The sequence below is a fragment of the Camellia sinensis genome, chromosome 9, assembly GCF_055761805.1.
Source record: "Camellia sinensis isolate YWXY chromosome 9, ASM5576180v1, whole genome shotgun sequence".
Classification (NCBI taxonomy): domain Eukaryota; kingdom Viridiplantae; phylum Streptophyta; class Magnoliopsida; order Ericales; family Theaceae; genus Camellia; species Camellia sinensis.
In genome coordinates this window covers 142,460,018-142,532,106 of record NC_138969.1, presented here as the reverse complement: position 1 = coordinate 142,532,106, position 72,089 = coordinate 142,460,018, and the positions used below count along the sequence as shown (strand labels likewise).

The 72,089-nt window shown below is 38.1% G+C and overlaps 2 protein-coding genes across 2 annotated transcripts; both read right to left on the bottom strand.

Annotated features, from left to right (window-relative positions):
* Positions 1 to 17,333: 17,333 nt before the first annotated feature.
* On the bottom strand, positions 17,334 to 19,421 carry LOC145799791 (uncharacterized). Its single transcript, XM_082889424.1, has 2 exons — positions 18,708 to 19,421; positions 17,334 to 17,657 (listed from the first exon to the last, which is right to left on the bottom strand). Exons 1-2 carry the CDS (start codon positions 19,419 to 19,421, stop codon positions 17,334 to 17,336), a joined length of 1,038 nt encoding a protein of 345 aa, XP_082745550.1.
* A 9,456-nt stretch (positions 19,422 to 28,877) lies between these two features.
* LOC145799790 (uncharacterized) lies at positions 28,878 to 29,991 on the bottom strand. Its single transcript, XM_082889423.1, has 3 exons — positions 29,473 to 29,991; positions 29,270 to 29,376; positions 28,878 to 29,151 (listed from the first exon to the last, which is right to left on the bottom strand). The coding sequence occupies exons 1-3, from the start codon at positions 29,989 to 29,991 to the stop codon at positions 28,878 to 28,880; spliced, it is 900 nt and encodes a 299-aa protein (XP_082745549.1).
* Positions 29,992 to 72,089: the final 42,098 nt, after the last annotated feature.

Genomic DNA, 72,089 nt, shown 5'->3' with positions numbered 1-72,089 from the left:
CAATTCCCTAGACTGAAAACGACCATGGTGAAGTCATGTTGTACAGCATCGACGGCGGGATATTCATGCGATTTGCATGAATTTGACATTTGTGGCATCGCCGAACAAAACCGATACAATCCTCCTCCATGGTAGACCAGTAATAACCCTGCCTGAGAATCTTCCAGGCTAGCATTACTCCGCTCATGTGTGCTCCACACTTCCCCCACGGATGGCCTCCACTAGGCACTTTGACTCTTCTACATCAACACATAGATTGAGCATTCCCAGATCGCCTCTTTTGTATAACTTACCCCCGCAGATGATAAACTGAGCAGTCATTCGCCATATTGCCCTTTTATCTTTGGCATTTGCCCCTATTCCTTTTCCAAAAAGTTCCAGATATCATGATACCAAGGGATACGACGATCAACTCATAGGCCGTGACATATTTGGGCTAGCATTACTCCACTCATACGGCAATCCACTCATAGGCTAGCACATATCTCCGTTCAATAATGATCGAACGCATCCGGACTCCAAAAGGGATGTCTATCATGGAAGATAGAGTTAATAAAGCGTTAGTGAACCAGTTGTTCTCTCTTAACAGATGCGTGAAGGTTAACTTCTCAAACCTAGGAATCAGAACATCCAGGGTCTGGTGATAGATTTTCATCTTTTTTTCTTTAACCTTCCAATCTCCTTTTACTTGAGACACAACCAAGTTCGAGTCCCCAATGACGTCTAACCGTTTTGCCCCTAGTTCTAGGACGGCTTCCAGTCCAGCGATACATGCCTCGTATTCTGCTTCGTTGTTAGATACCTTCAATCGGAGTTTAAAAGCTAAAGGTATATGGGAATTGTCAGGTGTTATCAACAACACCCCTATCCCATAACCATATTGATTAGACGCTCTGTCAAAGTACGTTGTCCAAATCTCTTCCTCGACCTGCAAAATGGCCTCATCCGGGAATAAGTATTCTAGAGCTTTGTCCCCTTCCACTGGGTGATCGACTAGGAACTTCGCTATCGCTCTCCCTTTCACAGACTTGCGCATCACATATTTCAGATCGAATTCGGAGATAAAAAGAAACCAGTGGGCTAGCCTACTCGTAAGTGCTAGTTTCTCGAAGAGATACTTGATGGGATCTAATCTCGAAACTAAAATTACAAAATGAGCTAACAGGTAGTGCCTCAACTTCCTGGTAGCCCATAGCAGGGCCAAGCAAGCCTTCTCCAATGGCTTGTAGCGGGTCTCATATTCCAGCATTTTCTTGCTCAGGTAATAGATGGCTTTCTCCACTCTATCTTCAGATTCCGGTGCAAGCATGCAGCCCATTGTCGTGTCGGTTACTAACAGATACAAAATCAATGACTTCCTTGGCTCTAGTGGTGACAACACGGGCGGATTCTGAAGGTACCGTTTGATCTACTTGAAAGCAAACTGACATCGGTCATCCCATTGGAATTTCTTTCCTTTCTTCAGGAGACCAAATAATGGTTCACAAGTCAAGGTTAATTTGGTAATAAACCGTTTTATGAATTGCACTTTACCTAGACAGCCTCGCACCTCCTTTTTAGTCCTTGGTGGTGGCATTTTTAGTGTGGCCTTGATTTTGGAAGGATCGACCTCGATGCCCCTCTGTGTGATCAACAAACCTAGCATTTTCCCTACTGTGACACCAAAAGTGCATTTTTGTGGATTCAGGCTTAACCGATATTCCCTGATCCGTTGGAAGAATTTCTTCAAGGCAGTGTAGTGGCCCTCTCTTTACTTGGACCTGACAATCATGTCGTCCACATACACCTCAACCTCTTTGTGGATCATATCATGCAAAATCATGGTTGCAGTCCGTTGATAAGTAGCCCCAGCATTTTTCAAACCGAACGGCATCACCCTGTAGCAGTAGGTTCCCCATGGAGTGGTGAAGTCAATCTTATCTCTATCGTCGGGTGCCATCAAGATCTGGTTATACCTAGAAAACCTATTCATGAAGGAGAGCAACGCATGGCCTGTGGTGAATTCCACTAATTCGTCGATGTGCGGTAGAGGAAAGTCGTCCTTCGGACAGGCTTTGTTCAGATCTCTAAAATCCGCACACGCCCGAATTTTACCATCTTTCTTCAACACTGGAACAACGTTGGCCAACCAAATAGGATACTCAGATACTAACAAAAACCCTGCGTCTATCTACTTGGTGACCTCTTCCTTAATCTTTAAAGCCGAATCTGGGCGTATTCTCTGAAGCTTCTGCTTGATGGGTCAAGCCTCGGGATCAAGAGGGATCCGATGCTGTACACTCTCAGGATCGATTCCAAGCATGTCTTTGTAGGACCTTGCGAAAACATCTTTGAAATATTTTAATAAAGCGACTAAGCGCTCGCGTTCCTCCGAAGACAACATGGACCCGATCTGGACCAAACGCGGATCCTTATCAGTACCCACATTAATTGAAAATATTTCATCAACAAGGGGTTTTACAATCCTCTCCTCCTCTCGATCAATCAATTGTTTCAAAACCAGAGGAATTCCTTCCTCGTTGTTTTTATCAAAATTTTGAAAGTCATGATCAATGCAATACACAAGTGGCACGGAGAAGTAATCAGAAACAACAGTCGTATCATTCTCATTCAAAGCTTCCAGCTCGTCCAATTCCTCAGTTACAATTGACTCAAAAGAAAAGCAAAAAGGTAACCTAGACAAAACAATGGCATTCAGGTTATCAACCCAGGAATACCAGACTCTGACTCAAAAGAACTGGAATCTGATTCCAACTCTAGAGACTCTGTGGAATCAGATTCTCGCTCACTACCTAATTCAGAACTACTGGATAAAAAGCCCTCCTCTAGCTGCCAAATGAGGGAGAGTGCAATAGATGCATCTAGAATACCACAGGAAGGGTCCACACCTAATTGGTTTTCGATCAAGGAAACGGTGAAGTCATCCCCTAAGCTCTCCAGTTTGATCTGAGGATCCAAAAGGAGACAAGCCAGCACTGCTCCTATCTTAAGTTCTCCACCGTTGGACTCATCCTCTATACTCTGTTCTACCTCAGCAGGTAAATCAGTCTATTCCTCTATGGCTTCATCTTCTTGCGGTTGTAGGTTGAAGAAAATCTCAAAGTCGGGCAAACGCCGGTTCTCAGAGTTTAACCATGGCTCAGGAAAGTCGCAAAATGGGAAGTCCTCCCCCTCTCAAACAAAGCGGTCGCTCAGAGTTCCTTGAATTGGCCTATGCACAAGCTCATAGTGCTTCCCGCTTTGCTTGGCTTTGGCTCTTCGTTTCATTTCCTTTCGTTTCCGAACCCAGTCCTCTCTGGTGGGTGTGTAGCCCAGGCCAAAGGCATGAGGGTTATGTGGCACTTCGGCCAGTGTGGTAACGCCCTTCCGACCGCTCTTTCCTAATCCCATCCCGGGTATATGCAAGAGCTTATTCATATGGTACACTGATTGAGCACTAACGTGCAACTCCTCATCAACAGCTAAGATATCTTGCACCATCCGAGCCTTAACCAAGGTAAAACCAGACAAGAAAACATCCTCATCGCCATATACAATCTCCAATACTGGTGTAGTGACCTCCAGTAGAGGATGTATAGAAGAGTTTTCGAAAACAATGGCTACCCCTTTTACAAGAGGGTACTTTAGTATCTGATGCATGGTGGAAGAGACAACTTTTACATGGTGCAGCCAGGGTCGCCCAAGTAATAAATTGAAGGTAGCTGGACCATCCTAGACATGAAACTCAATGTCCTATTGTGCCAGGCCGACCTGTGTTCTGATCTGAACTGTCCCCATCACCTCTCGACTTGTGTTGTCGTAAGCCCGGATCACCTGGGCTATTGGTACAAAGTCTGCTGTCTTCAAGCCAATAGCATAGGCTGTGTGAGACAGACAAACATTAATTGTAGACTCCGTATCAACCAAGACAACCAGCACCCACTTCTCTCTGCATTTAATTGAAATGTATAACGGTTTGTTATGCGCAGAGCCCTCGGGCGGCAATTCCTTATCTGTGAAGGTCGAAGTCAGCGAAGCACCTCCCGGGAAGACCAGTCCCACTAATTGCTCTGGAGTCGTGTCGATAGACAACTTGGCCTTGTCTATTGCTGACAAGATAGCTTGCCGATGTACGCCCGAAGCCATGAGCAGCCCCCTTGATGGATATGTTTGCTTGGATTTTCTTTAGCTGCTTCAGTACAACTTCTTTCTCTAACTGTTTATCTTTCTATTTTTCAGCCTCTCTATCCTTTCCGAATGCTTCTGGTTGGTCTAAGTGTGGGGGCTTGAAGTATCGCCTGCTCTTAGTCATGTGATCCACCTCCTTGGAGTACCAAGTATCGTCTGGCAGATTCTGACCCTAATCTTCATCAGTGTGGGCAAGATGCAGATCATCATCTTCCCACCATACTCCCCTGGTAACCGACATGAAATTGTCCTGTTTCGTGGTAATCACTCTCACATCACAGTCATCCCCCACAGGGCATTTGGACTTTCCAGCTTCCTGACTATTCTCAACTCTTTCCTGTTCAAACCGCTTTCGTGCGGCTTTTTGCTTGGTATCAGCAGTGTCCATGATGCCCACTTCTTCAGCGAAATTCTTAGTACCGGTGCTCTCCGGCAGCTTTCCCTTGTCCTCGGTCGTTCCGGCCCTTGTTGCAGTTCCTGCTTCTATCTGTTCCAGCTTTGGCTGAAGTCCCTCATCCACATCCGGTTTATCACTGAGCCACCCCGAATTATCTGCTGACCCATTCAGATCAAACCAGTTAATTTGCATATCTCCCGAATCTTGCTCGTCGAAGAATTGCAGATTGTTGATGTCCTCCTCGAAGTTAGCTAAGTCATGTAATCCCAGGCTTGGTCCATCCTCCTAGACTACATCGACCTCCATCCCTGTTGGTAACTCCACCTCTGGCTTGGCCTAATTAGTTGGCACAATGTAGTGGCACGGGTTGTAGTCCTCCTCAAATAGGTCCACGGAGCCTAATTAGTTGGCACAATGTAGCGGCACGGGTTGTAGCGGCACGGGCATTCTCATTTTCTACCGAGGCTAGCCTGCCTTCATCTACCACGGTCACCACCACAGGCTTGGGTTGGGATATGGACGCGTTTATCATGCATAGGTCTGTGCTTTCCGAGATGAACAACGCCGGCTTAGGTAGGTGGACAGGGCTAATGTATATATTGGGGTTGTACGGGACGACCAGTGTTTGTTTGAGGTTTACTTGTCGAGATGGAGGGGCTTGGTTATGTGGTGGGAGAGGATTTGTAGTGACATTGGGTTTCTCAGGGGGCGCTATCACTTTGTTGTCAATGAGATCCTGAATCTCATGACGAAGTCTAAAGCACTGGTTGGTATCATGACCGTGCTGTTGGTGGAAGGCGCAATACTTCGCCAGGTCGTGTGTAGGAGGGAGAGGATTAGGCAATGGGCGTTGTTCTAACGGCTTCAAATGCCCTTTTCGGATCAGGACCCTCTAGGTCGCAGATAGAGACATGTATAGTGGGGTGAAAACCCTCTGGCCTCAGGCCTGATGGATGGAAGTTTAGGGGGGTGTATTAGCTGTACTGGCAAAGGGTTAGCGATTTTCGGCGTGGTGGTGACCATACCCACATCTGAAGGCTTTGCAGCTGCACTACTGCTGGTAGTCACATTTGAACTGTGTGTGAAAGTCCTCTTGTGCTGCTCTTTCTCGTGGTCTATTAGACCCTGCTTCATTGTATCCTCTATTTGCACCTCTATTTCGTGAAGGTCAGGAAAGTAGATAGAGAGGTATGACTATCATTTTCTATAGCAGTCTCGGTTGCAGGTTACAGACTACCATTTGAATCTGGTCCTTCTCAGCCGGTCGGATGGTCATCATGGAGGCCTTGGCCCTCGATTGGGTTACAAAATCCGAGAAGCCCTCTTTCGGCTCTTGGCGAGTTGCTTCGAGATCACGTGTTGTGACCTCAATCTGTGTGTTATAGGAGTATTGAGCAACAAAGGCCTTCGACATCTCTTCCCAATTCCTTTTTATAGGGTATTCAAGTTTAGTGTACCAAATGGCCGTGATACCCGACAGGGTCCGGCTGAAGAAAGATAACTTCTACAGTCTAGATAGGCCTATTGGCCACAGAATGTCTGAAAATAGCCACAAGTGGACCATGGGATCAACAGAGCCATCAAAGCGATCTATATGTGGCATTTTAAACCTATCTGGCAATGTCACCGCCGCATCAGTATAGTCGTCCTCCATATCCGGGATCGAATTCACATCCTGAGCTCGTTTAAAGAGCTTCTCAAGCTTGCTCAGTTTCAACGCAGTAGGGTCAACCTCAAATTCTAATGGCGCCTCTGTTGGATAGGATGGTGCTTTGGAGGTCTGGGGTGGGATCAGCTCTGTCGGAATGCCTGCATTTTTCTGGACATTTATGGTGACCCCGGGTGTCGGGATTCCTGCTGGGGGTTCATGTGATGCTTAGGCTATTGCAAGTTACGGCTGCTGTTGTTGAAGCCTAGCGATCAACTCAGCCTGCTGGGCAACAATTTTTGCTTGGTGGGCAGCATCCAGTTGCGTATTCTCAATAGTCTATTGGAGTTGGTGGAGCATGTCTTCCATGTCGGCTGAAGGATTTTGAACTACCAAAACTGGTAAGCGCTCTTTGTCTGAAGTAGAAGCAAATGAGTGGGCCTGACCGAGCATATGTGAGGTAAATGGTGACTGCTGTATTGGCAAATTCTAGCAAACCCTCCTCTGTCTAGTAATCGGCAGGAGTGACACAAACATTGGTTGTCCCCTCACTAGATCCCCAGATCTGCAAATCCTTCTAACTCGGGTCCATAGTGTTTAGGGGGTAATAGACTTGTCTGAAGTAATGGTGTGAGACTACCTTGTAAAAAAAAATTAAAGCAAAAAGAAAAAAAAATCAGAAACCGCACAACACATCGGCTTAGATAGAAACAACACGCAGTCTCAATCATAAGATGGCTAACTGTCCTCAAACACTGATTTTTTCCCCACAAATTCTACTTCAAAACTGATACTCGGACTTGCAACTGATACATACATTCCAGTAGAGTTTCACTCTAAAGCATGTATCAAGCAAGTGAGAGCCAAAACACCCCTACGATGGGGTAGGGTTACCCTGTCCTAATTTTGTCAGGAACTAGGGATTCACTACCCAAACAAGCGGTTTCATACAATCCTGCATTCAGGTGAGCAACCTGTCCCAGTTTGGAACAGTCTCTATGGCTTCCGATATGCGACAGGGTCAATTGGTCAAAAAAGGTACCTCAGCAAGACTACCCAATATACCTCTCATACATAACACCGGGAAGTGAAAGGAGGATCAAACGATGCAGCGGTAGTCCAAATCCAAGGGTTGTGTTCCCATCATGGCAGAGCCCGCAAGCGGTCAGCCTTTTGGCAAGCTTTTCCAAGCAATCCTCAGACAAACCATTCAGGAATAGCAGATGGAAAACACTTGACTTAGGCGTACCGATGCAAATGCAAATGCAAAGAAACACATAAGTGTAGATAAAACAACATATCATGAGTTCAAGTCAAGTTCTCTAAATTCCCAACCGAGTTACCAGAAACTGTGGACTTGCCTTTCTCCGCACCCGTGCCTTTCGGAAAGGGTTTGAAAAGAAGACCTCACAGTTCGGCTCTACCTGTGGTTCTGAATCTAGTCTCACAAGTGCAATGTGAAACTGATAATCACCAAAGAGTCCAAATCCAGCAAACCTTTTTGGAATATCGATTTTAAATCAAATAATGCCAAAATTGGACGGCTTTGCCAGATTACAGAGTCGCAACCTAAATATTTTGTTTTTGGGGAAATTTAGGAAACCCTGACTTATGCCAAAGGCCACGTGTCCGTCATCACCAAAGTTGCCTCGGCTCAGGAACTTGGGTACGAGAGGGGAAGGTCATGAAATGAGCGCCCCCGCCCACCCGATCAAAAGATCAGCCTCTACTAACCATGATACGATGTTTTATAAACCTCATGTGTTCTTATTCCGGTTATTAACTAACATTACTTTGTAACGCACACAAGCAAGTATAGACTACAATTGTAAGACTTGGAACAATTCAACTCATGTTTGTTTTGCAAAAATGGTTTGAAGTTGCCACCCTAAAGTGGGCTTAAAGATGCGGATTTGCCACCAAACATAGTCGGCTTAAAACATGATTTTGCCACCACAAAGTGGGCATAAAACACACATTTGTTGAATTGTTCCAATTCAAGCAACAAAGCCTTCATCCACAGGCATTCATGCAGTTTAGCAAGTAAGCACATAGCCTCATGGCAAGTATGCGAATCATGGCAACATGGCAATCACACTCATGCAAGTATGCTAAAGCATAAACCTCATTGAGTACTCCAAGTCAAAACAAAAACTAGTTAGAAAGATGCATGATCCTAAATATGTTAAGTGTCTAATGCAAGACATGCAATATGCATTTAATAGGCTCGGCTACTAATATGGCCTATGGATCGATTTGAACAACATGCTGTTGAACACGTATTCAAATAAGTGTTGAAATTGCAATGCAGTTTGAATGATGCGCCAAGCCTCGGTGCATGCAAGACAAATGAATGGATGCAAACATGTAAGCATAATGTATGCTAATTGAAACATGATCCCTAATCTAACCATCGAAATCAATTAAATAAAAGGGAGAAAGATGTGGGGTTGGAAGACATACAGACACGCATGCACACTTATTACAACATTACGCCTTTGCGAAGGAGGGTCTGAATGAATAAGCTAACTAGCTACGCCAATTAAGCTAAGCTATTACAGAACGAATTAATTAAATAATGTAGCTAACTAGTTATTACAACATGATATTCAACTAACTATTGTAGGCTAATTAAATATTGCAAAACGGAATTAATTAGCTAAACACTTTAACTAAATAATTACAAAGTAAGTAAATTAGCTACCACTAATTAACTAAAGCAGTTAAAGGGCCTCGAGGGGCAAGGGATGCATGCATGCTTAGTTGGTTTCCTCCCCGAGAATCCACCGCATTGCCATTGGAGCCTCTATTTGCACATGCTTGACCACTAACAATGCTGCCAACTTCTAGAATGCCTCTGCTCTAACTCAGGAGCACACTTGTGCAATTTTTCATTGATGGCCGGTCGGCTACCATTGGTGACTGTCAGCCAGTACTGGTGGCCGGTCGGCCACGCTTTCCCTGAACTTCCTTTTTTGCTGCAACAGAGAGCAAACAGAGGCAAAGCAGTATATTCTCAAAGTCTGTGTGTACTATTGTGCTCCTTATCATCACACAAGTTCAAATGAGTGCAATTCTTATCCCTCAAACCATCGGCCAAGCATTTTCATGCATGATGACTAAGGAGCCAAGCTTATACAAGCTTAATGAGTGCAAAACATGACTCAAGAAAACCACAACCCTATCATGTATGATCAAGGGTGGTGGTGACCAAGAAAAGTGGCATGTTTCATCACTTTGAGTATGAAACGTCCCATTTTCCCCGTGTTTGAATTAACGTCCTATCGAAACACATCCAATGCAACACGAAGATGCTTTATCTTGCCTCTTTTACTTGTTCATTTTGATTTACTCATTTTAGCTTACCAATCCATTTTTTAATTGATTAATCCAAAAGTGAGTGTCCTCTAAGGGAAAGAGGGCTTAAACTACAAGTGCCTTGGGCATGAAAGAGACCTCATGCCGTTGGTAATGAACTGTCGAAGGAATTAAATCATTAAGCATGAATACCTCAATTCCACACTTAAGCAAGCAAGAGGTTTAAAACCACTTTCAAAGTAAACAAAAAAAGTGAAGAATAGAGGGTGATTGTAGAGATTTCAGTGCTAAAATGGAGTGCAAAATAACACTAAAACATGCTTTGAACTCAAAAGAATGATGATCAAAGCATTGAAACAACAAACTAGTGAAGGAAATTGCACTACAACCATACAATTCAAGGCTCAAATGACTAAACCAGCTCAAAACAGAGCAAAAACAAGTCAAAATAGTAGCCAAAACATGCTGGGACCAAGGTACAAAATGCTAGAAAGACATGCTCACATGTTATGCTATCTAGGCATGCAAACAAGACACAAGGAGGGGAGGCTAACCTATTCCAATTTTGGACTTCAAACGAAGGGTTTTACCACTGAAATAGCTCTGAATTTCAGTGGTTAAAAGGCCCAAAAGGTTTGATTTGAATATGCTAAAAGATGGTGCAAAAGTCTACACAATTAAGTAACAATAAGGGTGGATCACCCCTTACCAGAAAATAGCCTCAAACCATCATGTTAAGCCTCAAAAACCAGAGTTTTTGTAGTTGAAAACCAGCTCAAAAACAATACAAAAGGATGGCACAATAAATAGTCAAAGCAAGTGCACTAAGCAAGTGAACTACCTCTTGAAGCTCAAGCACAAAACAACCCCTAATTCCAACTCAAACCTCCTTCAAGTGCTCAAACTAAACTCCAAAGAACCTCAGCTCAAAGGTGAGATAGTTTAATTAACGATTGATGTGCAAAAGTGTAAAGAAACTAGACTTTAAGGCACAAAATAAGATGGGAGAGGGAGAGAGAGAATTTTGTTATAAAATGTCTATGCCCTCCAAATGGGGGAGAGCACCCCCTATATATAGAAAACAAAGGTTTAAGCTTGAATTGATCCTACCATACACGTGTATGAAGATGCACTTCAGTGAGCAACATCTGGCAAACAAATTTCTAAAAAAAAGGACAAATGGCCGTCGGCCGCTATGGGTGGCCGACAGACACAACTTGTGGCTGACAAGGCCTAGGGCTGGCCGACAGGTCCCCCCCTCCCCCTTTCCAGGAAAGAGGCAACAAGCACTTGGTCCAAAAACAAACACAAAACAAGAAAGGTTTAGAGGCTCAAAGACAAGGCGTTCCGCCAAGGACTTTGGTCGCTCAAAAATGAACACAAACAAGCACAATCATCGAGTGTACCAACGATGACGTCCAAGTCTTGAGAACGGTAAAAAACGGTGTGTCTACACCCTCTTACAAACAATATTAGAAGAATTTTTTCTTCTTTCTGGAAATCAACATCAAATAACATCAAACTTCTTTCTTCTGGCTGGACAACACCCTGACAAAAATTCTTTTTTCTAGCCTAACATAACCTCCCCAAACCAACATCAGAACAAAAATTCTTTCTCCTGCCTGGAAAAATCCTCAACTGCCCCAAAAAAGTCTCTTCCAATTTTTTAGGAATAGAAACATAATAAGAATTCCATACTACATAATGAGACAATAATTGGAAAATAGTTAAGGATGAAAGGAAATTTTTTTTTACCCCTGTCATGTTAAAAATGAAATTGGGAATAGTGGGTAGTGCTTTGCTTCCGACATGGACAAATGCATCGACACACAGGTCCTGAAATCGAAACACAACTTTTGGGAATTCCAAATAAACTCTACAATTTCAAAATAAAAAAAATACAAAGACACACAGTCATAGCAACAACTTCAGCTCAAAAGAAGGGAATCAATTAAATTTTAAGAAAAACAAGAGAGAGAGAGAGAGAGAGGGAGAGAGAGAGAGAGAGAGGGAGAGAGAGAGAGAGAGAGAGACTATAAATTCGATATTCAATGTGGATTTAACATAGACCAAAGAACAAACACCTTACAGGCATGACAAACAAGAAGGAGAGACCATATGACCACTATAATTGATACATACAAACACTCTATTGTGTGCATATATATATATATATAGATGTAGAGTTCATCAATACATGGTAAGGAGAGACCAAACGCACAAGCACAAATTGTATATGTAGAGAGAAAGAGAGAATAGGAATATCATGCCACCTGTACAGGGAGAAAATATTCGTCGCTTTTCGTACTCCTCATGTCTAAGCTTCACTTCTTTCCGAGTGACCTGAGAACACAAAGACGGTGAGCTACCCGGCGGTGCGCAGTAGGAAAACCCCTCAGACAGTCAAGTTAGCACACTTAGAGAGAAGAAGAAAGGGAGAGAGAGAGAGGCAGGTAGCTCTAATAACCAAATGTTCTAGACTTGGCCATAGAGGTGCAGCACCATTTATATAGTTTCTGCGAGCTCCTTTGCTTGTCCTCCTCTTGACGCGTGGATATGTTCCCCTCTTACCTTCTTTCACGTGTAGGAATACCATGCCATGTCTACAGGGAGAAAATATTCATCGCTTTCGTACTTTAAGTGTCTAAGCTTTGCTTCTTTCCGAGTGACCTGAGAACACAAAGACGGTGAGCTACCTAGCGGTGTGCAGCAGGAAAACCCCTCAGCCAGTTAAGTTAGCACACTTAGAAAGAAGAAGAGAGAGAGAAAGAGAATGATAAAGAAATAGAGAGAAAGAGAGAGAGAGAGAGAGAGAGAGAGAGAGAGAGAGAGAGGGGTGTAGGTAGCTCTAATAACCAAACGTTCTAGACTTGGGCATGAAGGCAGATTACCGTTTATATAGTTTCTGCGAGCTCCTCTACTTGTCCTCCTCTTGACGCGTGGATATGTTTCCCTCTTACCTTCTTCCACGTGTAAGCACAATTACTGCCAAACACCAGATGGCCAAACCACCTAACAATATTGATGCATATAGCTGACAAAAATCTCCTTCATGCAATCCGAACATGCCACGTAACATATCTTACTAAGCTGTGCCCGGCGTGACGCTGTGGCCCTCCCCTAGGACCGCACTACTTACTAGGTCCTGTCGGTTAAACCTGAGTGTGAGCTCAATCGAGCTCCGCAGTCCATGATAAGTTCTTGCTCGGTTGAACCTAACCTTCTGAGGACAAAATTCGTCCGACATAGAGTTTGATCAGCTTGTCTCTTCAAGACTGACACCGGTCTCCTTACAGACACGTGTTGTTTGCCCGTTAGCTTTGTACAGCTAACCCAGCTATCTCATATCGTCCTTTCGGATTCAAATTTTGGCACCCCTTCGTGTATGGCATATATATACATAGACATAGAAACCTTTGATTTCACACCCTTTCACTATTCATCATCTCTTTCGCTGGCAACACAGAAAACCAGAGATCTCTTCTTTGTCTACTCACACTTCTTGCCCTCGTCGTGGTGTCTTCGCTGCGGATCATGCATTGCCATTGTCGTTGGAGCACTTACCCGTCGATTAGAGCTTCAATCAGAGCCCTGCCTTGTAAGTTCTCATATTTCTTCATGTTCCTCATCTGTTCTTCGTGTTTTTTGTGTTCTTGAGTCTCAAGCCCCCGACCTTTGCTTAGGGTCTGATAAAAGTAGCCAAGCATTACCAGCACTTGGTTAGGCTAGGGTTTCACCCTATTTTTCATGCCAAAATGCTCCTGCGTCCCTAGTTTCGCACTGTTCATCATCTCCTATGATGAACAGGTGAGGATCTAGGCTTGACCAGGCTACAAACCTCAATTTGATCCAAATTATGGCAAAATCGGGTGACTTTTGTGTTTAGAAGGATAAGCGACCGAGCTAAACAATGTATAACAGTTGCATGACCGAGCTAATATCTAGCTCGCTTGCGCGACCGAGCTTATTAATCACTTTGTCCCTGAGACCGAGCTGCAATCATGTGCAACTAATTGAGCCAAAATCGAGCCCATTCGTACGGCCGCACTACCATTTACATTTGGTTTTTAACTACAGAATCCTAGGGGTGAGGCACACCAACACAAGGGCTCCCAAAGATCGAGTAGCCACCATGTATAACCTTTCCAACCCTATCTTGCCGAGCTAACTAAGCCGGTTTTCCTTGGGGCGTTATCGCGTCCTTGTAAACACGTCGGGAGCACTGGCCGCGTTTCGGGATGAGTATGGCGTCCCATCTGACGTACACCTAGAGCTCGGTGTGGAGGACACCACTCCCTGGGATAGGTTGGATTCTTGCCCCTTCACCGTCCTGTCGATAGTCGAAGGAGGTCTCTGATTCCCAATGCAGCCATTAATCTGCGAGTTCCTGAGAAGTACCAGGCTGGCACCAACCCAAGTCTCGACAAGCACATATTGAATAATAAATGGGGTCAACAAGCTGAACCATCCTCTAAGTTTGAACGTAGGATTGGCCGAGATCTTACGCTAATACACCCACGGTCGTACACCCGACGAGTTTAATTATTATTTGAAAATAAGACCTGGACAGGAACGTCTAATATCCTGCACACCGGACAAAGATATGCACAACGACGACTACTTCTGGGTGTCAGATAATTACGAGATTACTGACGTACCCGGTTAGCACATCAGCAAGAACTTTCGTTCATCCTGTAAGCCGTGCTCTTTGATCAGTTAAGTTATTTACTTTTGCTATTCTGTATTAATTGCTTTCTTTTTACAGCTATTGAAGCTTTGTAAGCAAATTATTCTAACCCAAATAAGGTAGTAATCAGAGACGTGTTGAGATACCGGCACCGAGATTGTCACGATCTTCTGGGTTATGTGCCGAGCTACCGGTACTCGGCTCCCCGCAAAAACAAAGTCACAGATTTCCTTTGAGAACCTTCTCTACCACCAGATCCAACGCTTCCAGACATCCCTCTAATCTGGTTGACCGAGGAACAAGAGATGGCTAAGAGAAGCCGGATTAAGAACATAATCACATCCACGTCCACCAAGCTCCCGTGTAATCCTCCTCCTGCCCCCATTGCTGGTCAAACATCTAGGACCTTGATCACTTTGGCCTTGTCCACCGTTGCCCAAGTTAGCACAGAGTCGCGCCGAGCTAGCAAAAGGACTCGCTCCACCAATCCGTCTGCCAAGCTTGTGACTGAGTTAAGTACCGAGCAACCTGTGTAGGACATTGAGCTAACCCTTCGGTGGAGGCTGGAATTAAAGCACCAGAGTAAAGAAATCCTGGTTAACGCGTCGGTTAAAGGGGACAAGGAGCATCTCTTGGCTTATGATTTGTCCAAAGCATTGCTTCTCCCGAGCGATGTGATCATGTTCTCGACACTCGGCATGTGAAGTTCGTGGTCAAGTCTATGATGAGGGTAAGGAGCTTAAAAAAAGTTTCAACTATCAGCTCGGTTGAATTACTAGCCCGATCTAACTCTTGTTCATTTGTAGGCGATTCAGAAGACACATCTTGTCATGGACCGCGTTCATAGGCTCCAGCAAAAGGTGATCGACCTTTCCAATGTGGCCAAGCACTTGGAGATCAAGCTAACATGTCCAAGTCCTCTCTGGAGATTGCTAATGTAGATAACGTCAAACTACTCGGCCAGCACAGTAGCACTGAGCAAGAAAGGGATGCTCTCCGTGTCGAGCTAGAGGGATTAAAGAAGGCACAGGACAAAGCTGTGGATGTTGCAGAAGACAGCGGTTTCAAAAAGGCAGAAGACAATTACACAAAACAAGTTAAGGCCACCAAGGACATCTTTTTCAAGTCCAATTGGAAGGCAGCTTATGATAAACTTGGCTATGAGAAACTTGGCCAAGGATTTGAGACCGAGGTGTTCAACTCTCCTTCCTTTGCCTTCCTACCGGTCTACATGGTGCCTTATGCTAACGACGACTTCAACTCTTTGCAAGAGGAGACAGAGGTCGAGACTAGAGGCAAAAGAAGAGGCCGAGGAAGAAGCCAATCAAAATGAGACCAGCCAAGAGGAGCGCGGTGATGCAGCCATCGTGGTTGATCTGGAGGAGACCGCTGTCGGACTTGGGGATGCCTTTGCTAATCTCTCCCCCTTCCCCTAGTTTAGCTAGGGTTTTTTTTTGTCTTTTTGTTTTGAAGTCTTGTAACTGGGCTACTTTCCCCAACGTTGTACTTGAAATTTTAATCAATGAAAATCTTAACTTTTTGTCACTTGTAACTTTGCAATGTTTCTCCTTCTTCTAACTGCGTAGTATTATCAAACAAAGCACCAACTACTTCAGTCGGACAAAATCATCTTGGATGAATAGTTGGAGTTGAACAATTCCACTCTTTTAGCTAGGCAGAATCACTTCGGCTAGAAGTTGGGAGATGAAGAATTCATCAACTCTTCATGCTTGGCTAAATCACTTCAGCCAAGAAGTAGAGTTGAACAATTTATCAACTCTTTTAGCTAAGAAAACTCCTCTTGGCAAAGAATCTTGAACAATTCATCAGCTCTTTTATCCAGGCAAACTGTACTCGGTTAAAAATCTCGAGTTGAACAATTCATCGACTCTTTCAGTCGGGAAAATTCACCTCGGCTAAAAGTCTTGAGTTGAACAATTCATCAGCTCTTCTAGCCGAGCAAAATCATCTTAGCCAAAAGTGGAGTTGAACAATTCATCAACTCTTTTAGCCGGGCAAACTCTTCTCGGCTAAGAATCTTAGGTTGAACAATTCATCAACTCTTTTAGCCAGGAAAAATTACCTTGGCTAAAAGTCTTGAGTTGAACAATTCATCAGCTCTTCTAGCCGAGAAAAATCATCTCGGCCAAAAGTGGAGTTGAACAATTCATCAACTCTTTTAGCCAGGCAAACTCTTCTCGACTAAGAATCTTGAGTTGAACAATTCATCAACTCTTTTAGCCAGGTAAACCCTACTCAGCTAAGAATCTTGAGTTGAACAATTCATCAACTCTCTGAGCTGAGCAAAATCATCTTGGATAAAAGTTTGGAGTGGAACAATTCATCAACACTTGTAGCTGGGTAAAATCACCTCGGCTGAGAGCTAATTGCCTCTGGTGCACGGCAATCCATCAATGCGACAAATCTTTTAAGGAAAGTAATTCATTATGTACAGATTTCATAAATTCTCATGGTGACTGGAAGAATTACATTGGAAAATAGGAGGGTATGTTTGCCTTCTATGAAAATTACGTTACAAGTTCAAATTAAAAATAATACAATTTCAAATTAGCCGCGTTCCAAGGACGAGGTATGGCTTTGTAGTCCAAGTCCTCTAGGTGGTATGCGCCTTTGCTTGCCTAATCGGTTATCTTGTAAGGCCCTTTCCAGATCGCCCCTAGCTTTTTGTCGCCCGTCACTAAAGTGTTGCCCATCACATTCCTTAGGACCCAATCCCCAACCATGAATTGTTTGGGGTGAACCATTTTATTATACTTCTTGGACAATTCTTGTTGGTATGTTGTGACATGGATCAATGCCTTTTCTCGGCATTCTTGTACAAGATCCAACTCCAGAGCGATTGTTTCTATATTTAAGTTCGGCTCGAAATTTTCACTATAGATGGTGGGCATGTCGATCTCCAATGGGATGATCGCCTCTATGCCAAATGCCAAAGTGAAAGGTGTCTCCTTGGTTGAGCATCTCGAAGTTGTTCGGTAGTCCGAGAGGACATTTGGAAGCTCCTTGGTCCATTTTCCTTTGGCTTTCTCCAATATTTTCTTTAGCCCATCCAGAATGGTCTTATTTGACACTTCGGCTTAGCCATTCGATTGAGGTTATGCTGGTGTTAAGTTGTAGAATTCTATCTTTAGCTCCTCACAGAATCCTCTGAATAGTTTTCCATCAAATTGGGTACCGTTGTAAGATATTAAAGCTTTGGGGACTCCAAACCACGTTATAACATTCTGCCAGACAAATTTCTTCACATCTTTCCCCTTGATGGTTGCCAGGGGCTCCACTTCTACCCATTTGGTAAAGTAATCTATCGCAACGATGAAGAACTTGTGGTTGCCTGGGGCAGTTGGGAGTGGTCCCGTAATGTCAAGTCCCCATATTGCAAATGGCCAAGGACTTATGAGTGGAAGTAGTTCTCTGGCTGGCTAATGAATTTTATGAGCAAAATTTTGGCACTTCTTGCATTTTCTCACGTACTTTTGTGCGTCAGCTTGCATGCACGACCACCAATACCCCTGTGAAATAGCACGATAGGCCAGGGATTTTCCCCCAATGTGGCTTTCGCACATTCCTTCATGGATTTCGAACAAAAAGGTGTCAACTTTGCTCGAATGGACACACTTCAGTTACGGGCCAGTTAAGGACTTCTTATACAGGGTGCCGGATGGAGAGAGCCAAAACTGCTTAGACTTCACGCAGATTTTGTTCGCCTCTTTCTTGTCGGTCGACAAGATTCTGTCTTTCAAGAAAAGAATGATGGGGTCCATCCAGAATGGACCTAGCTCCACGCAGAAAACTTCCTATTTTTCTGGTTCTTCGATCCTGGGTCTTGGGAGGAATTCAATCAAGAAAGGCCTAGGAGCTAGTTTATCGGCCATGGAAGCGAAACCAACTAATTCATCTGCCCAGCTATTGTCTTCTCGACCTATTTGTTGTACTCGTATGGCTTAAAACTTCTTGATTTGCTCTGTCACCAAGGTATGGTATTTGGCCATTATGTCAACCTTGGCTTCATACTCTCCAGACACTTGGTTAATCACGTGTTGGGAGTCGCTGTACACCATTAGCTCCTACACTTGAAGTTAGAGTTCACTTTTTAGCCCGGCCAACAGCGCTTCGTACTCACCCTCATTATTGGATGCAGGGAACCCAAGTGTGATGGAGTGTTTGATGGTCAGTCTGTTTGGAGAGATTAAAACTACGCCCAGCTCGACACCATGCCTGTTCAATGTGCCATCGACAAAAAGTTTCCACATCTCACAAGTAAAAAGCTTCCAACATTCTGTGGGGTCTTGGGACTTTTGAAGGACCAACTGTTCTAAGTTCCTTGGTTGCTCGGCTATTTTCACATTGAGCGCACTGTTGTTGTTCGCAACTTGCATGACTTCATATCCCCCTAGCGATGCGGTGTTGGATCCAACAGGTTGCCCTGTTCTTTCCAAATCTATTGAAATATTGCCAAGTTAGGGTTGTACTTCGGATGATGAAGTTGTGCTCTGGTGCACAATTTTCGCAGCGCCTTCCAAGTTTGGCTCGTTAGGCAGGTTGAAATGCACTAGAGTGAGAGTTGGCCATGCAATTTCCGTGGTGCCCACCTCCCTCAGCTTGGTTACATCGATAAGGGCCACTGGGCAGACGGTGTGAGTCCCAGGTGAAAATTCTGCAATGAAATTGGCTAATTCTTGGGCCTTGATGGTGGTCTTAGGTTGAAACTTGACATCGAATTGCCCCAACTCAACTGCAGACTTCAGAATTCGACTGGAGAAGTTAGCCCATTCAAACAAGGCCTTCAATGGAAATTCTGTCAGCACAATGATCGTGTGCGCATGAAAATAATGTGCCAACTTTCTGGAGGCCATCATTAGTGCCAATGAAAGTTTTTCGAGTGGTAGGTATCTCGATTCTGCTGGGAGCAAGGTCTTTCTCACGTAGAAGATCAACAGATATTGTATGCTTTTTGCACTAACAAGCGTCGCGTTGACAGTGTGGTGAGAAACAGCCAAATAGAGATAGAGTTCCTCACATTGCTTCGGCGTGACAATGAGTGGAGCGGAGGATAGATATGTTTTTAGTTCGCCCAACACCCTGTCACATTCTTTGTCCCATAAAAACTTTGATTTTAAGGCTTGGAAGAAAGGGCGGCAACGATCTGATGACCAACTTATAAATAGATTAAGCGTGGCTGCCATCTTAGAAAGATGTTACACATCCTTTGCTAAGTTGGGTTGCTTCAATTGTTGTATGGCTTTAATTTGAGAGGGATTCACCTCAATTCCATGGTTGGTGACCCAAAACCCAAGAATTTCCCTAACCCCACACCGAAGGTACACTTCGATGTATTCAACCGCAACTTGTGTCATTTGAGAATAGTGAACATCTCTGCTAGATCGGCTAAGTGGACGACCTCACATGTGCTCTTGACGACCATGTCGTCGATATATGCTTCCATCGTTCGACCGAGCAGGGGAGTAAATATCTTGGTGACCGTCCTTTGAAAGGTTGCTCCAGCGTTCTTTAACCCGAATGGCATAAATCTGTAATAGAACAATCCTCTCGGGGTAGTGAAAGAAGTGACTTCTTAGTCGGGTTCATGCATAGCAATCTGGTGGTAGCTGTGGTAAGCGTGCCCAGCTGTGAGATCTACCAGTTGATTGATTTGTGGCAAGAGGAAGCTGTCTTTGAGGCAAGCTTGGTTGACCGTCTTGTATTCGACACAAACACGCCATTTCTTATTCTTTTTTAGCACGACAACAGTGTTAGAGACCCACCACGGGTAGTGCACCTCCTAGATCGTTCCAGCTTCTAACAAAATTTTCACCTCCTCAGCCACCACCTCGGTGTGATGAAGTGTCGACCTCCGTGTCCTTTGGATGGCCAGCCAGGCATTAGGGAAAACATTGAGTTAGTGGCAAATGAAGTTTGGATCGACACCAAGCATCCATGCAAACACTTCGATGTTTGCCACCAAAAAATTCACCATCTCTAGTCATTCTTGGGCAATCAAGGTGGATTCTAGAAGAAAGAACTTCTTAGGATCATTCTCGTTGATCCTTACATTTACCATGTCTTCAACAGCCTTCTCCTCGACTCTTGTACCCACATCATCGAGGACACTTTGATCCCCCGGTCCTTCGATCATTTGTTCGAAGCCTTTGGCAGCTTGGCTTCCGTTTACGGCCACGAAACACTGCTTGGCCCTAGCTTGATCACCCCAAACTTCTTCTAGCATCTCGATAGCAGAGGAGAACCTTATGACTTGGTGGTAAGTCGATGCCACAGCTTGTATGGCATGAACCCATCCTCTACCTAGGATCAATTTATCTGCGGATGGCACCTTCAACACCCAAAATTCTACTTGCTTCACAATGGACCCTGCTTTGACCGGTAAGATGATCTTTCCCACCAACCACTCTGGCTGTGAGTTGAAGCCAACTAGTGGTGAGGTCGCCAGGGCCAAGTCCCTGTCATTTAGCTTGAGTTGTTTGAAGGTGTCATAATAAATTATTTCGATCGAGCTACCCTGGTCGATCAAAATGCGCCTAATGTCGAAGTCCTTCATGCGAAGCGTGACCACTAACGCATCATTGTGCGGCATTTGAATGCACCCAAGATCTCAGCTCGAAAAGTTGAGTATGTCTTTCACCTCGATTTTTTCCTTCTTGACAATGGGTTGGACTGACAAAACTTCCCTCATATGCTCCACTTTCTTGATCATACCCCGGATCTCGCATACCTACACTGGCTTGACGATTCCGTAGATCACATTGATTACGCATTAGTGGGCGCTTCTAAAGTGGCCAAGCCATTTGGCTCAGCTTGAGCATGGGGTGTGGCCTTGACGCCCCCATCAATTTAACGACCCAGGTGGTCGACCACAACTAACTCCTCTAGATGTTGCTTTAAAGGGACACAATCTTTTGCGTAGTGTCCTCACTTATCATGGTAGGTGTAGCGGTACCTTAGGTTGAAGCCTCTTTGAGCATCACGCAACTTAGCCGGTCACCGGACATATACCTCATTACGGATCTCGATAAGGATGCAATAGATTAGGATCTTGAAAACTGTGGTGATGCCTATTCGGGCATTCAATTTTCTCTTTGCATCTTCTGCGACATCACGTGGTAATAAGCTTGGTCATTACGACAATCCTTACCCCGACGATTGTGATTATCGCCGCGACCTTGTTCTCCTTCACAGTTGTGCAAACGATTTGCCTCATGTCCGACCACATGAACCTTTCTGGCTACCCTTTTTTCTGCTGATATCGGATTCGCTTTTGCGATAGTCGCGGTTGCATCATCCTCAACTCGAATGTGCTCGTTGATATGTTACATTAGCAGCTCCATGTTGGTTGGTAGACTCATGGTGAGTGAGTCTCACCATCTATGTCTGACTGGGAGACCGCGCTTGTATTAGGTGATTGCTAGGTTGATCGGGGAATTAAGAATTTCATTGAAGGTTTCCTACTACTTGGCATTGTACGCCTTAAGCTAGTCACCCGATTCCATCTTGACGCTAAGAAGGTGGTCGACTTCTTTAGGTGTTCGGGCGTTGGTTTTGAATCAGGTCACAAACGCTTATGCCAGGTGCTTCCATCTCTTGATACTTTCCTCTAGTAGCCTCTCGAACCATTTTAGGCCTAACTCACCCAAACTTGATGAGAAAATAAGACACATAAGTGCGTCGTTTCGCCTGTAGCTAGCCATGACCTGCTAGAAGTGGTTCACGTGCATGTATGGGTCAGTTTATCCATCATAGAGCATAAACTTAGGCTGGTAGAAGCTAGCGGAAAGTGATGTGGTCTTTATCTCGAAGGAGAAAGGGGTAGAGCTCAACCTTGCCATGTCCTTGTACAATGGCACGTGCATAGCCAGGCAAGACTGCAGCATTACGACCTTTTTGATGGTGCGACCTCCGTGGGACAACCGCTACAAAGCTGGCACCCTTCGTCCCTCCCACCAGAGTACGCATTCCTTCAAGATGTCCCTTAAGTCCTTCAAACAGGCTGAGTAAGAGTATCTCGACGTCGTCGATGGACGTGAGGGACGGTAGCTATTATCTCGTGCTCAAGGCTTCTCTGCCAGTGGGTCAGAATAACCAACCCCATAACTTTAGGTGATGGAGAGGGATGGTATCTACTGTTGGTTCTAGCTTCCTAAACGATGGGGTTGGGTGCGCTCACTGTGGTTTTCCACTCCAGCAACACTCTTCCCATATACTTGCTACTTTAACGCCTCCATCTCAGTTACCGTCCTACGAATGATGGCGTCTTGGTCCTTCAATTTGTGCTCCAAGAGCTGAGTGTGTGACTTTCTTTGCTGTCAGCGCCCTTCAGGACTTTTTGAATGGTCTATGCTCCTCGCGCGTTTGTTACGCGTGTCTTTGGGGAGCCCTCAAGAGGAAGTGTTTAGGCCCGCCATGGTCGAAATGGCTGGAGGGCCATCCCTTCTTCGGACAGACTCTGGCGTGATGTCGTCGATAGCGGACAGCAGAATGTCGTCATTGTTTTCCATGAAAGATAACTGGAATAGCTTGGAGGACAAGGATTTTCTGTCAAAGATTTCCCATAGACGACACCAATTGTACGAGGAGTGAATATTTGCCACTTTCCATAGTCTTCATGTCCAAGCTTCGCTTCTTTTTGAGTGACCTAAGAAGACAATGACAGTGAGCTACCTGGGGGTGTGTAGCCGAAAAACCCCTCCGATTGTCAAGTTAGCACACTTAGAGAGAGAGAGAGAGACAAAGGGGTAGATAGCTCTGATAGCCAGATGTTCTAGACCCAGGCATGGAGGCGTAGCACCGTTTACATAGTTTCTGCGTGCTTCTCTACTTGTGATCCTTCTGAGGCGTGGATATGTTCCCCTCTTACCTTCTTCCACGTGTAAGCGCAAATACTACCAAACACCAAATGGCCAAACCGCCCAACGATATTGACATGTACGAACGACAGAATCTCCTTCTTGTAGTTCGAACATGCCACATAACGTATCTAACTGAGTTGTGCCCGACGTGACGCCACAGCCCTCTTCTGGGACCGCACTACCTGCTCAGTCCCATCGGTCAAACCTGAGTGCAAGCTCAACCGAGCTCCGCAGTGCACAATAAGTTCTTGCTCGGTCGAACCTGACCTTCTATGGACAAATTCTGTCCAACTTAGCATGATGCACATCCCCAGACAATGCTAGAACCCCGAACTTGTACTATAAGACTGGGCTAAGACCTCGGTATCTAATTGAGCTAAAAACCTTGACCGATGCCCAAGCCAGTTCAGTCCACATCAGGTTATAAATCTCCATCTCACCGCTAATACCACTTAAAAATTGTAATGTTTTTTGAAAAATGAAATGGTGAGGCTGAACATTGATGGGGAAGAGATCTGAGAAGTTGAAAATTATAGTTAGGGTTTGAAATTAGGGGAATAAGAGAGAAAGATAGAGAGAGAGACAGAGAGAGAGAAAGTGTGTTTATCTGATGCAATAGGTCTGAAATTGAGAGGATTAGTAATGGTAGAGTGTACGTGGCTCCACACACTACCACTGAACATCCTTCCTCTCTCCGCCAAACCAACTACTGCTCCTATTTTGTTTCGTGTTAGCGCCTTCTTCTTGTTTGCTATCTGCTTTGACCGGTTTGCCACCGACCTTACAGTGGAGAAACAAAACATCACCACCATGGCATGAGAAATTTGTTGTGGTCGTGGTTTTGAATGGTGGCCTAGGGTTTGTGTTATGTAAATGTCAAAGAGAAAGAGAAACAGATAAAAAGCAGAAAGAGAAGTAGAGAATACAGTGTGAGCAATGGTGTGTGTGTGTGTGCGCGTGTGTGTGTGTGTGAGAGAGAGAGAGAGAGAGAGAGTAAGCGACTCTCTTTTTTTCTTTGTTCAGTGCTTGGTGTATGTATCTAGGCTAAGATACAGACAAATAAAAAATATGTATAGTGAAATTAAACATAAAACTTAAATTGGGCAGTAATATTTCATTTTCCCACTAAAAGAGTTGAGTTTTATTGTCGACTAAATATTTTTTAGTCACTGAAAGTGCATATTTCCCGATCAAGAAGGTGCCGCTTTTTTTTTTTTTTTTGGTATCTATTAGTGACGGCACAACAAAGGCCATGGCCAAAAAGAAACTATTTGTGACGGGAAGTAAAGTTGTTGCAAAAAATAGGCCTTCGGTGATGACTATTGGCTTGTCGTCGCAAAAGCTATCCAATATACCCTTTCCTCTTTTTGAGACAGTAATTGCTGTCACAAAAAGCAACCATTAGTAACAAGGTATTAACTGTTGCAAAAAGTTTCTTTTTTCCATGAAAAATTATACCGTCGCAAAAGGTTCTATGTCTTATACCCCTTTTCTAGTAGTGACAGATTCACTAAAGAAGAAAAGTAGAACACTCAAAGACAAGCCACATCCAGGATGCTTTCTTTAAGCAATTTCCCCTCTATTATACAACAAGGTCTCCTGGAAATTATATCTCCAGGATACAATGCCTTATCATAGAAAACAATACTAAGATTGTATTCCTTAGTTGTTTTCTAAACTAGAACCTTAACCCATAATACTCATAATGAAAACAGTGAAGAAAACTTGCGTTGCTGATGAGAGTTCCTTGTATGGAATTCAAACATACACCAACTTAGGGAATTCAAACGTTGAAACTGTTTCCCAACGTCCATAAACCAACTAGTGGTTAGGATCTCCGTATTTGAAATCTTAAACTGATTTATTCAAACGGTGTCAAACTATCTGTTTCAACATTTTGTTTCTTTCTTTCTTTCTATATATATATAAGAACTAGAAGTACCATCTCATGGATATCTTCATTGGAAGACCTCCAATGAAAACTTGAAGGAATATGGAAAGTCCTTCCTCTATTTATAGTAGATGAGTGCACACTCATTTGCTTAGGATTTCTATGTGGGAACAAAGCTAAAAGATTTAAATTCCAAGTAAATGGAGGGAAAACAAAATATTGAATTCCCTCCAAGTGAAAGTGTGGAGATTCCTTTAGATTCCAATGTGGGAGTCAAGAAAGGAAACAAAACAAAAACGAAAACAAACATGGAGATTATTATTATTATTATTATTATTAGTAGTAAATAATATATAACAATTCCCCCACTAATTTACTAATAAAACAGAAGAAAAGTAAAATAAAAATAAAAAAACCAACAAATAAACTCAATAAAATAAAATTTGGGTTTTTGTATAGCACATACTCATAAGTGGACAAGCCTTGAGCTTAGAGTTGAATACGACCTTCGAGATTCAAGCAACTAAGAGAACTAAGTCTTGATCTTAGTGAATTCAAAACTCAAAACAACCATATTCGCACCATACATAGGATCATAGTTCACCGTGGGAGCTCGTTAACTTGGCCTTGCACAAATCCCAATTAGCAAGTACTCTAGGATTAAACCGGTAATCCATAAGAAGTGGCCCCTTACTTATATACATGCAAGGGCAAACTCATCTAGAACGTTCCACAACCTCTCTATCGTCCCACCAAAGCTATGAGCTATGTTAAGGATTTAAAAATCCAACCTTTTAACTGTGGAATATTGAGTGCATTAATTAGATATGAAACTTTGTTTGAAATAGCATTAACCCCCACTATTCACAAGTTTATAAATGCACTTGAAATATGCCCTCTCATTAAATGTCATACTATAGATTTTAATTTAAAACCTTTGAACTCTAAAATAGTGATTATCTAAGTTATACAGACATCAACTAATTAGAGTAGGCTACAATAAAAAAAATAAAATAAAAAAAAAAACTATTTTTTTAAGTAACCGGTGATAGTCCCATATCTCTCATAATTTTATTGATCCTTTCACCAGTAATTGGCTTTGTAAGAGGATTCTCAGGCATTTCATCAGTAGGCAAATATTTGAGTAATATTTTACCTTTCTTCACAAGTTTTCTTATGTGATTATATCTCATAGAAATGTGTTTGCCATTATTTGAGATTCTCATAGTTTTAGTATTGTAAATTGTGGTTTGATTGTCGCAAAACAAAGTAATAGGCCCTTTAGGCACTTCACTAAATGGAATACATCTTGTAAAATTTTTCATCCAAATTAAATCTTTACTTGCTAATGACATAACAACATATTCAGATTCCATAGAAGATAAAGAAATACAAGATTGTTTTTTAGAAGACCATGAAACTATAGCACCACCAATAGTAAATAACCATCCACTAGTAGATTAGAATTAGTTCTATCAGAAGCCCAATTAGCATCACTATACATTCAAGAACAAGATTTGTGCAAAAATAATGTAAACCATAATTCATGGTATATTTTAATTATCCCAAAACTCTACTAAGTTCCTTCCAATGTTCAATACTAGGATCAATAGTAAACCTACTTAACATACCTACATCACATGCAATATCAGGTCTAGTATATAGTTCATAGCATACATTAAACTGCCTATAATACGAGTATATGAAGCGCCTAAATGCGGCACCAATTTATTGCTAGGGTTAATAGGAGTTTTACTAGGTTTTCAATCGAAGTGATTAAATTTCCTTAATACTTTTTCTATAAAATGAGATTGAGTCAAAACAAATCCATTATTCTTTTTAATAACTTTAACACCCAAAATAACATCCACAAGACCCAAGTCTTTAATGTCAAAAGTTTGTGCCAAAAATATTTTAGTCTCATTTATACAAGCCATATTAGGACCAAAAATTAATAAGTCACCAACATAAAGAGTTATAAGAAGTTTATAATTTTCTGTTACTTTAAAGAAAACACAACTTTCTACTTTAAAGCTTGTAAAACCAAGATTCTTAATTTCTTTCTTAAAATTTTCATACCATTGTCTAGGTGCTTGTTTAAGACCATACAAAGACTTATTTAATTTACAAACTAAATTTCCTTTACCTTGAATAACATAACCTTCAGGTTGATTAACACAAATTTCTTTTTCGAAAGTACCATTAAGAAAAGCGGTTTTTACGTCCATTTGATGTACTTCAATATTATAAATAGTAGCAATAGCAAACATAATTCTTACAGAAGTTATTTTAGTAATAAGAGAAAAGGTTTCAAAAAAGTCTATTCCTTCTTTTTTATTATGCCCTTTAGCAACTAATCTTGCCTTATATTTATCTGTACTCCCATCAGTTTTAAGTTTCTTTCTTAACACCCATTTACATCCTATTGGTTTTGTATTATGAGAAAGATTAGTTGAAGTCCAAATTTTGTTATCATGAATAGATTTAATTTCATTATCTATAGCAATTTTCCATAAATTAGCATCATGCAAAGACATAGCCTCATTAAATGTTTTACAATCTTGATCATGATCTAATAAATAAGTAAACATTGTAGGACCAAAATATTTTTCAATTCTTTGTCTTACTTCTTAACTCAATAGATTTATCTACTATTTCAGTTTCCTTATTATTATCACTAACATTAGGCAACCCATTATCAACTAGTGAATCGTTCAAAGAAGAATTAGTATTGTCTAACTCAATAATAATTCTTTTCCCATTTCATGATTATTAGCATCTTTAATAGCAAATGTTCATAATAAATTGCATGAGTCACTTCAAATACACTATTTGAATTTAAATTCAAAAATCTAGAAGCTTTATTGTTTATAGAATATCCAATAAAAAATAGATTTTATAGCTTTACTTCCTGCCTTAGGCCTTTTATGTGAAACATCTAAAACACAAGCAATGCCACCCCAAACCTTAAATAATTAATAGTTGGTTTATGAATTTTCCACAATTCATAAGGAGATTTAATTTTATTTTTATGTATGATTCTGCTAGAAATATGACAAGCTGTATATAAAGTCTCACCCCAAAAAACTATTAGGAATTTTGAATGAATTAACATAGCAATAACCATTTCTAACAAGGTTCTATTTTTTTGCTCCGCAACACCATTTTCTGGAGGAGAATGTGGGGTTGTTTCTTCTCTAACTATTCCGCGTGTTTCACAAAATTGAATATAATCATTAAGTCAATATGCACCACCCCTATCAGATCTAATTCATTGAATTTTCTTTCCAAGTTTATTTCCAACTTCTACCTTAAATATTTTAAATTTTTCAAAAGCTTCATCTTTTGATCTTAACAAATAAACATAAGTAAATTTAAAAAATCATCTATAAAAGTTATAAATATCTTTTTCCACTGGTAATTATATCCTTATTATCACATATGTCACGATGAATTAATTCTAACAAAGCAGTAGATCTATTAATAGATTTAAAAGGTTTCTTCACAATTTATGGTTGACCACAACATTCACAATTTTGTGTAGTTAAAACATGACTATTTTTAGGAACATAACCATGTGAAATCATGCAAGTCATAGAATTGCTACCAATATGTCCTAATCTATAATACCAAACATAATTAACATGTGAATCAAGCATATAAGAAGAAATAGAAACGTCTTTATAAAGACTAATAGAATATATATTGTCTTTAGCATAACTCTTCCCAACAAAGGATCCCTTCTTAGAGATGATCACTTTTTGGGAATCAAATGCAACTCTAACACCATGATCATCGAGCCTCTTAACAGACACAAGACTGTTCCTAAATCCCAGAATGTGATACACATCTTGCAAAGTAAGGACTTTGCCAGAAGAGAGAGGAACTGCTCATTTCCCCAAGATAGCACTTGTAGAGGAATTTCCCATGAAGATGGATTTTTCACCACAAACTTCATTATAGGAATGAAAAGCATCCTTATTGGGAGTAGCACGACAAGTTGCACTAGAATCAATCCACCAACCATCTTCCATGTTGACCATGTTGATTTCAGTACGCATGGCTATCATGTCTTCATTAGTGTCCATCATATTGCTCTCATTTTTTGTGTCCCTTACGGTGGCGACAATCTTTAGCATAATGTCCCTTTTTACCACACACAAACTAAAAACCAAAACTTTTCTTTTTGATAAACTACTTTTTAGTGAAGTTGCCTTTCTTCCTGTTAAAAGATTTTATTTTATTTTATTTTATTTATTTATTTATTTTTTTGTTAGGAAACTTGAAAATATGTTTACTAGAAGTAGATGTCGGTTCTTCAACATTATGAACTTTTTCAATCTTCCCCGAATTTTCAAGATTGTCACATAATCTTGTTTCACATTCTATCTGAATGTGTTGAAGCAACTCATTCAAATTCAAAGATTTTTTTTTTTGTGTGTTTTAAAATTCATTGGTAATCTTTCTACATAAATGGAAGTTTACAATAATAGTTGAAACTTGAATATTCTCTAAAATTGGTTCTCCAGCATTAGCACGCTCAGTATCAATGTCATTTAGATCATTAACTTGATTTATAATTGACCGAGTATCGTCTATTTTGAAATCAATATATTTTGAAATTAGGAAAGATTGGTAATTAGCATCTTCATTAACATACCTATGTTGTATTGCATGCCAGAGTTCCAATGATGTTGTATACTTGTGGAAGACGTTGAATAGTGCATTTGTCATTGCATTGAAAATGGTAAAACAACACACATAATCATCCTCCATCCATTTCTTCTGAGTTTCTGCCAAGGCTCCTTCGGATGTACTAGTACCATCAATAGCATTGGTTCCATCAGTTGTAAGAGACACTTCTGTTTGATGGTAGGAAACTGAAAGCACATAACCAACCTTTGCATCAGTAAGTTGGAAAAAGATCTTCATACTCCAAAGTTTGTAGTTAAGTCCATTGAAACGTTCAAGCCTTTCAACTTCATGAATCTGTGTCTTGATCATTGTTGTGGGATTCGTAATTACTATCTTAAAATTGTTTTATAAAAAAAAATAAATAAACTATGTATAAAAGGAAAAACAGATTCACGAAAGAAGAAAAGTAGAACACTCAAAGGCAAGACACATCCAAGATGCTTTCTTTAAGCAATTTCCCCTCTGTTATACAGAAAGGTCTCTTGGAAATTATTTCTCCAGGATACAATGCCTTATTTTAGAAAACAATACTAAGGTTGTATTCCTTAGTTGTTTTCTAAACCAGAACCTTAACCCAAAAAACTCAAAATGAAAACACTAAAGAAAACTTGCAGGAAAAACTAAGTAAATATGGGCTGCTAAAGAGAGTTCCTTGTATGGAACTCGAACAGACACCAACTTAGGGAATTCAAACGTTGAAACTGTTTCCCAACATCTATGAACCAACTAGTTGAATATTTTATTGATTTCTTTCTTTCTTTCGTTCTTTCTTTCTTTCTTTTCTACATATATATAAGAACTAAAAGTTCCATCTCATGAATATCTTCAATGGAAGATCTCCAATGGAAACTTGAAGGAATATGGAAAGTCATTCCTCTATTTATAGTAGATGATAGCAGACTCATTTGCTCAAGATTTCTATGTGGGAACCAAGCTAAAAGATTTAAATTCCAAATGAATGGACAGAAAATGAAATATTGAATTCCCTCCAAGTGAAAGTGTAAAGATTCCTTTAGTTTCCAATGTGGGAGTCAGGAAAGGAAACAAAACAAAAATGAACATGGAGATTATTATTGTTATTAGTAAATAATATATAACATATGCTTTCTTAGTTTCGTCCATGAGAGAAACAGTGTTACAACCCAAAAAAAAATAATAATAAATAAATACAAAGACGGGCAACAAAATCTTCTTTGTTTTTTTGTTGAAGCAAGCAATTAAGATCAGTGTCTATAGGGATCACAACATAATGTGTTGAAGTAATTAACTTATTCTATTAGCATTTTTTTTTGTATTGGGATAAGTTGTTTGAGGTACAAGAATCTTTATATGATTAGTCCTAACTATATTATCAAATCAATAAACTTTTATACATTAAGGATTAAATTGACACAATTTAAATACTCGGAAGCAAAATGACGCAAGGCTCATACTTTGGGAACTAAAAATGTAATTAACCCTTTTCTCAAATATTGGTATTGTAGTTTTTATCCATTTGTGTGTACAATTGTTAGCACTTATTGTTTGTCAACAAAATTTGTCTCATTTAAATATGTTATGTGCTTCTTTTGTTGTCTTTCCTATAATCATATGTTCCAGCCCTACTTGATTGTAGTCAACCTAACGAAACCTCAAATGTTTCAGTCACAATGGAAGAGAAGATGCAAGCATAGTTGTCACAGCTATGGAAAAAATAAAAATAAATAATGACCGACTTTCGTATTCCAAGAAATAATATGCACCAATCTATGTTTTTGCTTATAAGTATGAAAATTCCAGACGTGTATATATATTAACTAACTTGTGTAAGTGTCATCTTTTTAAAACTCTTTTATAATGCTAAGGCCCTTAGTACTCTTCAGGAACATATGAATATGTTTCATATTATAATTTTTATAATGAATATGGACTTAATAGCTAACAAGAAATAAGATTATTTTTTACAATGCTCAGGTTGATTGAATGGACATCATTGAATTGATAAAAAGTGAGAATAGTCGATTGGATATGTTAGAAATTGGGAGCCCATGTGGCATGACCCTTTGAACTTTTTGAATCTTATCCATGTAAGTTTGAATTTGAATTCAAAACTAATTTGGATAACCACTCATGATATCTATATCTATCATATCAACTGATATGGATAGATGAGATATTTATCCTATATATCTGATATGATATATGGGGTATGGGATATGAAACAACGTATGTTTTTCCCATATGACTGTCTCCCATTAAAACAACGATCAACCATTTTGCACTGTGACTTGTGTGGGTGATACTCATATTGTGGTATCACTCCACTGCTGGGTTCGTTGTTCGCATTCGTGAAGCACGTGATTTACCCATGAGATTCTATGCTTCAGGTTCTGTCATTAAGCTATGGGTTGAATATTTTTATTCGCTGCGTTTTCCCTTACTTTACATTGGTATTAGAGCATATATGGGTATTTTCGTGCTTATTTTTTAAATCATGTGTATAATTTTATATAAATATATACACATTATATGCATGAAAAATTGGACTAGAAATACACCTCGGAAGGCGGCGCGTGGGCTGCACGCGCCACATGACACCGTCAATGGTGGCTACGCGCTGCCACGCGCCAGGCACGTGTCCCATGTGCCTACACGTGCCATCACGCGTTCGTCGTCCGTGCTACGCACGCGTACCATGCACTGAGCCGCTCGCTGAGCCGTGCCGTGCCGTTTTCCTCTGCCGGCTTGGCTGCTGATGTTAAGGCACTATTTGTTTTGTTTTTAATTCTGAATCGCGTTAAATGGTCATAAATAATTCGTTATAGATTTGTTTTATGCATGGTTGGTACTGTTAGACTCAGAATTAAATTTTCTATCTTATGTAAAATTTTAAAAATTTTATGAAAATAAAAAATATTTTTTTTGTGATAATAATTCATTATTTCTGCTTTAAAATGCTTCTGGTGTTGCATGAATAATTTTTCAGGGTTAAAATTTTTATTGTGGACTACTGTAAAGGTTTACTATTTACTGGTATAATTGTTTCAGTTTACCAGATTCTGGATTTTTATGTGTGTTTATTAGTTATTTAAAATTCCAGAAAATTTCAGAATGATGTACATTCCATTATGGCATAATCTGAATATTAAACACAACATATTATTTTTTTAGGGTTTGTAATATGTTGTGATTGGAGAAGCATGCTTAGTTTTTATTTATTTATTTATTTAAATTCCATTATTAAATGAATATGGCATGTGTAAAATTTACATTAAGATGCTATTGTATGGAATTTATCATGCTTTGTATATGCCATAAGTAGTGGGAAATTGATTTTTTTTTTTTTTTTTTTTTTTTTTTTTTTTTTTTTTGCGCGTGGAATTAAATTAAATTTGATAATTATCACTAGAGGCACAAAAGATGTTTACGAGCATAGCAAATTTTCGATCTTGAGACGTGTAATATTATCATTTTTTAACTTAGATTCTTTTGCTGCAAAATAATTTTTGTGTTGCTATCGTTAATATCCCCTGCGCATTTGTTTACTTTGTATGTAGAAATGGATGCTAAGACAGTAGTGGTAGACTTAACTAAGGAAGAGAAATTGTATGGTGACAATTATGATATATGGCGTCGTAAGATCCAATACCTCATCAATGAGCAAGAAGTGTTGACCACACTTGAACAAGTGATGGTTGAGCCAGAGCAGGGCAATGCAGCTCAACATCGTCGTGATCTTGAAGTCTTTTAGAGTTGGCGTAACAAAGATCGGTGTGCGCGCTTTACCATGTTGAGTAACATGCACAACAACTTGATTAATGAGTTTGAGCATTGCCCGACTGCATTTGAGATGTGGGAAGCTCTCAAGCAAAAGTTTGGTATTACTTCTTTGGCATTACTTCTTTGGCAAAGCTATGTGGGCCAACTATGAAGTTTGACTCCTATCAGAAAAGGGCGCATCACTCGATGAAGCAACATTTGAGGGTCATGTCAGTCATGATACGTGAGCTTGCGGCTATTGGGCACAATTTGACTCAAGAGCAGCAAGTACAAGATGTGATTCGCTCTCTACCAAATTCTTGGGAGCAGATGAAGTAGAACATGATGCATAATGAAAGTGTGAAAACATTTGAAGACATATCGCGTCATTTGGAGCTAGAGGCTGAGTGCCTTGAGGCGGCTAAGTTTGATGGTTCTGCTACAGTGGTTGAGTCGAGCTCACGTAGGACTTCTCAGTTCAAATGTGGAAAAGCAAACGGTGCCCATAAGAAGCAAGCAGCAGCTGCACTAAAGCCCAATGGCGCTAGAAATTTCAAGCGTAGGGTCAAGAGAGGTGGCAAGAAGGTAAAGGCTAAATTGACATGCTCTAACTGTAACAAAGAAGGACACTTCGCTCGGGATTGTCCTGAGACACTATTTCTGTTCATTTTGGGTTGATGTCTCTATGTTGACTCATGTTGAGTTTCTAGTATAGAGCTCCCACATGCAAGTGTTCTCAACGGTCACACGGTGCATTGGCTAGTATGAAATTGTTCATTTTTTGGGGAGATTGAGATAGAGATGTGGCAGTGTCATGCCAACTCATGTGCGAGTGGGAGATGTTAGAAATTGGGCGCCCATGTGGCATGACCCTTTGAACTTTTTGAACCTTATCCATGTAAGTTTGAATTTGAATTCAAAACTTATTTAGATAACCACTCATGATATCTATATCTATCATATCAACCGATATGGATAGATGAGATATTTATCCTATATATCTGATATGATATATGCGATATGGGATATGAAACAACGTATGTTTTTCCCATACTGACTCTCTCACGTTAAAACAACGATCAACCATTTTGCACTGTGACTTGTGTGGGTGATACTCATATTGTGGTATCACTCCGCTGCTGGGTTCGTTGTTCACATTCATGAAGCACGTGATTTACCCACGAGATTCTACGCTTCAAGTTCTGTCATTAAGGTATGGGTTGAATATTTTTATCCGCTACGTTTTACCTTACTTTACTGGATAAAAGCAAGAAATGAGGGTTCATCTGTGAATGCTTATGATTTCTTTTTAATATTCTAGGTGTGATGGCACAATTTTGTTTTTGAACAAAGATCTTTGTTTTGAATGAGTTTTCTGTGGAGTGTTCTAGGTGTAGTTTCCATTTTTTGTTAGTTTTTTTATATTCTGTATAGTTGACATTAGCTAACTGTGTTGTATTTGTTAAAAGCTAGAGAGGGTGTATTGTTGATGTTTTTTAGGCATTGTGGTGCTCATATACAACTTAGATTTACGTGTTTAATAAAAGTTTTATCTTTGTTGATAAAATAAAAATATTCTAATGAATATTAATTACTTCAACACATTACATCAATTCATGGGCAGGTGTTATCGTGCTACGCACATGGCCCTCACACCTAATAATAAAAATAAGCACAACTTTTGTATTTCATGAATAAGTAATATAATTAATAAATAAAAGGTCATTTTTTTAAAACATATAACGTAAAAGCATAACATCATTTTCTTAAGAGTGTTGATAGATCAGGTTAGGTAAGTGGCCTTCCTTCCCTCGTTGGTCTAAACTTAGGCAGATTGGAAAAAATATATCTATATTCGTCAGCTCACATGATTGAAACCATCCATTTCGAGCCATTTAGTTTTGGTGAATCTAGTTGATGCTTGTCCAACCCTAGCATTTGTAACAATCGGTTTCGTTTGGAACCAAAAAAAAAAAAAAAAAAAATTCCTAACTACAGAGGGGTGACCTTTGGGGCTAGACCCTAAGGAGTCGACGCCTTAGAGGTTACCCTTAGGTGGTGCTACATAATAGGGACACTCAACTGGTAAGTTATGGAGTCACACACAAGCAGTAATTCGAGCCCATACTATTGACACTAGGGATGGTTCACCTAGACTTAGAAGGTTCATTTTGCTAACCATATGTGTTGTCACCCAGGTAGCTACCCTCGGGAGAGAGTAGAACCTAGATATCAATTTTCATGGAAATGAGAATATTTATTTAATACTTTGTTGAGATTGAGATGCTCAATAATTCTACATTTCGCAAGATCAGTAGACGAAAACATTGAAGTCGTGAATTATTGGGTGCTAAGATTCTTCTAAAAAATTTGAGGTCTGATCATTGGATTATCTAACCAAAGTAGAGTTTATGAATTTTTAGTAATTGGTTAAGGTTGTTCGGTTTTAGTGTTGCCATATTGCTGATGGACTATGTTTTTTTCGTGTTTTGCTATCGAATTCGTAATATTTGGAGTTTCTTTTTGAGTTTAAGGGTGGTACCTCATTGTTGCAGAGTGTTGGTTAGAGTTTCTAGATTATCCTCCCTTGCTGGGCTCTTTTTTGTTGTGTGTTATGGCTAGTTTTTGGAGTAGTGTTGTCATTATATGGTGTTTAGTTGTCCTTATAAGGATTATGTTTGCTGTTGAGGTCTTACAAACTTTGTTTGGCTTGGCCTGGGTTTCGATTTGGTATGTGTTTATTTTTGGGGCAAACTATACTGTTAGTCCCTATATTTTGATGGTTGTGTCATCTTAGTCCCTATAGTTTCAACTAGTTCAATTTTGACCTTTAATTTTAGATTTCATGTTAATTTGGTCCAATTGATAATGTCGTTAGGGTTTTTGACAAAATTTTCACTGAATTGGTTGATGTTAAAAACTAAATGGATCAAATTTATAATTTTTGCTCTTAAAAGTATGACACATGCGCTCATGTGCGCCTTTGCCGTAAAACAATTGTTAACAATTAATGTAATGCCCCCAAAATAATAACCACAATCCACCTCATAACATTCAATGGAAAAGCAAAAATTCATATGACATTAACATTTCATTGACTCTATTTCAATGTACAAAAGATTACATATGCATTTATATATTCATAAATTTTAGATCCAAAATCTCTAGCATATGACATACGTTAATGAATGAGGATAAATGGAAGTACAATTAAGTTTATACCCTAATGGCTACATCTTTCAAAGTTGTTTCATGGATACAACAAAAGTGAGTTAAACTCAATACATAGAAAGCCCAAGGCTTAAACAAGGTAATTACACAGAAAGAGACAAAAAGAAGCTCTCGACTCTAGGTCCTCCCAAGCTATGTGCTTGGTAGAGGCATATCATTAGCACCTGAAAAGTTGTTTTCCACGTAGGGTGAGCTAAAACGCAGTAGAGATACATGAACAAAATGTATGAAACTTAACAAAGTCATAAGGTAAATGCATGTATATGCCATTTGCCAATCATTATGCTTTTTCATTCAAAACAATGCAATGTCTTAGTATATGCATATCAATTTTTAAAACAATACTTTTTAAATTAGAAAACAAGGCAGTAGATACAAAACACTAAGAATCTCTAGGTACGTATCCACCAGTAGGCTATACAAGTACTACCAAAGCCATTTTACTGATACTAACCAGAAGGTTCAGCACCTAACCTCGCAGGCTTCTGAACTTTCACCAATAACACACAAGCCAACATAATAAACCACAACTACACCCCCTAACCAGATTCACCAAGGTACACACCTATTTTTCTCAAAATAATATATTTTCAATGTTTAAGTATGAAACAATGCTAAATGCAAGATGTATGAGTAATTAGTTTCAATTAACCTAATCCTCATGCAATTTCTACAACAATCAAAGCTATCATCCACCAACAAGCCAAGACAAATATCTCTACTGAACAGAGAATTTTCCAACAATAGATATAATCTCATAAATTCCAATATAGGAGCGATAATGTATATATCCAACTCCACTCTCATCATCCATGAATACATTCATCTTATCTTTTCAAACCCAACATCTTTTCCTTTTTTTTTTCATAAATGAAACATCAATGATTTTCCAATCAAACATCATTCGCTTTCAAAATCACATTTTTAGAAAGAAATTTACAACATTTTAACACAACCCAACAATATTCACTCCCCCACAAACTTTCTCCAGAATCCATTTGAAAAACTCGTCTTTTACATTTCAAAAGAAAATCCTAGATTTAAACCCAAAATCCCCAAATAATTAAACCTATTAAAAGGACAAATAACCAAGCTAAGAATCATGCAAAGGTTGAAGAAATCCCTACCTCAAGGATAGAAGAGGAAGAGAGCAACAGAAGAAGTTTGACAGAACTGAAAACAAAATGTTCTAGGATTATAACATAGCTTTCAACGAGCTCTACCATTTTCTCCAAGGAAAAATGGTGGAGAAATCAATGGATTTGGGTGTATTTGAGGTATTTAGGTAAGAACTAGAGAGAAAGAGTGAAGGAATTAGGTTTAGAAGTGTTTTAGACAGGGAGAGAGATGAAACAGTGACTGAAAAAGGCTTTCCTTCGGTCTGATATACGCACAGATTGCTCAAGTGACCAAACCATCGCTCGAGTGTAAGACATAATAAGTGATACCGCTCAAGCGACCAAAACACCACTCGAGCACACAATGACCCCCTCCCAGAAGTTTAGACATGGAAACGATTGCTCGAGAGGAGAAAAGACCGCTTTAGTGAAGATCACCCTACGCCTAGAAGTTTTACAGACTTTCAAACGTATAGGGAAATCTCAAAGACCACTTCAATGACCAAAGCACCGCTCAAGCAAACAAGGAATGAAATGGGCAACAACTCTTTTGAAAAATTAACTCCCAACCTGTTTCAATGCAACCAATAACTCCCAACAAACCAAACCTATTAACAACAAGATGTAAAGAGTATAAACAAGGATTAAAGATATGGAATTCAGATCTAAGAATACGAAAAGGATTGGGACTAAACTCGAACTATTATAATTAAAATCAAGGGCAAATTACACTTTGCACCCTTGCAGTTTGCACCAAATTTCACTTTAGCCCCTACACAAGAAATCATGATAGTCAACCCCTTGCACTTCTGGTCAATCCCACTTTGGTCCTTACACATAAAATTGTGACAATCAACGCCCTGTACTTTTGGTCAAATCTCATTTTGGTCCCTATGCAAATGTCAATGTCCCATTTCTGTTACTCAATTGTTTAAATTTTTAACAGAATCTAGTCATGTGACAAGAATGTGACTACGATATGAGGGTAAGAGAGGAAAATCATCTACATTTTTCACTAATACACACTTTATTCCATAATTTACATCAAATTATGACTGTATTAGCCTAAAACAAAACATAGATTGTGAACGATTAAGAAAATGAACTAGGGTTTTGAATAAATTGGAATCACGATACTCTATTTTTCATGGTAACACAGTCGTCTGTCTAGTCATCTTCACTTCTCTTTAATTTATTTGTCACTTTTTTTATTTATTTCTAAAACTCTATTTTCTTCTCACTTTATTGCAATTTTACTATATTATATAACTCCCACATGCTTATCACGTAGGGCAAAGTGTATTGATAAGAAACATGAATGATTTTCCTCTCTTGTCCTTATTTTGTATTCACATTTTCGTCACATGATTAGATTTTGTTAAAGATTTAAAAATGAAGTAACAAAAAAGGAATATTGACACTCACTGCAAGAAATTTCACTTTTGGCAACTAAAATTTTAGTCGCCAAAAGCCTTATTTTAGTCGCCAATTACTTTTGGCGACTAATATATTTGGTCGCCAGATTGGTCACCAATAGTTCGTCGGGGAAGACAATCGACGACTAAAATTTTTTGGGTAGCCAAGAGTGACCTATCGGCGACTAAAACTTTAGTCGCCATATATTTTTTAAAAATAATTAAATATATACATATGTTTTACTTTTAGTGACTAAACTATTTAGTTGCCAATTGAGCATGTATGTTTGGCGACTAGCTATTTGGTAGCCAAAAGTTTCACTCTTTGAGAATTGACGACTAAAGTTTAGTAGCCAAAAGCCAACCTGTGATATTTGTTTAGGCCCCAAAAGGTTTCATTTAGTTTTTATAGTTTGTTCTATATTATTTTTTGCGCCACCTGTAACCTGTGCATATACAAAATTATTCATCCATTCATTCAATTCTCAACCATTCAATAAAAATATTTCTCCACAACCTGTAGCATTCAATTTTCAACCATATACAAAACTTAACTTTTAACTGTACATATCAAAGAAAATAGGAATCCATAAACATAGTATAATCCAACAAATACATACACTATCCAAACCAACAATTAAAATTCAAATTAAAAATAATCTTAATAACAGAACATATTAGGTGTACATGTTTTCCATAAACAAAAAATATAATGTAAATTGCGCCCATGCAAACATCATCAATCTAGCCCAAAAACATCACTGTATCCATGCCAACATCATCAATCTGTAACAAATACCAGTAGTAAAAAAAAATCTACAGCTTGATTTTTGTTTAAACAAAATATGGTTCAATTTATTTAACAAGTAATTTAGCTTATGGAGAAGGAAAAAAATAAATAACTAACTCAATTGAATTTAGATGAATAACACAACGAATATATTGATTGATATAGCAAGACTAAATAAAGAAAAATCAGTCAATGATTCCTTTTAGCTTAACAGATTGTTATTTCAAAGATTTCAACTAAAATAGGCAAATAACGATTTATGAGGATATGACACACAATATCAGTTATATAGCAACAAAGTGAGTTTATCAATTAGCTATGACAGTTAATTTAAGATGAATAGCACAATATTTATTATAACTAATATAGCAAGACTAAATGAGGAAAAATCAGTGAAGTAGCTAATTGAAAACACTATGAATGATTTTTGATTTAACAAATTAAGATTTGAATATGCAAGCATTGGCTTCAACAGATTAAGATTTGGAGCTATTGTGGGTTTGATTGAGCACATGTTTGAGCACCAATTACACTGTCAATAAGTTAGGCTTAAGGGTTAGAATTTTGAGAAGCCTAAGAGACATTTTAACAACAGTTTGAAGGCAAGAAAAAAAAAATCCTTTGTTATAAGAATCCAAATCCAAAACAACAACAAACTATTTTGACACTATAAGAATCCAAAGCAACAATCCATCTATAAGAATTCAAAACAACAACCCATCTTGAAGGTCTGATTTGGTTGTTTACGAAGCAATTAAAGAGACCAATTCAGTGAGGTTTAGGGCAGAAATTGAGAGCGCCATGGCCCTCTCCTTCATCTTCACCCATTAACGCCCTTTTTCGGTTAAGTTTAATGCGTTTTCAGATCTAACTCCCAACCTACACCTGCTAATTACATTCTGTCTGTTGTCACAGGTCTCATTTGTCATAGGGCAGGTGGCTGTGACATCCGTACGGTGGTTCGGGGGCTGTTTCGTATTTTTGCCCCCTCAACAGCCTTTTTCGGTTAAGTTTAATGCGTTTTCGGCTCTAATTCTCAACCTACGTGGGCTAATTACATATTGTCTGTTGTCACAAGCCTAATTGTCATAGGGAAGCTGGCCGTGACATCCATACGGTGGTTATGGGGTAGTTTTTCTTTTTCGCACCCTTAACGCCCTTTTTCGATTAAGTTTACTGCGTTTTCAGCTCAAACTCCCAACCTACTCTTGCTAATTACATCTTGTCTATTGTCATGGATCCTATTTGTCACAGGGAAGCTAGTTGTCACATCCGTACAATGGTTCGGGGGCTGTTTCCTAATTTCGCCCCCTTAACGCCCTTTTTCAGATAAGTTTAAGGCGTTTTCGGCTTTAACTCCCAACCTACATGTTTTAATTAAATTCTATCTATTGTCACAGGTCCTATTTGTGATAGGGAAGTTGGCTGTGACATCTATACGGTGGTTTGGGGGCTATTTCGCATTTTTGCCTTCTTAACGTCGTTTTTCAGTTAAGTTTAAGGCATTTTCGGCTCTAACTACCAAGATACACGTGCTAATTACATTCCGTCTATTGTCACAGGTCCTATTTGGCATGGGGAAGCTGGCTGTGACATCCATATGGTGGTTCGGGGGCTGTTTCAAATTTTTGCCACTTAATGTCATTTTTCGGTTAAGTTTAAGGCGTTTTATGCTCTAACTCCCAACATACACGTGCTAATTACATTTCGTTGATGTCACAGGGAAGCTAGCCATGACATCCGAATGGTGGGTCGGGGGTTGTTTCGCAGTTTCACCCCCTTAACACCCTTTTTCAGTTAAGTTTCAAGCGTTTTCGGCTCTAACTCCCAACCTACACGTGCTAATTAAATTATGGCTATTTTCATAGGTCCTATTCGTGATGGGGAAGTTGGTTGTGACATCCATACGGTAGTTCGGGGGCTGTTTCACATTTTTGCCTTCTTAACGCCGTTTTCCGGTTAAGTTTAAGGCGTTTTTGGCTCTAACTTCCAACATACACGTGCTAATTACATTCCGTCTTTTGTCACAAGTCCTATTTGGGATGGGGAAACTAGCTGCAATATCCATATAGTGGTTCGGGGGCTATTTCCCCTTAATGCCGTTTTTCAGTTAAGTTTAAGGTGTTTTCGGCTCTAACTCCCAACATACACGAGCTAATTACATTCTGTCTATTGTTACAGGTCTTGTCACAGTGAAGGTGGCCATGACATCCGAACGGTGGTTCAGGGGCTATTTTGCCCCCTTAACGCCCTTTTTCAGTTAAGTACAAGGCGTTTTCGGCTCTAACTCCCAACCCACACGTCCTAATTACATTATGTGTATTGTCTTAGGTCCTACTTGGCCTGGGAAACCTAGCTGTGACATACAAATGGTGGTTCGGGGGTTGTTTCAAATTTTCGTCCCCTTAACTCCCTTTTTTCAGTTAAGTTTAAGGCATTTTCGGCTCTAACTCCCAACATACACGTGCTAATTACATTCCATCTATTTTCATAGGTGCTATTTGTCATGGGGAAGGTGGCCGTGACATCCGAATGGTGGTTCGGGGGCTGTTTCGTAGTTTCAGCCCCTTAACACCCTTTTTTGATTAAGTTTATGGCGTTTTGGGCTCTAACTCCCAACGTACACGTACTAATTACATTCTGTCTATTGTCATTGGTCCTATTTGTCATGGAGAAGGTGGCTGTGACATCCGAGCGGTGGTTCGGGGGCTGTTTCGTAGCTTCGCTCCCTTAACGCCCTTTTTTCGGTTAAGTTTAAGGCATTTTCGGCTCTAACCCCCAACCTACACATGCGAATTACATTCCGTCTATTTTCACAAGTCCTATTTGTCATGTGGAAGCTGGCTGTGACATCCATACGGTGGTTCAGGGGCTGTTTCGAATTTTCGCCCAATTTATACTGTTTTTTGGTTAAGTTTAAGGCATTTTCGGCTCTAACTCCCAACATACACATGCTAATTACATTCTGTCCATTGTCATAAGTCCTATTTGTCACGGAGAAGGTGGCTGTGACATTTGTACAGTGGTTCGGGGGCTGTTTTGTAATTTCGCCCTTTTAATGCCTTTTTTCGGTTAAGTTTAGGCCGTTTTCGGCTCTAACTCCTACAGCGATCTCGGTTTTCCCTTCATTGTTTAATTGTATTTCAAACTCGGTTCCGTGGATGTATTGTTGTCTTTTTCCTGTTTCCATCCTTTACTCTTTGTATATGAGTCTTTGGCCGTGTTGGGTAGGTGTAAAACAGGTTAGTTGTGTTTGGAAACCAAGGGTTGATGTCCATTTAATTCCAACTAGTGTCTATTAAATTTTCATAATGGTTTATTCAATTCGAATTAGTGATCCATTCATATTCCATTAGTGGGATTTTATGACAAACTTGTCCATTCATATTTCTAACTAGTGTTCATTTAATTCTAGTTAGTGTTCATTTAATGCTAGTTAGTGTTCATTTAATTCTAACTTGTCCTTTCATTTTCCAATTAATGGGCTTTAATAACAACCTTTCAATATCACTTGTTCATCTCCCTTTTGATTTCAAAACCCTAGAACCATCTTCTCTCTCTCCCTACGCACCTTCTCTCTAGGTTTTCATCTCCCTCTAGTGTAAATATACTAAGTCCTTTGTAAGAAAGGTAGAGTGGGTTGAGGGCTTCACTTTTAATCTGAAAGTTTGGCGATTTGGAGCACTTTGGTTTTTGGCCTTCATCTTCTCTATTTGGTCTCTCCATTTGAGGTAGGGATTTCTTTGTTCCTTTTCAATACTCCGTCTATAGATAGACATGTGGTAGTTTTGTATTGCATGAAAATCATATTCGTGTTGGATTTGTTTGAAAATCATGAGGGGAACCTAGGGTTGGTTGTTTGAGAATGGTTTTGTTATCACTGACTGTGGTTTGGGCTAATTAGAGAGTAAAATTAGCATGTTATTGGTGAAAGAAGAGAAAGCCCTAAATTATATTTTGATTTGGTAAAATAAAAAGGATTTACGGTTGAACAATGTTGGTAAATTTCTATTGTTAATATGAGTTGTGTAGAAGGTGTTAACAGTTAAGGGATTAATTATGGTATGGGGGTTATTTTGAAATGAACGTATTGAATCAAGTTGGGTTATGGCTTATTATCCATGGAATTGATTTTGTAAAATGAAGAGAATGTAATTGGTTTTGTGAAAAGGGAAAAGTGTTTTTGGAATAAGTGATGGAACATGTTGACTTAAGAAAATTATGAAGTTGATGTTGAAAATGGTAAATGAAATGTTAACTCTATGCGAGTCTCGGAAAATAAATTTGAGAATTAAACTATTGTATCATGAGTGTCGAATACACATATTTGGGGGTTTTATCCTTACCTATCGTACTAGTGTCGTTGTTGGGTTTAAGGTTTGCTTGAGAGTTGAGTCTCTTTTATTAGGTGTACTGAATACATGCATCTAGAGGTTTTGTCCTTGTTCATCGGTGGAGGATGACATTGGTGTGTTGAATTGTGATGTATGCGTTACACTTGTGTTGGTTAAACATTATTGAATAGTTTATGTGTATGTATTACACTTGTTATTGATGCTTTGTTGTATCGAGGAATTTGTATATGATAATTGTTTATAAACATTGTGTTGTGTGAGAGGAGATAGGGGATGTACTCCACGGTTTAGGGGAAGATAGGGGATGGACCTCTAAACCGGAAACTGTTTGAGATTGATACAGCACTACAATGTGTATCATTTGTGAAGTATAGAAGTGTTTTTGTTTGATATTGATACAACACCAAAATGTGTATCATTTGTGAAGTATGGAAGTGTTTTTGTCTGAGATTGATACAGGATTAAAATGTGTATCTATTATGAGGTATGAAATGTTTAAAATGAGTTATTATCTCGCTTATCGCTTTGGCATATTCTTAGCTACTGTGCATATAGCCGGTAGAGCAGAGTTTTAATTGTTATCGTCAGTGTATCTTAGTATGTTATGGGTTGCGATGGTTACAATTTTGAAAGGCTGAGCTGCCTCATTTGTGGATTATATACATGTTGATGATTTGTTATTTCCCTTTTATTTAAGGCATGCATGTATTAATATGAATGTATTAGGAACAAACCAAAATGCCATTTTGAGATTTTGGTAAGTGTGAAGGAAAGTGGGGTATTTGTGAACATGTTTTCAAAAAAGGTCATTTTGTTGTAAGTACGGAAAATGGGGGAAGAGTAATGGGCTTGGTGAAATTGTTTTTTTTTAAAAAAAGAAAACTGTTATAGTCATGAAAGTTTGGAAAAATGGGTAATTAAAAGGAAAGAAGGTGAACCGCTTATAGCGTTGAATGAAATGGTTGTTTTCGAGAAAAGTTCATACTTATGTATATTTTGTATAAACTGCCACATTACTATTCTAGTATGAGATTGAACATTCATGATCATAGCCATCTGTAAGTTCTTATTGTTGAGGATCATGTTGAGATCTATACTGGACTATATGTTCATCCCACGTTGTTAAATCTTTTTCAGGTGATAGCCAGGATGTGCTACAAGGTTTTGGATCTTCTTATTTGTTGGCCATGGGTCCTCTTTTGTGTTGGCGGAATGCCATTTATGTAAAAGGGTTATACCCTTCTTCTTGACTTTTAATGATGTAAGCCCAAGGGCAATTTATTTAATGTTCTCATGTTGTATTTACTTGCATACAAATGAGAGCAATGTTATTCACTTCTACAAGTTGAATATACAAGTTTATTTCCGCATGTTATCTCTGAAATGGAATTAAGTAATGAAATTGGTAATACTTCGAGTAATAAAAAGTGGGGCGTGACAACTTGGTATCAAAGCGAGCCGGGTTTGAATACTTTGGGCTCATGGGAAGTAGTTTTTACTACAGTGGGTTTGCTTCATGTGGTAAGGACGTTGCATATAGTTAACATGAATGTTAGGACTTGTATGTTGCATTTATGTGGGCATGGGATTAAGTTTTCTGGATAGTACTCGTAGCCGGTGAACTTGCTTTGAGGTCCTCTTGGAAACACGCCTGATCAACGTGGTTTCTGATAGGAATTCCTTGAGAGTTCCGGGATGAGTGACTATCTTTATGGACTTGATTCGATTATGTGTTTAAATGTTTAAATGTTTATATGCAATAGAAATGTATGTTTAGGGTGGTAAGTGTATGCCTCGGGGAAGGCTGTTGTGTTGTGCAGTAAGTGTGGTTTTGTTTTTGGACTTTATAGGATGTCTACACGAGGGAGCATGAGATTTGTATCTTGGGTTAGAGGAAATGGTACCGGTGTGTTGATTAGTGTTTTGGGCTTTGCTAGTTAATGAGTTTGTTGTGATCCCATCAGTTATGTATTTGGGTGGTGTTCGTATTATGACTTGTTATCAGTTGGTGACTATGTGTGGGTGAAATGAGTTAGTGGCGTTATTGGTTATTGGGTATGGTTTGTGAGTGGGAAGAGAATTTCTTGAGTGGATGCTGACGACAATCTTTGATTAGTCAACTTGTTGATTAGTCTCATTTAATAGCTCGGCTAGGCAATGAGCCATGTTTATGATTTTAAATTGATTAAGTAAAGGAAGGTAGGATGAAATTCCAAAATCATGAATTTCTTATGCCTTATGTGTTGATAGCAAGGTTGTTATTTCTATTAACTATTATTATAGAAATGTTATGTTTTATGTTGGTTGTGGCATCACCGTGTGAGTGGTGGGTGTTATGTTGGAAATAGATTGGAACATAAATTCTTCCTAGTGTTTTGGCCTTCTAAGGGCGCTGTTAAAAAGGAAAATGTTGAGGATTTGATTTAATTTGAATGTTATGAGAATTTCCAAACGAGTAGTTTTTGGCAAATAAACTGGAGATGTTTATGTATTATGGGTTTATGAAAAATGTTTACAAAACTTTTGAGTTTCGCATGGAAAATGCAAAATTTATTTTTGAATGTCAACGTTGAAAATTTGATTATCTTTGAGAAATGTCTCATGAACAAAAGAATGATTTTTCTTATATTTATACAAAAGATTTACTTTGATTGTCTTATGTGAAGTTATGAATGTTGAGTAGTGACATAGCTTGGAGCGCTAGTCGGGTGTTTTGGTGATTTGTTTCGGGAAGGGTTTGGTTTTGTTGAGGCTTTTGTGCCTGAGTGTTACCTTTTGAAACGTGTTTCCTTGGTAAGCCTGTTCTTTTGTGAGAGTTAACCAGAGGTTTGTGGTGAGAATAGTTTCTTTTCTAAGTGCTCGGGTGTTGAGTGCTACGTGATTAGTTGGCCTTGTGTTTCTGGTGTACTCTTAATTTCGAAGACGAAATTCTTTAAGGAGGGGAGGTTATAGCGATCCCGGTGTTCCCTTCATTGTTTAATTGTATTTCAGACTCGGTTCCGTGGATGTATTGTTGTCTTTTTCCTGTTTCCATCCTTTACTCTTTGTATATGAGTCTTTGGTCGTGTTGGGTAGGTTTAAAACAGGTTAGTTGTGTTTGGAAACCAAGGGTTGATGTTCATTTAATTCCAACTAGTGTCTATTAAATTTTCATAATGGTTCATTCAATTCGAATTAGTGATCCATTCATATTCCATTAGTGGGATTTTATGACAAACTTGTCCATTCATATTTCTAACTAGTGTTCATTTAATTCTAGTTAGTGTTCATTTATTGCTAGTTCGTGTTCATTTAATTCTAACTTGCCCTTTCATTTTCCAATTAATGGGCTTTAATAACAACCTTTCAGTATCACTTGTTCATCTCCCTTTTGATTTCAAAACCGTAGAACCATCTTCTCTCTCCCTACTCACCTTCTCTCTAGGTTTTCATCTCCCTCTAGTGTAAATCTATACTAAGTCCTTTGTAAGAAAGGTAGAGTGGGTTGAGGGCTTCACTTTTAATCTGAAAGTTTGGCGATTTGGAGCACTTTGGTTTTTGGCCTTCATCTTCTCCATTTGGTCTCTCCATTTGAGGTAGGGATTTCTTTGTTCCTTTTCAATACTCCGTCTATAGATAAACATGTGGTAGTTTTGTATTGCATGAAAATCATATCCGTGTTGGATTTGTTTGAAAATCATGAGGGGAACCTAGGGTTGGTTGTTTGAGAATGGTTTTGTTATCACTGACTGTGGTTTGGGCTAATTAGACAGTAAAATTAGCATCTTATTGGTGAAAGAAGAGAAAGCCCTAAATTATATTTTGATTTGGTAAAATAAAAAGGATTTACGGTTGAACAATGTTGGTAAATTTCTATTGTTAATATGAGTTGTGTAGAAGGTGTTAACAGTTAAGGGATTAATTATGGTATTGGGGTTATTTTGAAATGAACGTATTGAATCAAGTTGGGTTATGGCTTATTATCCATGGAATTGATTTTGTAAAATGAAGAGAATGTAATTGGTTTTGTGAAAAGGGAAAAGTGTTTTGGAATAAGTGATGGAACATGTTGACTTAAGAAAATTATGAAGTTGATGTTGAAAATGGTAAATGAAATGTTAACTCTATGTGAGTCTCGGAAATAAATTTGAGAATTAAACTATTGTATCATGAGTGTCGAATACACATATTTGGGGGTTTTATCCTTGCCTATCGTACTAGTGTCGTTGTTGGGTTTAAGGTTTGCTTGAGAGTTGAGTCTCTCTTATTAGGTGTACTGAATACATGCATCTAGAGGTTTTGTCCTTGGTCATTGGTGGAGGATGACATTGGTGTGTTGAATTGTGATGTATGCGTTACACTTGTGTTGGTTAAACATTATTGAATAGTTTATGTGTATGTATTACACTTGTTATTGATGCTTTGTTGTATTGAGGAATTTGTATATGATAATTGTTTATATACATTGTGTTGTGTGGGAGGAGATAGGGGATGTACACCACGGTTTTGGGGAAGATAGGGGATGGACCTCTAAACCGGAAACTGTTTGACATTGATACAGCACTACAATGTGTATCATTTGTGAAGAATAGAAGTGTTTTTGTTTGATATTGATACAACACCAAAATGTGTATCATTTGTGAAATATGGAAGTGTTTTTGTCTGAGATTGATACAGGACTAAAATGTGTATCTATTATGAGGTATGAAATGTTTAAAATGAGTTATTATCTCGCTTATCGCTTTGGCATATTCTTAGCTACTGTGCATATAGCCGGTAGAGCAGAGTTTTAATTGTTATCGTCAGTGTATTTGAGTATGTTATGGGTTGCAATGGTTACAATTTTGAAAGGCTGAGCTGCCTCATTTGTGTATTATATATATGTTGATGATTTGTTATTTCCCTTTTATTTAAGGCATGCATGTATTGATATGAATGTATTAGGAACAAACCAAAATGCCATTTTGAGATTTTGGAAAGTGTGAAGGAAAGTGGGGTATTTGTGAACATGTTTTCAAAAAAGGTCATTTTGTTGTAAGTACGGAAAATGGGGGAAGAGTAAGGGGCTTGGTGAAATTGTTTTTTTTTTTCTTTTTTAAAAACTGTTATAGTCACGAAAGTTTGGAAAAATGGGTAATTAAAAGGAAAGAAGGTGAACCGCTTATAGCGTTGAATGAAATGGTTATTTTCGAGAAAAGTTCATTCTTATGTATATTTTGTATAAACTGCCACATTACTATTCTAGTATGAGATTGAACATTCATGATCATAGCTATCTGTAAGTTGTTATTGTTGAGGATCATGTTGAGATCTCTACTGGACTATATGTTCATTCTACGTTGTTGAATCTTTTTCAGGTGATAGCCAGGATGTGCTACAAGGTTTTGGATCTTCTTATTTGTTGGCCACGGGGCCTCTTTTGTGTTGGCGGAATGCCATTTATGTAAAAGGGTTATACCCTTCTTCTTGACTTTTAATGATGTAAGCCCAAGGGCAATTTATTTAGTGTTCTCATGTTGTATTTACTTGCATACGAATGAGAGCAATGTTATTCACTTCTACAAGTTGAATATACGAGTTTATTTCCGCATGTTATCTCTGAAATGGAATTAAGTAAATGAAATTGGTAATACTTCGAGTAATAAAAAGTGGGGCGTGACAACTCCCAACCTACATGTGCTAACTACATTGTCTATTGTCACAGGTCCTATTTGGCATGGAGAAGCTGGCTGTGACATCCATACGGTGGTTCGGGGGCTGTTCAGAATTTTTGCCCTGTTAACACGGTTTTTCGATTAATTTTAAGGCATTTTTAGCTCTAACTCCTAGCATACATGTGCTAATTACATTCCATCTATTATCACAGGTCCTATGTGTCACTGGTGGCTGTGACATCCGAACGGTAGTTCGTGGGCAGTTTCGCAGTTTCGCAATTTCGCCCCTTTAATGCCCTTTTTCAATTTGGTTTAAGGCGTTTTTAGCTCTAATTCCAGCCTACACATTCTAAGTACATTCCATCTATTGTCATAGGTCCTATTTGGCATGAGGAAGCTGACTGTGACATCCATTCGGTGCTTCGGGGGCTGTTTTAAATTTTCGCCCCCTTAATGCCGTTTTTCGGTTAAGTTTAAGGCATTTCAGGCTCCAACCCCCAACATAGACGTGCTAATTATATTCTGTCTATTGTCACAGGTCCTATTTCTCATAGGGAAGGTGGCCTTGACAGCCGAACAGTGGTTCGGGAGCGGTTTCGCAGTTTCGCCCCCTTAACGTCCTTTTTTGGTTAAGTTTTAGGTGTTTTTGGCTCTAACTCCCAACATGCACGTGCTAATTACATTTTGTGTGTTCTCATAGGTCCTATTTGTCACGTAGAAGGTGGCTGTGACATCCAAATGATGGTTTGGGGGCAGTTTTGCAGTTTCGCCACCTTGACGCCCTTTTTCGGTTAAGTTTAAGGCATTTTCGGCTCTAACTCCCAACGTACATGTGCTAATTACATTTCGTCTATTGTCACAGCTCCTATTTGGCGTGGCAAAGCTGGCTGTGACATCCATACGGTGGTTCAGGGACTGTTTCAATTTTTTTCCCCCTTAGTGCCATTTTTCGATTAAGCTTAAGGCGTTTTCAGCTCTAACTCCCAACATACACTTGCTAATTACATTCTGTCTGTTGTCACTGGTCCTATTTTAGTCAATTACTTTTGAGACAACTCCTACACCAACCATCCTACCTCCTTCTCTCAAAGAAAATCTTTGTCCTGTTAATAGCGAATGATCACAACACATCCCGTGGATTAGACCAACAAAAAAACAAGAATACAGAACTCAAACAAATACAAACTATTACAGTTAGCTCCTATACTAAAAGTTCTCAATCCAAGCACTATGACTTCATCAGAAGATGAGGACTTGCAATGGGCAAGCAATTCAATAGTTGAGAACTTTAAGAAAATTTGTGTGACAAATAAGTTTCAAGTGGAATGAGATATTATGAGATGTATTAAAAGAAAAATTAATTTTACGGAGATCTTTCACATACAAAAGAAACAAGAAAGTCAATACTCTTTCTCAGTTATAACCAGCAGGCCATAAAGCTTCGTCAAAGTTTTTATCTAGTCCATGTTCCAGATATTGTTTAATCGTATGAGTAAATATCATTCATAAAAGTGTTTGTTTTAATTTGATATATGGTTGATGGCATCATTGTGTATTCCATAAGCATAGCCAGCCATATCAGCTTCACAATTAATTGAAATTACGTACTTATGTGAAGCAAATGCCTTAGAAATATTAGGTTTTCATATTATAAGCTATAGTAAGAAAATATGTAGAAAGAAAATTTATCCCAAAAGACCAAAAGAAAATAATATAAATAGGATAATAATATAAAAGAAAATACCTGTTCATGTAAAGATGCTCTATCTGCATAGCCATCATTAGAGTACACATGATCATCTAACACTCTTTCCTCTTTAACTGCATGACTCTTACTTGAAACAAGGAAATCACTTGCCTGGAATTACGCATGAGAAGGCACAAGAAAAGCATCTAAAACTATATTATGGGTTGAAGCTTCATTATGCACATACTGAAGAAAGAAAGAACACTAAAATTATTTGGCACATATGTATTCAACCACAACTTTGACACTATATTTATACTCAGTCTAAGTATTGGGCATGTTAATAAGAAAGAAACAGAGATCATTTGATGGCTTAGGGCTCATCAGCCATTGTTTAAAAGCATTGGTTCGTAAAAAATTCTTACTGTCAAACACTTCAATGCTTTCAAACACCTCATTTTATACTTTCTCTCATATATAAATTTGATATTAAGATTCACCTAGTAGTGACACACTACTATAAAAAATATAAATAAATAAATAAAAGGAGTTAACCCTTAAAGTCAAAATTAAGAATATGAGAGTCATCCAACAAATTATTTAAATCTTAATTTCTTCAATTAATAATAATTCCTTATAGTAGCAGAAACAGTTGTAATAATTAATTTAAACAAAACGCAATTATGATCAGCTTCAAAGAACCATTCGAATTAAACTGCAAAATCTCAACTGGTTGACTCTAAACTTCATATTTATCACCAGTAATACCCATGAATCAGCACTAATGACCAAAGCCCTCTTTCCAATATGAAGAATTTCATCAACCTTAGTGAAACTCAGCAGAGTATTCCAGGATACTTGACAGCTATCAACCTAACTCCTAAACCCCCCAGAGCAGGACACACAACCGCAGGGACCCCAAATTTTTCCTTGATAAACTCAAATGTCTCACTGAACCCAAATTTTTCCCTCAACAAAAACAAAGAGAACTGCAAAATTAGCTAGACAGGAAATTAAACTAAATAAATAGTATAAACCCTAGAGCAAGAGTGAGAAATGGGGAAATAGAGTAAGGGGAAGAGTGAGAGAGAGAGAGAGCAAGCGAGAGAGAACCTGTTCGTATTGCGGTGGTGGGGTGGCGATGTGTGTCTTACGATAAGCAACGGTGGTGAACGATTGCAGTGAGGTGAGGTTTGGTAGTGATTGATTCTGTGTGTGTGTGTGTGTGTGAGAGAGAGAGAGAGAGAGAGAGAGAGAGAGAAGAGAAGAGCCCTGTTTCAAAAATGCTAAGAAGAACTAGCGCCAATCTTTTAATGTTCCCACTAAAATTTTATATACTGTTTGTCGCCAAAGGTTAATTTATACCTACTAATTTATTTAGTAGCCAACATTTAACAAACAGTGACTAATATTTTAGTCGCCAAAAGTAACCATTTTGGCTACGAAAAGTATTTTGGTCACCGAAAATAAATATTCGCCGACTAAATTTTTCGTTACCAAAGATAAAAGTAAAATTTATGTTTTTATTTAGTGACTAAATAATTTTAGTAGGCAAAAATTACTTTACAGCGACGAAAAATTTTTAGTCACCAAAAATGAATATTTGCCGACCAAAACTTTGGTCGCCAAAGTTTAATAGCAAACATTATGCCAGGTTTTTGGCGACTAAATTTATTTTAGTAGCCAAAAATTGGTATACCACGACTAACAAAAATTTTAGTAGCCTAAAACATGATCTAATGCCGACTAAAATAATTTTTAGTTGCCTATTGTTCATATTTAGCGACTAAATTTTTTTTTAGCCACCAATAATGAAGATACAACTGCTACAACTTTTGGCGACTAAAAGAAGTTTAGTCACCAAATTTGGTCACCAAAAGTGTAAATTGTTGTGACTTGTGTAGGGACCAAAGTAAGATTTCAGCAAAAGTGTAGGGGGTTGACTGTCATGATATAATGTGTAGGGACCAAAATGGGATTTGACCAGAAGTGCGGAGGATTAACTGTCATGATTTTATGTGTAGGGGCCAAAGTGAGATTTAGTGCAAAGTGCAATTTACCCTAAAATCAATTGAACTAATTTGAGATAAAGTCAAAAATTCGGGATGGAAATTAATTCAATTAAAATTACGAAGATCAAAATGACCCAAAAACCAAAGTATCAGGATTAATAGTGTAATTTATTCTTATTTTTATTGATGTAATTTTTTTGTATTGATTGTACTTTCTTATTCATCATGAAAATCATTTCATTTTGCTGATAAAAAAAAAATGATAATTCTGAAATAAGCACGGCTTATTCTAAAGAGGTCCCCTTCTCTTTAACCGAGAATTAAATTTAAAAAGAAATTACCAAACTTAACATTTTCAAACAATGCGATGAGAGAGTTAGGTTCTATATCATTAGGTGTGTAATAAATTATCAAATTTAATAGAAAAAGAAAACTCTTAATTATTTTCCTATACAACAATAAAATCACCAGAACTATTAATTAAAATATATTTATGACTTCATTAAAAACTATTAATTGACTTATTACTTAATTAATGAAATAGGTAATTTGTTATGCGATTAAAAATTTCAAAGAGTGACATGTCAGTTTCAAAATTATAAGTCGCAATTAATGAAAGTTGAATGAGTAATAAATACTCTCTTGATAGAATGACTATTTCCTTATAATAGTGAATAAGAATCCATTTTCAATACATTTTTCATCATGTTTGATAATTAACATTTTAATTAATCATTCCATTCCACTTTCATTTTAATGAACTGAACACTATTGATAAAACTCACCACATCGAATAAGTATTGAAAAACAAAATGAACTAACCCAAAAAAAAAAAAAAAACACTTATATAAAACAAAAAGAATAGTGAATAATTAGTTTGATGACTATTTGAAGTTGATATAAATTTAGACAATAGCACAAGTGGTTATGAACAAACACTTGAATGTTAAAAATATATTAACTTATACAAATTTATATAATTATATTGGAATCTCTTAAAATTTTAGTCTTACTGGAAAAGGAAAAAGTAAAATTATGTTAAAATTGTAAGACTTATTATATTCTGTCTAATTTCTATTATTTATAATACAATTTATAAAATTCTATCATATATCTAAAGATTTATTCTATTCAATTTCATAAAATAATATTTTTACTTTAAAAAAATTATCAAAATATAAAACTTAAATATACCGTAATAATAACCCATGGACCCTTTTTAACTAGTGTATATATGTATTGGGTACAAGAATGAGGCATGGCCCCTCTATTTCTAAATCCTCCAGTCCTTTTGTTACGAAATATACACATCTGTTACCCACCCCCAAGGCGGCGCAGTGGTAAGGGCGTACACGTGACTGTGTGGATAAGGCGCACAGTCACGGGTTCGATTCCCCCTGGGATTAGACTTGGGATTTAAATGGGAGCCACGGTGGTGGGTTGCTGTGATTGCTCCCCCGAGGATTAGTCGGACGGGTCAAAAACCAGAGCCCGGATACCTCGGTCATCAAAAAAAAAAAAAACAAATATATATATATATATACACATCCGTCGAATCATTTTGTGAGATTTTGAGGTTATTGCACTTCAAAACTTTCAATGATTCAATACACCTCCTTACGTGTCGCCGTTCTTTTCTTTCTAGCATGCAAACATTTCTTTTGTCATGAAATATACACATCTGTCGAATCATTTTGTGAGATTATTGCACCTCAAGGTATTCTTTATAGTAGGCCAAACATTTGCAAATATTTTGTAATTATTAGATAGGCAGTGATATTCGAACATAAGATCTAAAATTTATTATCTATTTAGATTATCAAACAAACTATTGGCCTATAATAATTAAAAAGTCAAAAAAATCTAACACAATCAATTTACCAAGCCTACCCAACCTAAACGCAACAACCATCACTACTACTACATATAAACCCAATAATGGGAGAGAAATAAATTACTGCCACAAAGGGTATGAAACTTCCCTTTATAAGAGTTGAACTCGCTACCTTATACCACAAAAAGTGTTATACAACTATTAAGTCAAATGTCTTAATTATTTAAAAGCTTATACTGCTAGAGAGGGTAACAACTTTATGATTTATATTATGTTCTCAAGAATAATTATAAGGTTATGTTTGGATGACAATAACTTTTAGTGGAAATAAAAATAGACATGTGATTTTGGGTCTAATGATTCCAACATTAGAAATAAGAAAGTGATCCATTGTTTCAAATTCAACAGAAATTGCATTTCCAAATAAAGTAGAAATTCAATTCTCTATCCCCCTTAGAAGAATCTTACATTCTTAGAGAAATATTAATCATTTAAGAAGTTAAAAAATTAAAAAAATTAAAAAATGGGCCTATAATGTTTTCAATTTTATTATTTTCCCATTGAGTATTCCGAACGAAACTATATTCTTGAATAATATTAACACATTAATTTTAGGAAAATGTTTGGTAGCTCAAAATTTTGTGGCTTAAATGGCTCAAATCTGTCAAAACGACGTCGTTTTACACTTATTTACACTCAAAACGACGTCGTTTTGAGTGATTTGAGCCATTTGAGCCACAAAATTTTGAGCTACCTAGCATTGTTGTTACTTTTATTACTAGTTATCTCATTGCTAATTCTCATTCTCCCTTAAAATTTTTATCATTCAAACATAACCTAGGTGTTTTAGGACAGTGATAGAGAAATTTATAGACAAAATATCTTTTGCTCAAATGTTAAGTAGTATTTGATTTATTAGAGAGGATAAATTGAAATAGAATGATCATACATTTGCCTCTTTAAAGAAGAATATTTCCACGAATTCATTTACAATTTCAGTTTTTGTAATTTATTTAATAAACCAAATATCATAATAAAAAGGAGGAGGGGGGAATATAAAAAAAATGAAAAGTAAGAAAAGTAATTGCAAAATAATGGATGTACAAGTGAATCATGCATTAAATTGTGCAAATAAGACTTAGGCGGAACTACACGCATATAAGAGAAGGGAAAAAAAATTATCAACACATGAAGGGTGGAAATGTGTTTATGACGGGGTCCAATTGAAAGGCTTTGGGGATGCAAATGTCACTTGCACCCCCATGTGTTGGTAATTTTTTTCCACTTCTCCCACCTGTTTGTAGTTCCCCCTAAGATTTACACGTACCTTCATCACTTTACAATTATATTTCTTACCCACTATTATTTTGAAATGAGGCAGATCTCTTCAAATCCAAAGTATGAACTGGCTCTGTTTGGGCTTATAGAGCTCACTACGAGCCCCGTTTCGATGATCAGAATCGTTCATTTTGTTGGGCATTTCATGTATTTCATTCACACAAAAATTAGGTTGATCCGATAACTATAACTTGTTCAATTTATGGCATTTTGACCAAAAAAATAAGTGATAACTGTGTTTTTAAAAATAAACCATACATTTTTTTTATTTATGAAAAACGCAATAAATTGAATAAGTTACAGTTATCGGATCGACCTAATTTTTTTTGTGGATGAAAAACATGAAGTGCCCGACAAAATATACAACTTGAATCATCGAAACAAAACCCATGGTAGACCCCATGAGCCCAAATAGCGCCCTCCAGTCTAGATTTTGGAATGGAGGGAATCCTCTTCCTTTTTGAAATTTTCCCAATAAAAGTGAAAAATGCTACATACTCCCAATTCCCACCCCCACCCCACCCCACCCACACTCTTCTCCAATAATGTGGTAGAAGAGTTTGAAGAGAGTTTGATTGGTATTGTTGTATAAAATGCATGTTAAAATAAAATAAAATAGATTCAGATTTATTTAAATGCGGATCACAAAATAGAAAATAGGATAACTACTAAAGCTGGAAGTTACAACTTGCAAGAACAGAAATTAACATAAAGCAATCAAAAATTCTAGAAAGAAATAAACAAAGGAAGCAAACTGAAGCCTGTGATAAACACAATTTTCTTAAAATAGATTCGCCGCCTTACCAATGGGTGTTGGACAAACGTCAACGTCTGTCTTTCAGGATACGATAGTCGAAACTAGCTACAACAGAGAGCACCTTCAGAATAGCTTCGGCGAACTTGACAATGGGAGTACTCTCTCACACTAGGAAAAAGTATATAGACACACTAACAAGATAATAATTGAACAAAGAAATTTTCTTGAAAGAAACCCAAAGGAGGAACACATGAAAGGAGTGTGGATTAGCCTTAGCCATGAAGGCCAACAACAAATGTAGAATTCATTTCTATAAAACTGATGGAATAAATCCACCATAAGTATAGAGGTTACAAACTCTATATACACAGGTGTATATATCTATAGTAGCCACCACCATCTGACCTATTATAGAAAAAGATTAGCTTAGTGAGCCACCAAGTCGGGCCAAACCTTATCTAGTCTAGAAAGCCTCATGCCTCAAGCCTCAACCTTAACCTTAAGCCCAAGCCCAAGATCCATGGGCCATGGGCCATGGGCCACAGACCCGGACCCAGCCCCAGCCCGGTTTGGGCAGGCTACGCAAGATCGTGCATGCTTGTGTGGCACTTTTTGCACAACCAACTTGAACCATAGTCTTGGGCCAAGCCCATCCTTCAAGCATTCATAACTCACTTCCTTTGGAAAATTTCAATGCCCCAAAGGACTCACACCTTTATCAAATATTAGGGATTTAAATACCCATCAATGCTTTCCTATATAATCAATGTGGGATAAGTGGTTACACACCTTCCCCAACACCTCATTCATGAAGCTAACTTTATGAGACAATTTCTCATTCAAATCTTAATAGTTTGTGGTCATTCTTTTTGTGATGTAAATATCTCATTGCAAACATTCTATACCCACTTAGACCCACCTCAAGCAGTGGTTGGAAACCACTTTAATTTCTCATTAAATTCACCAAAAAATCACTATTTTCCAACAATCCCCCACATGAATAGAAATTCACCAAATAAAGAAAAACGGACAATGCTTAATAATAAAACCAGCACATAGAATAATCTTGCATTAGAGAAGGTAGCTTTTGGCTTGAACCTTTCCTAGTGAAAACCTATTGGATTTATTGTCTGATCGATGAACGTGATGTCTTGAACTATTCTGTCATTTGTGTAAACTGAAACAATATACCTCACATAGAAGTTACTCCAACCATCGTTTTGTTCTCACTGTTGTGTCTGGTTTGGTCTTCAATACTTACCTAGTTCGGTGATTAGTTTTAAAGAATTTGGCATTGTCAATTCTTAAAGAAGCGGCCCCACTTCACAATCATGTAGGTGACCTTCATAAGGTATCTTGCTATACCATGCTGGACTACTCATAGCATACAGGTTATTAAAAGCATCAGCTTAACCTTCCACTCCACAAGGGATCACTGTATAAAGGAATGGGCAATAGGATTTAACTCTTTAATGACTCATCTGTTACACGCAATTAGGTTGTCCCTTGAACCTAGACCTTGGGATCTCCAGTCAACTAGGTTGGGTTTTCCATTCCGGTAACACTCGTTAAAGGCCTTAACCTCATTCCTCTTGAAAACTTTTCTACTACTCTTGATTTTACCTTTTAGTTACCAGATTCGTAAGTATTGTCTTTAGACTTTACATAGTCTATAGAGACAACCCACTAGAGAGTATCTATCATATGAATTGTGTCTACGATGGATATGTCTAGACTTTTCATTATACATATTACTCTATGTCCGTCTAATTGTTGATTGCCTATCACAATAAATACATATAGCTTGAACAGGTTTCAGCCAACGTGGCATATTTTCAATGAAATGGCGCAACCATTCATCTTTTTTTGTTGCTTTATCCAAAGCAATAAACTCATATTCCATTGTTGATTTCGATATACGCATCTGCTTGGAAGATTTCCAATACACCACAGCTCCTCTAATGGTAAACACATATCCACTAGTGGATTTTGAGTCCTTCATAACATATATTCAATTTTCATTACTATAACCTTCTAGTACCACTACCACTAGGTATCTAGTGTAATGCAGCCCATAATTCCGTGAGTAGCATAAATACCTCAACATCCGTATAATTCCCTTCCAATGAGTAGCATTAGGATTACTCATGTATCTACTAAGCCTGCTAACATAATAGGCCATATTCAACCTCGTATAACTCATCAAATACATCAAACTTCCAATGACTCAAGAATATTCTAGTTTAGATACACTATTATTCTTGGCTAAATGTAGACTTAAGTCTACCAGTGTCCTTGACTCACTTGTATCTGATTTACTAAAATTCTTAAGTATCTTATCAACATAATGAGACTGAAAAAGTACAATGCCACCAGATGTTCTGATAATCTTAATACCCAGAATCACATCTGCAAGACCCATATCTTTCATGTCAAACTTAGAGTTTAACAACTTCTTGGTAGTTCTAATCATTTCATCATTACTACCAACAATGAACATGTCATCATCGTATAGACATAAAATGACATAACCACTATTAGTGTCTTTAACATATACACATTTGTCACATTCGTTGATTCTAAACCCACTCCACAACGTAGCATTGTCAAATTTCTTATACCATTACTTAGGGGCTTGCTTTAAACCATACAATGATTTGACAAACTTAAAGACTTTCTCGCTTTGCCATGGAGCTGAAAACCCCTCAGGTTGCTCTATATAGATTTCTTTATCCAAATCTCTATCTAAGAAAGTTGTCTTTACATCCATTTGATATATATCAAGACCGCACAAAGTTGCTATAGCAATCACCATGCGAATGAATGTGTGATATCCCTGTTCCGTAATATGTTAATTAGTCCTTAATATGAGTATGATTATGTGTTTAATATGATTTTGTGTGCCATTATGTGAAAATATGTTATTTTGAATTTCTATCTGTTCACCTTAGGAATATCTGTTCGATTATCTGCTTTGGAAATTAAATTGAAGGCCTTATCGGCCACAGAACCCGAAATTGATTGCGCCATTGTGATTAGCGTAATTTTTAGAGCCTACGGGGATTTAATTGGAAATTGATTCAGATCAGAATTAATTGATTTAATTGATGAATTAGTGCCCAATTATTTATTATTATTAAATTGGAATTAGTGGGGTTTGTTGTATTAAGGCACTACACACTCTATTCTCTCCTTATAACTTCATTTGGCTAATTTGAACTCAAAAATAGAGAGAGGGCCGGCTATAGAGAGAGAGTGAGAGAATTGTGAAATCTTGGCTCAAGGTTTGGAGAATTGGAGGATTAAACTCAAGATTTTGCCATAGATTGGAAGAATTAAGCACCTAGGTAAGTGAATTCATGAGTTTAATGTTGTAAATTGTGAATTCAAGTTTGACTAATGGTCAAGAACATGGATTAAATTGATTATGAGGAAATTGAGTTGATTTTGTTGTATTTGAAGTCACTAGAGGCATGCATGTAGGAAATTGCTATAAATTTCCATGTTTAAGCATAAATTGTGTAATCCATGATGAATCTTGTTTGAAATCCATGTATTTGATCATCTCTTCACCAAGTAAATTGAGAATAATGAATATCTCTCACATGCAAGTGTAGATCATGGAGGTGCGAGCTTTGCATGTTTGAATTTGATGTGTTGGTGATGAGTTTGGGTTAATTTGAGGCATGCATGTGATTAAATTATGAAATTGAGCTTCATTGTGTTGTAATTTGGTGTTTATATCATGTTAGAATATGTATATGTGAAGTTTGAGCCAAAATCATGCATTTGGAACCTTTGAACATCAAATTGAAGCTCAAGAACATGTTCTTAATTTTCTAGAATTTTGATGTCCGCTCGAGCGAGGAAACCGCCACTCGAGCGTGAAATTTGTGTTCCCAGTATTTTCTGCAGACATGGTTTCCGCTCTAGCGAGTAAGTTTACGCTCGAGCGAGGAGCCATGTAGAGAGGCCTTCCGGTCGAGCGCCAGAGTTCGCGATCGAGCGTAATTTTGATGCACCAGTACTTTTGCAGGCCTCAAAGGTCCGCTCGAGCGGGGACCCTACTTTCTGAAATTTTGAAAAGACATCCTGTGTTTCGTTTTCTGTTCTCTTTCACTTCTAAGTACTCTTAGGCATGCATTGAGCATTGTAATTGAGTTAAAGATATAAGAATGAAGCCTAAAGAGGAAAATGTGAATTTAGAACAGATTGAATTGTTTGTGACCCTTTTGTGTTCAGGGAATGTGTAGGATCGAGCTCCAGGGTAAACCAACCAACCAATCACTGTGAGTAATATCGATATTTTGAAGTTGTCATTTGTCCAATTGCTTATTTCCTTATAAGCCTTATAAGTTTGCTAGTTTGAATTACGGACAAATGTTTGATATGATTAAATGAATGGGCCAGAGGCCAGTTTGACATGAATGAATGGGCCAGAGGCCAGTCTGACATGAATGAATGGGTCAAAGGCCAGTCTGACATCGATGAATGGGCCAGAGGCCAGTCTGACATAAATGAATGGACCAGAGGCCAGTTTGACATGAATGAATGGGCCAGAGGCCAGTGTGACATGAATGAATAGGCCAGAGGCCAGTCTGACATGAATGAATGGGCCAAAGGCCAGTTTGACATGAATGAATGGGCCAGATGCCAGTCTGACATGAATGAATGGGCCAGAGTCCAGTTTGACATGAATGAAAGTTGAATGGGCCAAAGGCCAATTTGACAAATGGAAGATAAATGGGCCAAAGGCCAGTATGTTTGGAACCATAGTCATTTGACTTAAATTGTGTATATATATATGTTAAATAGAAATATAAATTGGGCCCAAGGCTATTTGAAGCATGTTGTTCTACGTACCATATGTATAACTCTTTTAAATGATATTATTCACTGGGCTATCGCTCACGCTCATTCATGTGTTTGTAGGTGACCCAAGAGAAGTTCAAACCCAGCCCCAATGAAGTATGTGTGGAACAACAAAGGTTTTGAAGAGTCAGCCCTTGTGTCTCACGCCCGAGACTCGTCTTCACCTTTTTGTCATTTTGTTTTATGTTGTCATGTTGGCGAAGTCTTTGAACATGTCTGTATATAGTTTTCATGGGTTGACTTAGTTTTGGATGATCTTGTCTATATAGAACTTTATGGTACTATACTTCTGTTGTGAGTTATTAATGTACATATGTATGGTTTGTTATGATGTGCCATGTAAGCACAGCTCCATGGACAAAGTTTTAAATTGCTTCCGTTTGGCCCCCATTAACTCTGTTAAAATACGTTTGGTTTGGTTTGAGGCCGTAGGTAATCCCATGATTACTAGCCGGTTATGTCCTTAACCCACGGGGGCGGGCTCGGGTCATGACAAAATGTTATCCTCGTCACAGGTGAATATGTATCAAAATAATCCAGGCCTTATCGTTTCCTATACCCTTTGATAACTAACCTAGTTTTATATTTATCGATTGATCCACTACTTTCATCTTTCTTCTAAAGATCCACTTACTCCTCAAAGGCTTACCCTTTGGGAGTAATCAACTAACTCCCAGGTGTGATTTTGTGCTGAAGTCAATTTTACTTTGATAGCTTCTTTCCACAAAAGACTTTCTGGTGAAGTTACAGTTTTCGTGGAAAATCAAAGGCTGTTTCTCTAACATACAAGTCAAGAAGTCTGGACCGAAGGACTTGGAAGTCCTACCACTTTCACTTCTTCTTTACTCACTTACCTCCTCAACTTGATCAGTATCACTAGCAAAAGTTTCAAGTTCCTTCATAGAACTTTGATCCTCTCCCTGGGTTCAACAAGGAAATACATCTCCAAAGAAGGACGTAGTAATTGACTCCATGATGGTATTCTTATGTATATCTAAAATATCAGATCTGTGCACAAGAAATGTGACGGCTTTGGAAAAAGCAGGACCGCTCGAGCAGTAAAGGGAGGCATTCAGCATTTTTTGCTGTAGGCTTGAAATTTTGGAAAGAATGTTTTCCCCTCAAGTGAAGAAGTTACCGCTCGAGCGGTCTTCACTCTCACACCGCTCGAGCATAGGTTAGACTGCTCGAACGATTTGATCGGACTCAGCTAATTAAAAATCATTTTTCACTCCAATTTTTCTCACTTTTCATTTCCTTACTTCCTCTCTTCTCTATTTCCCCCTACCCCAAAAACTCGTGATTTCACCCTTTTCCACTAAAGATCCACCTTAGATCTTTCAAGATAAGTGAGAAGCAAGCATAGATCAAAATTTTCACCAATTGGTTCGCATTCTCTTTGAAGTTTCTTATTGGGCTTTCATCTCTTTGTCTCCATGCTTGAGGTAGGGGTTCTTTTAACTTCATATATCTATGATTTGAGGAATATATGTGGTATTTTCTTAGTTATAGTGATGTGTGAGATGAATTTGTTATATAAAATGAGTTTGATGAACAAAAAGGGGCTTATACCTACTTTTTTGGGAAAGATTATGAATACTTCTTGTTGATTATAGATGTTGATGATGAATATTGGTTCTTAAAGTGTAAAAAGGGGAAAAGCCCCAAATTTCTCAAAACCTTATTTTTTAAACTTGATTTGATAATGGGATTTAGTTCAATTGACTCTTAAACTTTAAAATTAGATGAATTATTGATACAAATGTATTGAGACATGAAATTTTTGGATCATCTTGGAAATATGTATTGAGATAGATGAATGTTCAAGTTATGCAAACGAGAAATTGGAGAAAATCCTTTTGTTTACCGTTGTTGTTGAATCTTGCTTATAAATTGAATGAGCTATAGGTAAATTGATACATTTGCAAACTCATGCATCATGTTGCATTTTTTAAGATTTCAGTTCCACAATTATTGAAACCTCTTAAATACTTGGAAATATTGAAAGAGGGTATATAGTGTATGAGCCTGGATAGTTGAGTCTGGTTTTGGAATAGAGTTGTGTATTGTATTTGTACCCGCCCAAGAAGTCAAGGTGCCCAATTGCCCTGTCTTAAGCGTATCATTGGACGAATGTGAGAAAAAGGTTTTTGGGTGTCCATGAGCCCGCTATTTCAGGAGTTGGAAAATGAGAAAAAATATGGTTTTGGATGCCCACATGCCCGTTATTTCAGAAGTTGGCAAATGTCGACGGGAAAGGTTTTGGGTGCCCATCGTCCCGTCGTTTTTAGAGTCGGCAAATGTCAGAATATTTTTCAGTATATAAATCTATATATGTATTTATTATTTTACGACTCTTACTTAGGATATCATAGTGTATTTACCACCCCATTGTTGTGGGTGAAATTTTAAATGGAAATCAAGCATTAAGCGTTACAAATTTTGAAAGGAAAAAAATGGATTTTATCTTAACACGTGCATAACATGATCATATGCATCTCGATCATTTACATACTCTATTAATAGTATTCCTACTGGGTATTAGCTCACCCCAAACTAACAATATTTCAAGAATTGCTAGTGTAACTCTGCCTAAGTGACTTGGTGATGGAAGTGTTTTGAATGGAGCATGAAGGCTTAATAGGTGTTATTTGTTGAAGCTCCGAAACTATTTTGTGGTTTGGGACTGAGGCCTTATTTGGGAATATGCTATTTTAGTAACTTTTTATGAAAATATGTGCAGAAAAGTAGAGAGAGTGATGTGACAACTTACAGTGACTTTTTTAGCTAAAATATATAATTGACAAACGAGACTTGAATGTCTATTTTGTGCAATCAAAGGCCATCCTTGAAATGTGTATGTCATTAGGGCACTAGACTTTTGTACTTCTTATGCTCCTTGAATTGTTATTATTTCTGATTAGATGTACGAGAACTACAATGCATTTATCCTTTTAAATAGTTCAATGGGAAAGAGATTATCCTAGCCAGATTATTGTATACTTTAAAGTATTTCTAGAAATGGTTTATGTTTTTTAAATGTTTTAAATAATAAAAAGGGGACTAAATTTTAGGGGCATTAGAATAAACCTATATGCACTACTATTCTGTGCATAACTGATGAATATACAATCCATGGATTTCGGGACTAGTCTAACCCTCTTGGGTGTAGGCACCACCACTTTTGCAAGACACCTCACATTCATAAGAAATTATACAAAGGCTTGTGTCTTTTCCATAATTCATACGGGGTCTTGTCCACTTTCTTCCGATGTATTCTATTTGGAATGTAATTCGCAAAGAGAATTATTTTCCCGCACAGGTTCTGTGGCAACCTACAACTAATCAACATTGCATTTATCATTTCCTTCAACGTCTTATTTTTTGTTCAACAATGCCATTTGACTGAGAGGAATAAGGCATTGTGGTTTGGTGGATAATCCTAGATTGAGCACAAGTTTCAATAAACAGTGATACATACTCACCACCACGATCACTTCAGAAAAAGACAGTTAATTCGATACATACAACATATAGGGCCTGAACGGAAGCATTTAATAACATAAAATAATATAAATTAACATCCATCGAGCTCACACCTATTTGCCAGGATCTCAATGTGCCATTAAACAGTTCCTTATATGATAGACAAATATACAAGAAGCAGATATTTGCATTCACTCAATAAAATATATGGGCATATATATACAGAACCAGCCCCACACGTAGGCATACAGCAAAAATATGGGTAAAGGAGATTATGCACGACTAATTACATTAGACAAAAGATTAAGGACCAAACTAGCGGTCATTAAGGGAACCCCACAAAATGCATAAGCTTCTCTACATGGCTTGACCAAGAAGGGGTGACCAAAGCTGAACTAAGACCGACCTCCAGGTTGATTGCCTACAGAAACAGACATAACATAGAGTGAGCAAGGCTCAGTGAATAATAGCACTCAAACAATTTAATGATTAAACTTGAATTGTAATATTTATAACGTATGTAAGTGCAGAGGTCATATAATTAATCTTATCTTGTAAACATTTTCAGAATGGCCTAGGGCCCAGTTTTTATACAGAGAGGCTTCAAGCCCAATATCATGCAGAACAGCCTCAGGCCCAACATATCTTACAGATCGGCCTCGGGCCCAGATATCAACAGATTGGCCTCTGGCCCATAGAGAATACAGAACGACCTCTAGCCAACAGATAATACAGAATGATTCCAGATACGCAAAGATGTCATTGTTCCATAATGTACATATGCCCCATTCGTTCACCATGAATCAATAAAGTTAGCTTGCAGGTAACAGAACGTTAATATTAACTATTAACAGTAAGCAAAACGTACTACTACAGTACTATTACACACAGTGTTGTGGTGGGGTGGCAGTTGCTTTCGGTATGTGCCCTACATACACACACAGTTCAAAAATTAGTTTATTTTCCTCCTTAAGCAATATCCGATTCGTTTCGCGTCAAATAAATTTACAAACATTTAAAAGGCTTCAAATATAGATTTTACTAATACCAGAGGGTCAAACAAGTAAAGCGGAGCAGACAGGATTTTTACAGCATGGGTTGCACGTGCGACTGCAAGCCCCTCACGTGCGGCAGTGGTTCCCGCACGTGCGGCTGTGAGGTCCCGCATGTGCCTTTTTTCCAGTAGCTTCAGCCCAAAATCCCTATTTTTCGCACGTGCGGCTGTGCTTCCCGCACGTGCGGCGATTCTGCCTTGTTTGAGCAGTCTGAATCAAGGCACATCCCAATTAAGTTACAACATTTCAAAACCCAAAAAATGGAGGAATTTAAGACAATAGGATGGTATAACACCACATTAACATGGATCACAAATTCAATTATGTCTTTAATTCCTTGAAACTCATAAACATAGTTCAATTCCATGATGTTTCCAACTTTTCACACACATGTATATGTATACATATATAGCTATTTATCCACATAGATGAGCTCAAACATCACAATTAAAGAAATGAGATGTAAATCCTCACTAGATAGCTCAATATATATATATATCCAAATCAATCAAACACAAGAGACATCATCCCAATTAATCACTTAACACATGCCTGACCTATATTATAAATCCTAACTTACATAGTATAGAGATATTCTTACTCAAATCAAGGAGATGGATTATTTAGAATGGGGTAAACATACCTTGAGCCCAAATCTCTACACCCTCTCAATGTTTCCCAATCTTCTTCTTGATGACCTTCTCTTCTTTCTCTCATTCCCTCTTTTTCTCTAATTCTCTCTCTTAGGAGATATTTTTGTAATGGTTTCTAAGTCCAATGTTTAAAGAACACACACGCACACACACACACACACACACATATATATATATATATATATAAAGGATGAATAAGGACAAAAATCAATCAATTTAATCATTCCAAATCAAAATTTCATAGAAAATCATATTATGACCTAAAAATCATGCTGATCTCAAATATAAAATCAATTTCAGTTTATTAGGCTTCTAAGGTTTTCAATTTCTGATCCAAACATTATAATTGTAACAGATATCTCTCTTGTTAGATAGATATAAATGTATAATCCTAAGATTCACTCAATTTAACTTAATTTCACATGGAATTTCACAGCAAGCACATAAATGTACAGAGTAAGGGACTGAAAGCATACCAGAAAACATGTACGAGGGTCGGGTTATTACACTCTCCCCCCCTTAAATAAGTTTGGTCCCTCAAACTTGTTATATCAGGTAACAAGATTAGACATCTCAGTCTTGCATCATCGTTCAATTTTGTTATAGATATTTAATTTCTTCCTCAGTTTGAACAATAGACAGGTTAATCCGATAATTATCACAGTTACTCAACAGTTGTCAACATATAAAGCAAACCGTAGTTTTATTCAAATTTTCATTTTTGGCGATTCATTTTAGGCATGTATAGTAAACAAAATCAACACCATACATCTACTTCATAGAATCATGTGTCAATTAAGATAAGGCTATAGGAGTCCCGTATAGGACATTCAAGACATCAAATCCCTAGTGGGCAGGGTTTATACTCACAATTTCTTCCTGCCAACAAGTTCCATAGCATCAATTCCCAAATACAGAAACACAGTAGAGAACATCCCCTTAAGCACATAATTCATACATTCCTATAGCATAGGTCAAATTTTTATTAAAAAAAAAAAGAAGATATTCTCAACTATGTTCATGTCTAGACCAATCCAGCATTCATAGTTCATATGCAATTTTCATTAGAAGATGCATGTTCAAACTTTGCGTAGTCAAGTAGTTCTTTGGTAAATCACATATTCCAAGTCACTCAGAAATGAATTGTCAACTAAGGTTATATATAGTTTCCAAATGAAATCAATTACGTGGGTAGATTCAAATCGGATTATGCATGATTAAATCATGCATCGGAGCCTACCAAGCAAGGTTCTATCTAATTAACAAGGTATACTTCATTCCAGCAGTCACAAATTAGTCACTTAGGCATGTAGCCACTAGCTTCACAATTTATTCCTAGTATTCCTCTATTTCCGAAAGCATATCAAAGTCATACCATCATATTGGTTTAAAAATAATATGTAATAGTTCTTAACAAGGTCAGAGCGATAGGGAGAAGAATCCCAATAAACATCGTTAACTCCTCATAGCATTACTTCTAAATACAGCAACATAAAGAGAACCATGCTCCGAATCGAACAGTTACGGTAATATAATCATCTAAATACAGTTTTGCAAATTCATCCAGACATACCATCATAAGTTCAAATCTGAGCAATAGATACAACTATAACGACCATCATTTTGAGCAAAGGGAGTCATCCAAAGATAAAGTCATAAATCAAATTCACAATCGTATTTAGTTAATCAGTCATAATAATAAGGTACCACATCCCCCCTTATTAAGCATTTCCTCTTGTTACGGTAAAAGTAATTCAATTCCCCTTTTTTTTTTCATCGCTTCAGTATTCTATTGTTCAGATAATTCTTCCCTTTTCCAACTGTAGGGCAGAAGGTCAACCACATTGTTCCGTATCCACAGTTTAGAAGTGTAGTGGATCAACAAACAGTCGTACAGAAATCATAGACCAGTCATGCAGCTTCGTCATTTAACATAAGCAGAGTATCCAGTTACTCCTTGTGCGTAGGTTCTACTAGGTCCGTTCATAGGGTCATAAATCCCATTAAATATACAACAATCATAATAATCACATCCATCCAGATTCCATAATGTCAAACAAAATATGCAATGATATAGCAAAAGAATAATTTGACTAACTAATATCAAAGTTAGTAATTCTCAGCAAGGTTAGTTCAATATGATAGTAAATCAATTCGTAACCACATAGTGCGTATTGTACAAATCTGTATAAACATGCAAGAGGAGGTAAATGCCTAGTACATATCGTTAACCCATTACCAATATGGAATATCCCCACGTCCATTTATGTCTACCAAAGTTCACAATGTCATGCAGAACAGTTCACGTTATAGCCTCCAAATAGGCAATAGAGGACTGATTCGCAATATCCAACATTTACATTTTTACACGGAAATATATCACAGAAATGATTTCTCAATCTTAAGTCATGAATATACATAGGCAGGATTTTAGTTCTTATGGTAAATTATCAAATTACTAGTCATTTAGTTTCGATTCCAAATTAGTCAATAATTACCTATCTCTTTTACGAGTGCCATATGAGCAGACACGTAATATGGGTGGGGTCCTTCATGTCATTCAACAATTCCTTATAAGAAATCCCGATTACAGATTACAGATTACACATAAACAAAACAGATTACAGATTCCTTAATTATGAGTAGACACAGTTAGGGTCACAGATTCCCATAAACAAGTCCCGATTTCACATAAAGAATATTCATTAAACACCATCAATAATTCCCTCGGTTCATTATCAGAAGTCGTCGGTAATTTTCTCAGCTCACGAAATCATATTAATAATATGTTGTTTCAAGGTCAATAATCAACTTCCAACATAGCTAATGTATAAGCCATTCCCCCATTTAAACAATCAGTAGGAAACAAAATCACAATCAATTAACTCCTTACACAATTCTAAGAGGGGTCACTATATGCATAACTTATTACAGCCGGTCATGCTCAACACAATTCAAACTATCATTCAAAAAACATCTTATCAAAATATCTAAGCACAGTAACTTCTCAAATTCACAGGTCTAAACATTGCTATTGCAAGGAAGACGTGGCTATGTTATAAAAGTTAAAACATCACATATATCATTTTGTTTAGTCACTAGATCTTAGGAATATTCAGCATTTAGAGTGTAATCAATCCATCTAAACAGATGCTAGGCAGCACAATCATGTTGTCATCGTTTCCCACAGGTAGTTGTCAATCCAAAAATAACAACCGATAACACACATCCCACTTAATCATTGGCATACAAATTGTCTTACCGATCTGATCGAACCCTCACTACGCTTCCGCTGTGCAACGCTGTTAATTTAATCCCATCTGCAGGTCTTGCATTGTCGACCAATCTATTTAAGATAAACAGAGGCAATACTTCTCATAATTATTTATTTTATTTTATTTTTCCGCAATTCATTTCAAATATGTCGTACAATTTCCCTTTTCATTCTGTCTAACCGTGCAGAGGTAGAATCCTTTGGATCTTCCATCTTTATTCTCACCATGTTCTGCATAACAATCAATCACAATGTACACAAAGGGCATGCAATAGACACGGATAGTAACCATTGCGGTTAGCGGATATTACATGTACAAATATTGTTGCCATCAATCTTTCTCATATGCACTAAGGATGTTGTGCATGATGCCTAAGTCTTTTCTAGACATCCTAAAGCTCAATGGATTCGTGTGTGAGATAGCAACTCGTGCTCTGATACCACTTCTCACGCCCCAAACCCGTCTCTAAAAGTTTGGGCATGATCACTTCAGAAACGGATAGTTAATTCGATATATACAACATATGAGGCTTGAACGGAAGCATTTAATAACATAAAATAATATAAATTAACATCCATCGAGCTCACACCTATATGCCAGGATCTCAATGTGCCATTAAACAGTTCCTCATATGATAGACAGATATACAAGAAGCAGATATTTGCATTCACACAGTAACATATATGGGCATATATATACAGAACCAGCCCCACACGTGGGCATATAGCAAAAATATGGGTAAAGGAGATTATACACGACTAATTAGATTAGACAAAAGATTAAGGACCAAACTAGGGGTCATTAAGGGAACCCCACAAAATGCATGAGCTTCTCTACATGGCTTGACCAAGACGGGGTGACCAAAGCTGAACTAAGACCGACCTCTAGGTTGATTGCCTGCAGAAACAGACATAACACAAAGTGAGCAAGGCTCAGTGAATAATAGCACTCAAACAATTGAGTGATTAAACTTGAATTGTAATATTTATAACGTATATAAGTGCAGAGGTCATATAATTCATCTTATCTTGTAAACATTTTCAGAATGGCCTTAGGCCCGGTTTTTATACAGAAAGGCTTCAAGCCCAATATCATGCAGAACGGCCTCAAGCCCAACATATCTTACAGATCGGCCTCGGGTCCAAATATCAACAGATT

Coding starts and splice junctions, on each gene's coding strand:
- LOC145799791 (XM_082889424.1), bottom strand. CDS start 19,421: ATGGCAGCCACGCTTAATCTATTTATAAGTTGGTCATCAGATCGTTGC. Junction 17,658..18,707: donor GCACAACTTCATCATCCGAA/GTACAACCCTAA, acceptor AAAATTCATTAG/CCAGCCAGAGAACTACTTCC.
- LOC145799790 (XM_082889423.1), bottom strand. CDS start 29,991: ATGATCAAGACACAGATTCATGAAGTTGAAAGGCTTGAACGTTTCAAT. Junction 29,377..29,472: donor TTCAAGTTTCAACTATTATT/GTAAACTTCCAT, acceptor CAACACATTCAG/ATAGAATGTGAAACAAGATT. Junction 29,152..29,269: donor TCTAGTAAACATATTTTCAA/GTTTCCTAACAA, acceptor TTTGGTTTTTAG/TTTGTGTGTGGTAAAAAGGG.